Raw genomic sequence first — 72089 nt, 5'->3', positions numbered from 1 at the left:
TGTGTTTTTAAGCATGTTAGTATGTTTTGACATAAAAATCCGAAAATTTGACAAAAGTTTGAAAAAAAAAATTGTTTTGAAAAAGCCAAAAAGAGTTGTTTTTGTGTGTTTGTTTGTGTCTTAGGATACCTTCCAACACAATAATGAGGATTTGGTTTGTTAATTGCATGACTGTTAAAGAAAGTTATAAACATGGATGAAAGTTTGATATGCTCTTGATTTATGCTTGGTTATAGTTATAGTTTACGAATTCACATGTAATCACAAAGAAAAAAAATCAGTTTTTGTAACATGCTTGAAGGAAGGAACTCAAACTAACACTACAACCTTGAGAGACTTGAGCCTAATACGTTCTTTGGAGAGTTATTAATCTGTGCATTTTTGTTTTCTAAAGTCGTTGCATGATCTCATCATTCTTTGCTTGGTTGCTACTTAGAAGGCGTTTCATCATTTAGTTCCAAATACTAGAACTTATGCCCGTTCCATTCAAAGCATGACATTGATTTGCATAACACATATTCAAGATGAAGTTGTGTAGTGAACTAGAGCCAAAAAGCTTATCCCGTGCATATTTGTTTAAGTTTAACCCCATTGAGCCTTGTTTAGCCTGTTTTCTTTGTTAAACCACATTTCCCTTACCTAGCCTAGATTAGGACTATCCATACCCTTGTTTTTAAAGCATAATGAAGCATGACTTAAAATGAATTCCTTTTGATTGTCCTTATGCAGAAAACAAGTATGGGGGAATGAGATTTTTGTGTTTTGTGTGCCAAAAGAAAGTAATAAGGCACGGGTTAGAAAAGAAAAAGAAAAAAAGAAAAGAAAAAGAGTTTGAAATAAGTGAGGAAAGACTCACAAGTGTTGTTTATAGTTGAAATCGGCCCTAAAAAGTTGAATGAATAACCCCATTGTGTTTAAAGTTAGTTGCTGCATTCAAAGGGAATTCTAAGCATCAATTTCATTACTTTGCTTATTATGCTTTAAAAACGTTTGTTTCCTTACCTTTCATTGTTAGCCAATCACCCCTAACCCCGTTACAACCCTTAACTTCAATCTTGAGTGTTATGCGTTTCAATATGTGGAGTTTGGGATTGGTACGAGCATATGGTGTCCCTGGTTCTCGCATCTAAGTAGTAGCATTCCAGTCATGAGATCATATCTATACATGCTTAATAACTCCAGAAATTGCTTTCTTTGCTATAAACATATGTGAGTGTTCGTTTTCATGTTTACATCACTCTTCTCACATACACCTAGTGTAGGGTGTGTAGTCAGAAAATCGGAGTGAAAATAAGAGTGTATCTTGTAAGGAATTGAGCAGATTCTCTAAGGCATGTTACTACATTCAAAACATAGTTTTAATTGGTTATATGTGAACTAGTATGTGGTGACTATGATTAAGTATGTGCTCAAGGGTAGGGAAGGCCAACATATGTGGTTATGATGATCTTTTGCATGTCATGTTGCATTGAAAATCCCTAAGGTAAATATTGGAAGGTTTAGGTTTTGTTTTGTTCTTATGTTTTGTTTCTTTGTTTTGCTCGAGGACTAGCAAAAGCTAAGTGTGGGGGAATTTGATAGGAGCATATTTATGCGACTTAGTATGTTTGTTTTCGTGCATTTATGTTCTTAGTTCTTAGTTATGTTAGTAGTTTAAGCCATTTTTGTGTGTTTGTAGGTTCTATGGGCCAAGGATGCAAGAAGATGCATTTTGGAGCATTTTGGAGCATTTTTGGGCTAAGATTGGATGGTGCAAACATGGAGACATGAGGATGGACGTTTTGGGCTTTTGTGTGTGCAAGTGTGTGTGTGTAATTGCAAGGATAAACACATGCAAAGAAGCCCACATGCAAACTCAAGGCAAGAGAGGGAGAAAACACATGCAAAGAAGCCCACATGCAAAGTGAAAGGGACATACACGGCAAAGGGGAAGGAAATGGTGTGTTTTGTGGTTGAAATGATGAAGCAAGTGTGTGCAAATGCAAAGGGGATCTAAACATGGACAGCACATGTCATGTGCAAAGGAGAAACAAAGATGACAACACACACATGCAAAGAAGAAAACAGCAAGAAAGGCATGTGCAAAAGAGAAACATGGACAACCAACAAATTCGTCAAAACTGCCTGTGCAGATTAGCTGACTTTGGAAGCATGTTACGAACAGCTCCGAATGAATGAGAGTATGAGCCTTATATGCTTGGAAAGCTACGGATGTCTATTTTCTGGAGCAAGTTACAGATTGTTAATATCATTTTTCTAGAAGAAGTTATGGGCATTTTAACACTGAAAGGTTTAGAAACGGGCTAAGCAGATTTGGCTAATAAAAGGCACTTGTTTTGTGTTTTGCTTTGTCATCAACACTCAGCAGCAAATGGGGTTATGATTACACTCATTTGTCTTTGGAGCAAGTGGAAATGTACAGCTAGAAGAGAAGGCACAACACATGCAAAGGAAAGGAGAAACATGGGCTGAAAATGTGGGTGTTTGGTGCTTGAAATGATGAAGCATGTGTGTGTAAATGTAAAGGAAAATAGGGCAGAAAATGTGTGTGTGTTGTGGTTGAAATGATGAAGCATGTGTGTGTAAATGTAAAGAGGAAACATGCCAACACACACCCACACAAGCTCACATGCAAAGGAAATGGAGTGGTCCTCTCCCTAGCCTATAAATACATCCACCCTTCACCATAACAAGGGGGAAGAAAACCAAAGAGAACACAATCCACCCATCCACCCTTCACCATAACCCACCTATATCCATCCACCACCATAATTTACCACTCATCCATCAAACCACACCTTGTGCCGCTACAAAGAGAAGAAGAAGGATCTTGGACGTGCTTGCCATTCAAATTGGATTGTTGGAGCGTTTTTAGGTGTTTTCTTTCTTTTGTTTTCAATGTTTAAATTTGTTTATCTTTGCTTTGTAAGTATGAGTGGCTAAACCCCTATTTAGTTAGGGGGAAGTTTGAAGCCATGAACATGCTTGAGATTTAAATTGATTTCTTCCAATTGTGATTTGATAAGTTGTGATTGCAATTCAATTATCTATTTTATTCATAACTAATTCTTGTATGTTTATTAAGGATGCATACTTAGTTTTCATGCATGAATTAGATGCTAGAATATAAATGAGTTTCACCTAATCGTTACAAGTTTATATTCATTGGTAGTGAAGGTTGCTAGTCACAATCGCGTTAATTGAATTCTTGGCAAACGTATCATGCATTCATAGTTACGAATGCCTCGTTAACACTTATGATTTTCATAGAACGTAATGATCTTTGATTGTATCTCTATTATGCATTCATGTAGAGGACTTTTGGAGAATAATTTGGATTGTCGTATGCATTCATCCAATTCAATAAATCAAGGAAAATCTGAGGATTAATTAGTGCATCACGGTTAATCTGGGGTGTTGAGTTTCATAGTTTATTGAAAAGCAATTGGAAATCAATTCATATACAAGTGTGTCATGTGTGAAGAACGGACCTCTAACTAATCCATCCATCATCTTATTTCTTAAATTTGTTTTACAATCTTCCTAGTTTTATAACTTGTTTGTTTGTTTCAAATTCATCAAAACTAAAATCCCCCTTTTACTTTCTTGTTTCAAAGTGTTTAAAATTTGTTTGTTTGTATTTTAGAGTGTTTTGAGTCAAGTCAAAACCCAAATTTCGTCCAAAGTTGTGCTAGAGTCAGAAACTGCCTAGTTTGTGTTTTTAGGCAGTTTTGAGTGTCTTTAAGTTATTTTGAGTCTTGTGAACCTGTTTTGAGTTCTTTAAGTCTATTCAAACGTTTTTAACTTTGTTTTTATGTTTTTGAGTTAGTTTAGAGGTTTTAGCAAGCCCTCCTAATCCCCGGTTTAGAACGATCCCTACTTACATACTTTACTACAATTGTCAAAAAGAGGGTTTAATTTGTGTGCTTATATATTTCGCATCAAATTTTGGCGCCGTTGCCGGGGATTAGCAAACTTTGCTAATCCCTTGGTTCTTTTCTTTTTGTTTAGTTTGTTTTTGTTTTAGTTTCTGACTTAGTTTTGTTTTCCTTGTTTTGTGTTACTTTTGATATTTGATTTATTTTTCTTTCTTTGATTTTAGGTACAAATGGAGCGAGACATGGCACTTGCGACCATTCAAGCTCAATTGGCACAGCTCACTGCTCAATTGACTCATAATGCCGAACGGACCACAATGCCAAGTGTCCCTACATTTGATGTGCCCTATGGGCAAGGTTATCAAAGTCCTCAATTTTATGCAAATGAAGATGTTTGGGGATATCAAGGCCATAACCAATCGAGGGGCAACATTTTTTCCAACGCTTACAATTCAGATTGGAGAGGTAATTCAGATTATATGTGGGATGAACCTCAACAATTTCAACAAGGTGGATATTGGCAGCAAGACGAGTTCTATTCAAGACCTATGCAGCCACCACAGCATTCCCCACAACAATTCCAATCAAATCAAAGTATGCCCATGAATTATAATGAAATTCTTGAAGGACTAATTTCTGTAGCGCAGGGTTTACGAAAAGAAGAACAATTGCCGCCATCGGAAGAGTTCTATCAGTGGCCATATGAACCGTCACAGCCACCACAACAATCAACCCAATTCAATTCAGGTACGTCCTTGGATAATGATACACTTAATAAGTTACTCACCTCTTTGAATCAGGGAGTAGAAAATCAAAACCAGGAGATGCAAGACCGAGTCAAAAGAGTGGACGAATTGGAAATGCAAGTTGGGCAGATTGTGGAATTCATGGCACAGATTCAAGATCAAAGTGAATTTTCTAACTCAAACATTGCAAATTCAAAGGCAGAAAGTGAGATCGATGAAGCCACCACCTTGGAAGGTGACATGAAGGATGAAGCTGTCCCAGAACCATCCAAACACAGCCCAAACATGGATGAATTGCTGCTGCAAGCAGAAGAGGAGGAGGACGACCTGGGCAGTTTAGAAGAATTCTTGCTGCAAACTCCTCAAATCCCTATGTCATCTAACTCAGGTGAGGAAAGTCTAAATTCACTTCATTCTAACATTATTCCACCGAATGTCCTTTGTCCTTGCAGGTTTTTGATTCCAAATATCAAAGAGAGTGAAAAAGACATTGTGGAAGCTCTTCCAAAGGTGCAAAGTGATATCCCAATTCTTGGTGCACCAAAACAAGTTCCCGATGGTATTGAAATGTTCAAAGAACCTTGCACACCAAGAAAAGGGATTCAAGAGAATGAAGTGGTTGAAGCAGATCAAGAATACATCCAAGAGGCTATGCATGAGACAATCAAACCCAAAGCAGTTGGATTTGATGACACGGGACAAGCCACAACCATTATAGTAAACCTGGCCGAGTTCAAAGTCCCGGAAATGTTCACAAATGTGGTGTTTGTCATTGAGTTTGTGTCGAAAAAAGAAAATAAGCCATTTTCTCCAATTTCAATTTTAATTTATACTAACATGTTTCTAATTTTGATGATTCAGGCACCCACTCTTGAATTTAAACCATTGCCGAATCATTTCAAGTATCACCTCCCATTAAAAGATAAATTCCATGCTTTGGAGCCGAGGGGAGTTTAAAGGAAAGTTTCGTCCGGCTAAAGACGTTAAATCAAGCGCTTCTTGGGAGGCAACCCAAGCATTCAACGAAGGGAGACTTTGGAATCGCTAACCAAATCAGATTTGAATTCTTATACCCTTATCTTTACTGCTTTCATTTTGTTTTGTTTAGTTAGTTGTGTTATTTGGTTGATTTCTGTGAGTTTGTGTTATTTAGTTTAAGTGTGGGGGAAGGTTAACCAAAGTCTTTCTACATTAATTTACATATTAAAAAAAATAAAAAAATAAAAAAATAAAAATAAATAAAAAAATAAAAAAAAACAAAAAAAAAAAAGTACAAATATTTTACAATGATGTAAACTAATAGTATTCATTGGTCGGGTGGTGCTTCAGCAGTCGGCGGGGCCACAGAAGGAGGAGGCGGCAGAGGTTGATCAGTTGGAGCTTCACTACGCGGTGCCGCTCCAGAAGACGAAGGCAGATGTTGTTGGAACAAACCCACAAACCTCCGATGATCAAGTAAAATTTGACCATCGGTGTCCTGCATCTGGTCAATCTTCCTCTTCATGCTGGTGGCATAGCTGTGTGCGAGCTTGTGCAATTGTTTATTTTCATGCTTGAGTCCTTTAATCTCCTCTTTGAGACTCTGTATTTCAGCCACCAACGATTCAACATGACGGGTTCGGGCAAATAGGCGTTGGGCCATGTTGGACACGGAACCGGCACACTGCACGCTAAGAGCCAGAGACTCCTTAACCGCCAATTCATCAGATCGTCTAGCGAGCAGTCTGTTATCTCTGGGGGTGACAAGGTTTCGGGCCACCACCGCAGCGGTCATGTCATTTTTCATCACCGAATCCCCCACAGTAAGGGGACCGGTAGGGGATATGAAGGATGGGCGCCATATGTTGTCTGGTGAAGGCGGGGCTGCCTCTTCACCACGGTTCAAGTCAAAACGGCGATCGGAAGGGCCAGACATTTTCTGAAAGTGTTGAGAAAGAAGAGATCAGACTGATTAAGATTTTGGAAGTTTACAGGAGGGAGTGTTTACAGGAGGGAGCTCAAGTGTGTTATGGAACAAAATTAACGCCTCTATAAAAAGAAGAAATCAAAGAGGCGCTCCTCAGAGAAGCGTCCTCTCGCAAATCGAAGAGTCGGGGCTCCTTTCTCAAAAAGCCGGATTCTTTTCTCAAAAGAGGCGTTTCATTTCTTAAAGGCTGGGCTTGCTCAGAAACCACGAGCCGAACCCCGGATTTCAAAAGATCAATTTGTCCTGACGTGTCGTCACTTGTCACACGCAAATTGCTTTGCGAAATTCTCGGGCAGTTTGTCGAAGCACCAATTCAGAAATCGAAGAGGGAAATTCAACAGTCAAAGACATGCTAGCTTTCTCAAAAGCTGGGCTTCAACCCACGGGCAAATCTTCTTTTCCAGATTTATCCGCACGTGTCACATGCTACCTCTACAATCGACGATGCTCAGAGCTCGAAGCGCCGATTCCAGATATCAATGAGGAATCTGCTTTGCGGAAATTACGGGCAGCTTTGTCAGAAAGCGCGTAATTTGTACTATTCATCCATCCACCGGCTGCCGACAATGAGTGAGAGAATAGTTCCGGTTGTGAAGAAAAGTCCTACAAGTATTTACCTTCGCCTTCCACAACAAAGGCACACCCTCTCAGCACTTCTTCATCTCCGAGAATGCATTCCCAAAGAACCCTCTCGAGTCACTCTGTATTCCTCATTCCCTGGGATACCCCTGCAAACAACCCATCCAGAGCAAAAGTATTTCATATCATAATGGTTGAAAGCAAGAGTATCTCATATCATGCATTCTCCATGTCCTTTTCCTTGTCTTTGTTCTAACCTGCAGGACATGGAGAAATTGCTCTCGAGTACTCGTCTTCCACTGCTGATGTACTTCCAAAGAAGCTGCCACATCTACCTGAAGAACAGATAAGGCAAGCGAAAATGATACCAACAGCATGTGGAGACAACGTACAGAAGAAACAAGCAGAGAAGAATGCAGCTTGCACAATCATCCCAGCGGAAGGAGTCCGAGCTGAAGAACTAGAGAAGCTGCCACATCTGCTTGGAGAACAAATAAGGAACTGCAACATCACCAAAGAGCAAAGCTTCGCCGTACAATATCATCAAATCATCACTTGCAAGTAAAAAGCTAAGTGTCACCCTGTTCAAGAGGAAAGCTGTGGAAAGTCAACAAGCACGACCAATGATCACTTATTAGTTCCATTCATTGTCTTTTATCGTGATTTTCAATTTTTCGTTTGCAATTTTTTTTTTTTTTTACATTTTCTTGCGTTACTTAACTGAATTATTTCTTTTCTTTGCAGGAATTTTTGGTTATTTCCACCCTTGAAGTTGATTGCAGAATTTTAGCTTGGGGGGTCATCGCTTGGTTTTACTGCAAACTAGGGAAGTTTTCAGTCCAATTGCTTTATTTTGTTTCTTATTATTTATTTATTTTATTTTTATTTGCATTATAGTGTTTTCTGACATTGGGGTATAGATTTCATGGGTCCTTTCCCTCCATCTTTTGGTTTCACTTATATCTTGCTAGCTGTTGATTATGTTTCCAAATGGGTGGAAGCCAAAACCACCCGGACTAACGATTCAAAGGTTGTTGCTAGATTTTGTGAAAACTAATATCTTTGCTAGGTTTGGCATGTCTAGAGTTCTCATTAGTGATGGAGGCAACCCATGGAAATAAAGAAGACCTAGGAATTTCCGACTCCAAAACCAGGTGTTTGCGTTCTTTAACCCTCCTCTCTGTTGCTTTTACTTTGCCATGTTTATCATGTTTCCTCGTTGTTTGTTTGTTTGCTTTTGTGTGAGTTTATGTTTGAAACATTGAGGACAATGTTAGATTTAAGTGTGGGGGGGGGTAAACAAGTTGTTGTTGCATGATTTTCGTGGGATTTTATTCACCTATCACTTACAATGTTGTTTCTTGCTGTTTTAAGTGTTTTTAGTGTGTTTTTAAGCATGTTAGTATGTTTTGACATAAAAATCCGAAAATTTGACAAAAGTTTGAAAAAAAAAATTGTTTTGAAAAAGCCAAAAAGAGTTGTTTTTGTGTGTTTGTTTGTGTCTTAGGATACCTTCCAACACAATAATGAGGATTTGGTTTGTTAATTGCATGACTGTTAAAGAAAGTTATAAACATGGATGAAAGTTTGATATGCTCTTGATTTATGCTTGGTTATAGTTATAGTTTACGAATTCACATGTAATCACAAAGAAAAAAAATCAGTTTTTGTAACATGCTTGAAGGAAGGAACTCAAACTAACACTACAACCTTGAGAGACTTGAGCCTAATACGTTCTTTGGAGAGTTATTAATCTGTGCATTTTTGTTTTCTAAAGTCGTTGCATGATCTCATCATTCTTTGCTTGGTTGCTACTTAGAAGGCGTTTCATCATTTAGTTCCAAATACTAGAACTTATGCCCGTTCCATTCAAAGCATGACATTGATTTGCATAACACATATTCAAGATGAAGTTGTGTAGTGAACTAGAGCCAAAAAGCTTATCCCGTGCATATTTGTTTAAGTTTAACCCCATTGAGCCTTGTTTAGCCTGTTTTCTTTGTTAAACCACATTTCCCTTACCTAGCCTAGATTAGGACTATCCATACCCTTGTTTTTAAAGCATAATGAAGCATGACTTAAAATGAATTCCTTTTGATTGTCCTTATGCAGAAAACAAGTATGGGGGAATGAGATTTTTGTGTTTTGTGTGCCAAAAGAAAGTAATAAGGCACGGGTTAGAAAAGAAAAAGAAAAAAAGAAAAGAAAAAGAGTTTGAAATAAGTGAGGAAAGACTCACAAGTGTTGTTTATAGTTGAAATCGGCCCTAAAAAGTTGAATGAATAACCCCATTGTGTTTAAAGTTAGTTGCTGCATTCAAAGGGAATTCTAAGCATCAATTTCATTACTTTGCTTATTATGCTTTAAAAACGTTTGTTTCCTTACCTTTCATTGTTAGCCAATCACCCCTAACCCCGTTACAACCCTTAACTTCAATCTTGAGTGTTATGCGTTTCAATATGTGGAGTTTGGGATTGGTACGAGCATATGGTGTCCCTGGTTCTCGCATCTAAGTAGTAGCATTCCAGTCATGAGATCATATCTATACATGCTTAATAACTCCAGAAATTGCTTTCTTTGCTATAAACATATGTGAGTGTTCGTTTTCATGTTTACATCACTCTTCTCACATACACCTAGTGTAGGGTGTGTAGTCAGAAAATCGGAGTGAAAATAAGAGTGTATCTTGTAAGGAATTGAGCAGATTCTCTAAGGCATGTTACTACATTCAAAACATAGTTTTAATTGGTTATATGTGAACTAGTATGTGGTGACTATGATTAAGTATGTGCTCAAGGGTAGGGAAGGCCAACATATGTGGTTATGATGATCTTTTGCATGTCATGTTGCATTGAAAATCCCTAAGGTAAATATTGGAAGGTTTAAGTTTTGTTTTGTTCTTATGTTTTGTTTCTTTGTTTTGCTCGAGGACTAGCAAAAGCTAAGTGTGGGGGAATTTGATAGGAGCATATTTATGCGACTTAGTATGTTTGTTTTCGTGCATTTATGTTCTTAGTTCTTAGTTATGTTAGTAGTTTAAGCCATTTTTGTGTGTTTGTAGGTTCTATGGGCCAAGGATGCAAGAAGATGCATTTTGGAGCATTTTGGAGCATTTTTGGGCTAAGATTGGATGGTGCAAACATGGAGACATGAGGATGGACGTTTTGGGCTTTTGTGTGTGCAAGTGTGTGTGTGTAATTGCAAGGATAAACACATGCAAAGAAGCCCACATGCAAACTCAAGGCAAGAGAGGGAGAAAACACATGCAAAGAAGCCCACATGCAAAGTGAAAGGGACATACACGGCAAAGGGGAAGGAAATGGTGTGTTTTGTGGTTGAAATGATGAAGCAAGTGTGTGCAAATGCAAAGGGGATCTAAACATGGACAGCACATGTCATGTGCAAAGGAGAAACAAAGATGACAACACACACATGCAAAGAAGAAAACAGCAAGAAAGGCATGTGCAAAAGAGAAACATGGACAACCAACAAATTCGTCAAAACTGCCTGTGCAGATTAGCTGACTTTGGAAGCATGTTACGAACAGCTCCGAATGAATGAGAGTATGAGCCTTATATGCTTGGAAAGCTACGGATGTCTATTTTCTGGAGCAAGTTACAGATTGTTAATATCATTTTTCTAGAAGAAGTTATGGGCATTTTAACACTGAAAGGTTTAGAAACGGGCTAAGCAGATTTGGCTAATAAAAGGCACTTGTTTTGTGTTTTGCTTTGTCATCAACACTCAACAGCAAATGGGGTTATGATTACACTCATTTGTCTTTGGAGCAAGTGGAAATGTACAGCTAGAAGAGAAGGCACAACACATGCAAAGGAAAGGAGAAACATGGGCTGAAAATGTGGGTGTTTGGTGCTTGAAATGATGAAGCATGTGTGTGTAAATGTAAAGGAAAATAGGGCAGAAAATGTGTGTGTGTTGTGGTTGAAATGATGAAGCATGTGTGTGTAAATGTAAAGAGGAAACATGCCAACACACACCCACACAAGCTCACATGCAAAGGAAATGGAGTGGTCCTCTCCCTAGCCTATAAATACATCCACCCTTCACCATAACAAGGGGGAAGAAAACCAAAGAGAACACAATCCACCCATCCACCCTTCACCATAACCCACCTATATCCATCCACCACCATAATTTACCACTCATCCATCAAACCACACCTTGTGCCGCTACAAAGAGAAGAAGAAGGATCTTGGACGTGCTTGCCATTCAAATTGGATTGTTGGAGCGTTTTTAGGTGTTTTCTTTCTTTTGTTTTCAATGTTTAAATTTGTTTATCTTTGCTTTGTAAGTATGAGTGGCTAAACCCCTATTTAGTTAGGGGGAAGTTTGAAGCCATGAACATGCTTGAGATTTAAATTGATTTCTTCCAATTGTGATTTGATAAGTTGTGATTGCAATTCAATTATCTATTTTATTCATAACTAATTCTTGTATGTTTATTAAGGATGCATACTTAGTTTTCATGCATGAATTAGATGCTAGAATATAAATGAGTTTCACCTAATCGTTACAAGTTTATATTCATTGGTAGTGAAGGTTGCTAGTCACAATCGCGTTAATTGAATTCTTGGCAAACGTATCATGCATTCATAGTTACGAATGCCTCGTTAACACTTATGATTTTCATAGAACGTAATGATCTTTGATTGTATCTCTATTATGCATTCATGTAGAGGACTTTTGGAGAATAATTTGGATTGTCGTATGCATTCATCCAATTCAATAAATCAAGGAAAATCTGAGGATTAATTAGTGCATCACGGTTAATCTGGGGTGTTGAGTTTCATAGTTTATTGAAAAGCAATTGGAAATCAATTCATATACAAGTGTGTCATGTGTGAAGAACGGACCTCTAACTAATCCATCCATCATCTTATTTCTTAAATTTGTTTTACAATCTTCCTAGTTTTATAACTTGTTTGTTTGTTTCAAATTCATCAAAACTAAAATCCCCCTTTTACTTTCTTGTTTCAAAGTGTTTAAAATTTGTTTGTTTGTATTTTAGAGTGTTTTGAGTCAAGTCAAAACCCAAATTTCGTCCAAAGTTGTGCTAGAGTCAGAAACTGCCTAGTTTGTGTTTTTAGGCAGTTTTGAGTGTCTTTAAGTTATTTTGAGTCTTGTGAACCTGTTTTGAGTTCTTTAAGTCTATTCAAACGTTTTTAATTTTGTTTTTATGTTTTTGAGTTAGTTTAGAGGTTTTAGCAAGCCCTCCTAATCCCCGGTTTAGAACGATCCCTACTTACATACTTTACTACAATTGTCAAAAAGAGGGTTTAATTTGTGTGCTTATATATTTCGCATCATCCACGCGCCGCCACGAGTCGGCAGAGGCACGGCCCTACGCGCCCCCCCCACGCGCAACCAAACCTGACAAATTTCCTAACCACGTTAGGGAATATTCCGTTAAAGCCTAATAGATTCCGTTACATTTAACTGATGGCATCAGAATATTTCATCAGAATTGACGAAATATTCCATTGTCTTCAACCTCAGACTCCAGCGATTATCGTCGCTGGAAACTGGGAAAATCTTTAAACTCACTATTCTCAGTCGTTTTTCAACCATTTCGTACCAAATTACTACCAAATTAAAGCTTAGGGTTCATAGAATCACGTTATACCTATTTGAAGCTTCAAATTCCACGAGATCACGTCGGAGAAAGCTCAAAAATTTGATGATCTCTGCAACTCCTCGAACTTGGGCTTTCCAACGTCTAATTTTCACCAATAATGCACCCTGAGCATCGAGGGAAGGTCCTTGAGCTTGGTACGGTCCTGAAAATCAAAGAAATTCACGGTTTTAAAAGTTGGTGAACAGTGCTACCCTCGGAGGTTTGATTTCCATGGTTTCCTTACGTTCAAACTTAGCCGAAACTCATGCAGAACACTTAAAAGGAAGAGGAGATACCTTTAGAAGCCTTGAAATGGTTTGAAACCTTGATAATCACCACGGTGGTATTGTACCTCGACGGACTTCTCGGTTTCAAGGGTTTTTCTAAAGCTCTATGTTCTAAAATTGTATGGATGAACTCGTATTGCCTCGAGGAATACAATGGTGAGCTTAATACCTTCGATCCATGAAGTTTGAGGTGAGTATGGTGCTTATCCGTACATATGAAGAGGAGAGAGAGTGAGTCCGAGAGAGAGAATAGAGAGCACGGGAGAGAGAGAGAGCATGAGAGAGAAACAAAGGATGTGTGGTCCAGATTTTTGGGTCACCAATCAAAACAAACAATTTCCTTACTTCCAATTGGGTCCAAAAACTTAGGAAAATAATGAATGGGTCTAAAATTCAACTTAAATCACACCACGTACTTTAAAGTCCAAGGGCAAAATTGTCAGTTCACGTCATCGAAAATAATCTCCCAGGACGGGCTGTGACATGAATGATTTTCGGAACACTGATTTTGATTTTTTTTTTAATTTTCTAAATAGGTGTAAAGATAAATTTATATATTGAAATGTGTTTGTGAGGGTAATTTAAGTAGTAAGTTTGGGTTTAAAGAGATATTAATAGTTTAATTAAAAATAATATGGATGTAGAGAGTAAGTTGGGTATAAAAAGAGGTTGTATGAGTTCAAATAAAATTTCCCTTACTTGTCTTCTTTTTGCTTTGTCTCCTTTTGGTTTTGTTTTGATAATGGCCACGTGAACTTACTGCATGCCTTGTCTTCCTAGAGCCCATACTTGTCATCTTTTCTTTATGTCCAGTTTGGGTATTATAATAATTTTTTGTCCTAATGATTAAACATAAAGTTTTTAGAGATATTTCAATAGTTTTCCATATATATTATTTCTTCTTAAAGACTAACTTAGGAGATTGCTTAAAACACAAAATATAATTTAAAAAACCTCTTAATACTTTTCTATTTTCTTATTCTTCAAAGCTATACAGTGATTAGTTGTTGAAAAATGTGTGAAAAGAAGCTCTAAAGTGTTGGTTGTTGAAGAAAGGGTCCAAAAAGCTTGAATTTGGCCCTAAGTGTTGCATGAGTCTTCCCCTTGTGTTTCAAAATCGATTTTTGCAAGCAAAAGTGAATTCTAAGTGTCAATTTCATTACTTTGCTTATTATTCTTTAAGAATGTTTGTTTATCCTTACCTTTCTTTGTTAGCCAATACCTTAGCCCCGTTACAACCCTTTGCTTCCATCTTGATTGTTATGTGTTTCAATATGTGGAGTTTGGAATTGGTATGAGCATATGATATCCTTGGTTCTCGCATCTAAGTAGTAGCATTCCATTCATGAGATCATATCTAGATGCTTATTAACTCCAGAAAATGCTTTCTTTGTGATACATTTATGTGAGCGTTCGTTTTCATATTTACATCAATCTTCTCACATATAACTAGTATAGGGTGTGGAGTTAGAAAATCTGTGTGAAAATTGAGTGCATATCTAGTAAGGAATTGAGCAAATTCTCTAAGGCATGTTACTACATTCAAAATCATGTTTTAATTGGTTAAATGTGAACTAGTACGTGGTGACTATGATTAAATATGTGCTTAAGTGTGAAGATGACTAAAATCTGTGGGAATGATGATTTTTAATATGTCATGTGCATTGGGAATCCCTGAGGCAAACGTTGGAAGGGTTAGGTTATGTTTTGATTATTTTGTTTCGTTTAGTTTTGTTTCTTTGTTTTGCTCGAGGACTAGCAAAAGCTAAGTGTGGAGGAATTTGATAGGAGCATATTTAGGCAACTTAGTTAGCTAGTTCTTATGCATTTATGTTGTGTTTTCTTAGTTAAGTTAGTCTTTTAAGCTATTTTCATGTGTTTTCAGGTTTTAAGGACAAAGTACGCAAAAAGAGGCAATTTGGAGCATTTTGGAGCAAAATTGAGCTAGAATGGAGTTTATGCATGTGGGGCACAAGAATGGACGAATTTGAAGGATTGAAGAGCTAGGAATGTGTTTTAAAGTTGAAGACTTGAAGATGCAAAGTTTCCTAATTGAAGTGGGAAAGTGCTTAATTGAAGATGAAATCCTAGTCAAACATGGATTCCTAGTTGAAGAAGGATTCCTAATCAATGTAGGAGTCTTAATTGAAGATGGATTCCTAGACGAATGAAGTTTCCTACTCAAGCAAACTATATGAAGAAGAAGAGTTAAAGCCAAAGAATCAGCTCAAGTGAAGGAATCTTATCCAAAACCTCATCCATAACCTTATCTTAGCTTATCTTATCCAAACAAACCTTATCCTATCCTATCTTATCCTAATCCTAAACTATCCACATTTCAGCCACTTAGGAGGGTTTCTAACTAGATTAGGATGCTTAAAATCAGATTTCTAGAAGACCTAATCTTATCCTACAAAAATGGCGCCTAGGAACCTTTCTAGAAGCCTAAAAATCTGCCTTGCATTGTCTTTCTAGAACCCTAGCTTTGTGCCGCACCCTATACCTTATTTCCTTTGGGATTTTGGTTTCTAGAAGCCTTATCCTTTCACACTCTTTGTGCCGCACATTATTTCCCACTCCCTTTTGGATTTCTGATTTGTTTTCCTTAAAGGATTATATGTTATTGTCCTATGCAGTTTAGGCCTTTAAAACCTTGTCCTTGGCTACCTAGGAGATGGGATTTTCAGCCTATAAATACAAGTCTATGCCGCACCATTCATTCACCATCTTCTACCATATTTTCACTACATCATTCACCCAAAACCCCCTCATTGTGCCGTGAGTTTGCAAGGAGAAGAAGGAAGGAATCTGGAGCCGTGCATGCCATTCAAGGAGCTTGGATTGTTGGAGCGATTCTAGGTGTTTTCTATCTTTATGTTAATGTTTAGATTTATTTATCTTTGTTTATTTGCGAACATGAGGAACTAATTTTTTTATAGTTAGAGGGGAATTCAAAGCCATGATCATATGTTTTATATGACTTGATTACCTCCAGTTATGATTTCATGAATCGTGAATGTGGTTTACTTATCTATTTGATTGATAACATGTTTATGTATGTTAATTAAGGATGCATACTTAGTTCGCATGCATGAATTTGATGCTAGAGTATAAGGGAATTTCACCTAATCGTTATTAACTTATATTCATAAGTAGTAAAAGTCGCTAGTCACGATTGTGTTAAGTAAATCCTTGGCAAAAGTAACATGCGTATCCCATAGTTATGAATGCCTCGTCAATGCTTATGATTTCCATTGAACTTAATGATCTTTGATATGTGTCTCTATCATGCGTATTCCATAGTTAGGGTCCTTGATAAGAATAATTTGGTTGTAATGCGTATTCCATTCAATTCAATGAATCTAGGGAAATCTGAGAATTAATTGGTGCAATCTAGTTAATTTGGGGCATTGTCATTCATGGTTTGTTGAAAGAGTAACTGGAAATCGAGTCGTATGCATATGTTTCATGTGTGGAGAAGAAATCCTCTAACTAGCTTTTCACCATTCTTTTTCATCCAAAATCGTTTTCATTAAGTTTGTTTTTAAAGTTTATGTTTTAAAGTCCAATTTCGTCAAAACCAATCCCCTTACTTTTAAGTCTTGTTTTTAGAGTCAAAACTTGTTTCTTTTAAGTCTTTTGAGTCTTTTAAGTTCTATTTTCGTCCAAATCAATTGTAGGTCTAGAATTGAGTCTTTTTGGTTGTTATTTGCTGTTTTGAGTGTTTTGAGTTAGTTTTGAGTCTATAGAGTCTAGTTTAGTGTTTTTGAGTCTTATTTGTGTTGATTAGCATCCCTAGTTAATCTCCGGTCTAGAACGATCCCTACTTGCATCATTACTACAATTGTCATCAATAGGGTTTAATTTGTGTGTCAAGTTAATTTTCACATCAAATTTTGGCGCCGTTGCCGGGGATTAGCAAAGTTGCTAATCCCTTGGATTGTTTTATTTCAATTTGTTTTAATTGAGTCCAGATTTTTACTTTGTTTTTGTTTCTTGTTTTTTGGTCCTCGTTTATGACTCGGAGCTCTCATCCGGTCCGTGAACATATCTTGGACTTTGACGACGATTTTGAACGAGAGTTGAGACGAAAGAGAAAGAATCTAGAACCTAGTGAATCCAGTTCAAATTCAGAAGCCGAAGTTGAGATTGAGGAAGAGGAACCCACGACACAAGTGGGTGAAGTTGAGACAGTCATGGCACAAGACAATCGTACAATCAAGGAGCTCTCGGCTTCGGGATTGGACAATGCCGCACCTCTATGTATTCAATATCCGGCGGTTGCCCAAGGAAAGACTGAGGAATTCGAGTTAAAGTCAAGTTTGCTACGCCATATTCCGAAGTACCATGGGTTGTCCATGGAGGATCCTAACAAGCACTTGAAAGAGTTCGAGGTGGTGTGTTCAAGCATGACTCCAATCAATGTCGACGGGAGTATATTGAAGATGAAGGCCTTTCCCTTTTCTCTCCTGGAAAAGGCGAAAGATTGGTTGTATGAATTAGCTCCCGGAACAGTCACATCTTGGGAGAGCATGAAACGGGCCTTCTTGGAGAAGTTTTTCCCAACTTCTCGAGTCATCCTCCTACGAAAAGGATAAGTGGAATTCAACAAGAAGAAGGTGAGTCTTTTCCTACATATTATGAACGTTTTAAATCTCTTGTCGCTTCTTGTCCACAGCATCAAATGAAGGAAGAGCTTCTTCTACAATACTTCTACGAGGGACTTCTACCAATCGAACGACAAATGCTAGATGCTTTGGCGGGAGGAGCTTTGGTGGACAAGACTCCCACGGCAGCAAAGACTTTGATTGCTAATCGAGCGTTGAACGCTCAACAATACGAAGGTGTTGGACAAAGAGGCACTTCACGGCAACACCAAGTGAATGAGGTAAGTGCCATAACCGAACTTCAAAATCAAATGGCTAACCTTACTACGTTGCTTTCTCAGGTTGTGGAAGGGCCAAAAGTTCAAAATGTAAGTACGTGTGGCGTATGTTCCATGCAAGGACATCCTACGGACAAGTGCCCACAATTGATTGAGAACGGAGGGTGGGAGACCCTCAATGCCGTGGGCTTTGGACAACAATACCAACAAAGGAATGATCCCTTTTCTAACACCTACAATCCCGGTTGGCATGATCATCCAAATTTCAAATGGCGGGAACCCCAACAAGGCCAACAACAAAGCACATTTCGGCAACAACCTCCGGGTTTCTATCAAAACCCATTCGCACCCAATCAAACTCAAATACAATCTGCCCCAACAAATTCAGGTACGTCCTTGGATAATGATACAATTCTTAAATTACTAAACACTTTGTCTCAGGGGCAAGAGAATCAAACCAAAGCATTGCAAAGCCAAGATAAAAGGGTGGATCACTTGGAAAAGCAAATTGGGTAGATTGCGGAGTTTGTAGGACAGTTTCGAGACCAAGGAAAACTCCCTAGTTCAACCGTTGCAAATCCAAAAGGGGGATTCGAAACCGCCAAAGCAATTACATTGAGGAGTGGCAAACAAGTTAGAACTGAACCCCAAGCATCCAAAGCAAGTCATGAAGAGGATGAAAAGTTGCAGTTTGAGGAGAACACACAAGCAAAACCCACGGCAAGGATGGAACCACCTTTCCCGCAGCCATCTTGCACTTCCAACCCATATAATTCGGCCAAGGTAAGTTCAATTCCGACTTCTCCTAGTTCTATTCCACTAAACGTGCCTTTTCCTAGCAGGTTGCGGCAATCCAAGAAGGAGGAGATCGAGAAAGATATTTTGGAGACATTTTGGAAAGTGCAAGTCAATATACCTCTTCTTGACGCAATTAAGCAAGTACCTAGGTACGCCAAATTTTTGAAGGAACTATGTACAACAAGAAGGAGAATTTCAAACAAAGAGGTTGTCCAGGTAAATGAGAATGTTTCCGTTGTTTTGCAAAGAAAATTACCCCCTAAATGCAAAGATCCGGGAAGTTTTACAATTCCATGTGTTATAGGCAATACTAAATTTGAACATGCTATGTTAGATCTAGGAGCTTCAATTAATGTCATGCCATACTCGATTTATGCATCTATGAACTTAGGAGAGCTTAAAAACGATGGGTTATAATTCAATTAGCCGATCGTTCTAATGCATATCCGAAAGGAGTTTTGGAAGATGTGTTTGTGCAGGTGGATAACTTGATATTCCCAGCGGATTTCTACGTTTTAGAGATGGATGACTCACCAAATGTCACCCCATTGCCGATTTTACTTGGGAGGCCCTTCATGAAAACAGCACGCACCAAGATCGATGTGTTCAAGGATACGTTAACAATGGAATTTGATGGGGAGATTATTAATTTTAACATTTCTGAAGCTATGAAATTTCCTAAAGATGATCATTCTTGCTTTTCTATTGATATATTGGATGAATTGGCGTAGGATTATCTTGATATGTTGGAAGACGATCCCCTTGAAACGACAATTGCACAAGGACTTGGCATGAAGCCCAATCTGGCCGAAACCTAAAGAAGAGCATGCCAAGCTTGTGGCTGCCTTTGAATCACTGCCACAACATCGTGGTAAGCCTTCTAACCCAATTCCAATTCCTGTTTCCACTAATACGTTGTTACCTTCTGTGATTCAGGCCCCCGTTCTTGAGCTTAAACCATTGCCGGATCATTTAAAGTATGTATTTCTGGGAGATGAAGAGACGTTGCCCGTCATTGTATCCTCATCACTCACGGCATTAGAGGAGGAAAAGTTGATTCGGGTGTTGAAAGAACACAAAACAGCCATTGGATGGACATTGGCCGATATTAAGGGGATTAGCCCTACAACATGCATGCATCGCATATTTCTAGAGGAGGGGGCTAAACCAACTCGAAAGGCTCAACGCCGACTCAACCCTCCGATTATGGAAGTTGTGAAAAAGGAGATTATAAAGCTTCTCGATTATGGAGTGATTTATCCAATTTCGGATAGCCGTTGGGTCTTACCGGTTCAAGTTATCCCAAAGAAGTCCGGAGTCACTGTGGTGAAGAATGCCGAGGATGAGCTTATGCCAACCCGTATTCAAACAGGTTGGCGAGTGTCCATTGACTATAGGAAGCTCAACAACACCACAAGGAATGACCACTTTCCACTACCATTCATCGATCAAATGCTAGAAAGGTTAGCCGGTCATTCTTTTTATTGTTTTCTTGACGGTTATTCGGGATACAATCAAATTGTCATAGCTCCGGACGACCAAGAAAAGACCACCTTCACGTGCCCATTTGGTACTTTTGCTTACCGGCGCATGCCATTCGGGTTATGCAATGCACCGGCCACGTTCCAAAGATGCATGGTAAGTATCTTTTCAGATTTTATTAAGAAGATTATTGAGGTATTCATGGATGATTTTAGTGTCTTTGGCGATTCGTTTGATGGTTGCTTGGAAAATCTCACATTAATCTTAAAACGATGCGTAGAAACGAACCTTGTTTTAAATTGGGAAAAGTGTCACTTTATGGTAAAACAAGGCATCGTTTTAGGGCACATCGTTTCTGAAAGGGGAATTGAGGTTGATAAGTCAAAAATAGATCTTGTACGCTACTTACCCTCTCCAACTTCGGTTAGAGAGGTTCGTTCTTTTCTGGGCCATGCAGGATTTTATAGGCGATTCATCAAGGATTTTTCAAAGATTTCCACACCCCTATGCCGACTTCTCCAAAAGGATGTGTCCTTCGAATTCAACGAGGAGTGTGAAAAGGCGTTCAAACACCTCAAGGAGATGCTAACTTCGGCCCCCATTATTCGGCCACCAGATTGGAGCATTCCCTTCGAGCTTATGTGCGATGCGTCCGATTATGCTCTAGGCGTTGTTTTAGGACAAAGGAAGGACAGACAGCCACATGTCATATATTATGCCTCTCAGACCTTGAACGACGCTCAATTGAATTATTCCACGACGGAAAAAGAACTTCTTGCTGTTGTTTTTGCTTTAGATAAGTTTCGTTCTCTAAACCAAGGCTTATTCGATGGATGCTTCTTCTCCAAGAGTTCGATATCGAAATCCGAGACAAGAAAGGAAGTGAGAACGTCGTGGCTGATCACTTGAGCCGTTTGGTGCATGAAGAAGATGTTGTGCCTATCCCAGAGACATTCCCGGATGAGCAATTGATGTCCATTGAGGTTAGTGTGCCATGGTATGCAGATTTAGTTAATTATTTGGCGTCTAAAGTCATTCCAAGTGAGTTAAATAAAAATCAACGTGATAAACTCAAGTATGATGCACGAAATTATGTGTGGGATGATCCTTATTTATGGAAATATTGCTCTGATCAAATCATTCGTAGGTGTGTGCATGATTCTGAAATTCAGTCTATTCTAAACTTCTGTCACACTTATGCATGTGGAGGTCACTTTGGCACTCAAAGGACTGCACGTAAAGTACTTGAATGTGGTTTTTATTGGCCTACTATCTTTAAGGATGCTAGAATGTTTTGCATAGCATGTGATCGTTGTCAACAAACCGGAAATATAGGACCAAAAGACCAAATGCCGCAAAACCCTATTTTTAATGTTGAAATTTTTGATGTTTGGGGCATTGATTTCATGGGTCCTTTTCCTTCATCTCATGGTTTTGTTTATATTCTACTTGCGGTTGATTATGTTTCGAAATGGGTGGAAGCAAAAGCCACCCGTACTAATGATTCTAAAGTGGTTGCAGATTTTTTTAAGACTAACATTTTTGCAAGGTTTGGAATGCCGCGGGTACTTATAAGTGATGGGGGCTCCCATTTCTGCAATCGAACAATTGAGGCGCTACTCAAGAAATATAATGTCACGCATAAGGTGGCAACACCTTACCATCCTCAAACAAGCGGGCAAGCGGAGGTTTCAAATAGAGAAATCAAGCAGATTTTGGAGAAGACCGTAGGGCCAAACCGGAAAGATTGGAGCTTGCGCTTGAATGATGCATTGTGGGCGTATCGTACGGCCTACAAAACACCAATTGGAATGTCTCCATTTCGTCTAGTCTATGGGAAACCATGCCATCTTCCGGTTGAATTGGAGCACAAAGCACATTGGGCCATCAAAACTTTCAATATGGACATTGATGCCGCAGGACTCCATAGAAAGCTTCAATTGAATGAGCTTGAGGAAGTTAGGAATGAAGCTTACGAGAATGCTCGCATTTACAAGGAGAAAACGAAGGCATTCCATGACAAGATGATTCGTAGCAAGACATTCTCTATCGGGCAGAAAGTGTTACTTTTCAATTCTCGCCTTCGGTTGTTTCCAGGTAAGTTGCGTTCTAAGTGGATTGGTCATTTTATTGTTACTGATGTTTTTCCACATGGTGCAGTTCAAATTCAAAGTTTGAAGACACAACAAGAATTCAAAGTCAATGGACATCGTTTGAAGCCATATTACACAACTTTTGAAGAGAAGGCCGTGGAGGAAGTCTCCCTCCAAGCCGTGGGCACTATTCAAGCTTGAGTGGAGGCATCGTCCGACTGGAAGACGTTAAAGCAAACGCTTCGTGGGAGGCAACCCATGCAAATAAAGAAGACCTAGGAAGCTCCGGCATCACAACCAGATTTGCGTTCCTAAACCCTACTCTTTATTGCTTTTATTTTGCCATATTTGTCATGTTTGCTAGTTGTGTTGTTTGCTTGTTTTTGTGTGAGTCTATGTTTGAAACATTGAGGACAATGTTTGGTTTAAGTGTGGGGGGGTAAACAAAGTATTTTATTGAAAAATTCGTAGGATTTTACCACCTAACATTCAAAGGTTGTTTTTCACTGTTTTTAAGTGTTTTTAGTGTGTTTTGAAGCATTTTAGTATGTTTTAACATGAAAATCCGAAAATCCCATAAAAATTTGAAAAATTGTTTTGAAAAATCCAAAAAAGAGTCGTTTTTGTGTGTTTGTTTGTGTCTTAGAGTACCTTCCAACACAATGATGAGGATTCGGTTTTTAATTGCATGACTGTTAAAGAGAGTTATAAACATGGATGGACGTTTGATTTACTCTTTGGTTTATGCTTGGTTGTGGTTATAACTTATGAATTCACATGTAATCACAAAGGAAAAAAATCAGTTTTTGTAACATGCTTGAAGGAAGGAACTCAAACTAACGCTACAACCCTGTGAGACTTGAGCCTAAACATTCTTTGGAGAGTTAATAATCTGTGAATTTGTTGTTTTCTAAAGTCGTTGCATGATCTCATCATTTTTTGCTTGGTTGCTACTTAGAAGGCGTGTCATCATTATAGATCCAAATATTAGAACTCATACCCATTTCATTCAAAGCATAAAATTGATTAGCATAACTAATAAGATGAGTTGTTTAGTAGTTACCACCAGAGCCAAAAAGCCTTCATACCATGCTTTTGTTTTGTAGGTTTACCCTTTTAAGCCTTAGTTAGCCATTTTCTTTGTTAGCCACATTATCCTTACCTAGCTTAGATTAGGACTATCCATACCGTTGTTCTTAAAGGATAATAAAGCATGACTTAGAGGGAATTCCTTTTGATCAACATTGTGCAGAAAAATAAGTGTGGGGGAAGGGAAATTTTGTGTGCCAAAAGAAGTAGAAGGGCACGGGTTAGAAAAAGAGAAAAAAAAAAGAAAGAAAAAAAAAAGAGCAAAATTCGTAGAAAAAGAAGAAATGAAGAAAAAATGTGAAAAGAATGAAGAAAAGTTGAAAAATGTGTGAAAAGAAGCTCTAAAGTGTTGGTTGTTGAAGAAAGGGTCCAAAAAGCTTGAATTTGGCCCTAAGTGTTGCATGAGTCTTCCCCTTGTGTTTCAAAATCGATTTTTGCATGCAAAAGTGAATTCTAAGTGTCAATTTCATTACTTTGCTTATTATTCTTTAAGAATGTTTGTTTATCCTTACCTTTCTTTGTTAGCCAATACCTTAGCCCCGTTACAACCCTTTGCTTCCATCTTGATTGTTATGTGTTTCAATATGTGGAGTTTGGAATTGGTATGAGCATATGATATCCTTGGTTCTCGCATCTAAGTAGTAGCATTCCATTCATGAGATCATATCTAGATGCTTATTAACTCCAGAAAATGCTTTCTTTGTGATACATTTATGTGAGCGTTCGTTTTCATATTTACATCAATCTTTTCACATATAACTAGTATAGGGTGTGGAGTTAGAAAATCTGTGTGAAAATTGAGTGCATATCTAGTAAGGAATTGAGCAAATTCTCTAAGGCATGTTACTACATTCAAAATCATGTTTTAATTGGTTAAATGTGAACTAGTACGTGGTGACTATGATTAAGTATGTGCTTAAGTGTGAAGATGACTAAAATCTGTGGGAATGATGATTTTTAATATGTCATGTGCATTGGGAATCCCTGAGGCAAACGTTGGAAGGGTTAGGTTATGTTTTGATTATTTTGTTTCGTTTAGTTTTGTTTCTTTGTTTTGCTCGAGGACTAGCAAAAGCTAAGTGTGGAGGAATTTGATAGGAGCATATTTATGCGACTTAGTTAGCTAGTTCTTATGCATTTATGTTGTGTTTTCTTAGTTAAGTTAGTCTTTTAAGCTATTTTCATGTGTTTTCAGGTTTTAAGGACAAAGTACGCAAAAAGAGGCAATTTGGAGCATTTTGGAGCAAAATTGAGCTAGAATGGAGTTTATGCATGTGGGGCACAAGAATGGACGAATTTGAAGGATTGAAGAGCTAGGAATGTGTTTTAAAGTTGAAGACTTGAAGATGCAAAGTTTCCTAATTGAAGTGGGAAAGTGCTTAATTGAAGATGAAATCCTAGTCAAACATGGATTCCTAGTTGAAGAAGGATTCCTAATCAATGTAGGAGTCTTAATTGAAGATGGATTCCTAGACGAATGAAGTTTCCTACTCAAGCAAACTATATGAAGAAGAAGAGTTAAAGCCAAAGAATCAGCTCAAGTGAAGGAATCTTATCCAAAACCTCATCCATAACCTTATCTTAGCTTATCTTATCCAAACAAACCTTATCCTATCCTATCTTATCCTAATCCTAAACTATCCACATTTCAGCCACTTAGGAGGGTTTCTAACTAGATTAGGATGCTTAAAATCAGATTTCTAGAAGACCTAATCTTATCCTACAAAAATGGCGCCTAGGAACCTTTCTAGAAGCTTAAAAATCTGCCTTGCATTGTCTTTCTAGAACCCTAGCTTTGTGCCGCACCCTATACCTTATTTCCTTTGGGATTTTGGTTTCTAGAAGCCTTATCCTTTCACACTCTTTGTGCCGCACATTATTTCCCACTCCCTTTTGGATTTCTGATTTGTTTTCCTTAAAGGATTATATGTTATTGTCCTATGCAGTTTAGGCCTTTAAAACCTTGTCCTTGGCTACCTAGGAGATGGGATTTTCAGCCTATAAATACAAGTCTATGCCGCACCCTTCATTCACCATCTTCTACCATATTTTCACTATATCATTCACCCAAAACCCCCTCATTGTGCCGTGAGTTTGCAAGGAGAAGAAGGAAGGAATCTGGAGCCGTGCATGCCATTCAAGGAGCTTGGATTGTTGGAGCGATTCTAGGTGTTTTCTATCTTTATGTTAATGTTTAGAGGGGAATTCAAAGCCATGATCATATGTTTTATATGACTTGATTACCTCCAGTTATGATTTCATGAATCGTGAATGTGGTTTACTTATCTATTTGATTGATAACATGTTTATGTATGTTAATTAAGGATGCATACTTAGTTCGCATGCATGAATTTGATGCTAGAGTATAAGGGAATTTCACCTAATCGTTATTAACTTATATTCATAAGTAGTAAAAGTCGCTAGTCACGATTGTGTTAAGTAAATCCTTGGCAAAAGTAACATGCGTATCCCATAGTTATGAATGCCTCGTCAATGCTTATGATTTCCATTGAACTTAATGATCTTTGATATGTGTCTCTATCATGCGTATTCCATAGTTAGGGTCCTTGATAAGAATAATTTGGTTGTAATGCGTATTCCATTCAATTCAATGAATCTAGGGAAATCTGAGAATTAATTGGTGCAATCTAGTTAATTTGGGGCATTGTCATTCATGGTTTGTTGAAAGAGTAACTGGAAATCGAGTCGTATGCATATGTTTCATGTGTGGAGAAGAAATCCTCTAACTTGCTTTTCACCATTCTTTTTCATCCAAAATCGTTTTCATTAAGTTTGTTTTTAAAGTTTATGTTTTAAAGTCCAATTTCGTCAAAACCAATCCCCTTACTTTTAAGTCTTGTTTTAGAGTCAAAACTTGTTTCTTTTAAGTCTTTTGAGTCTTTTAAATTCTATTTTCGTCCAAATCAATTGTAGGTCTAGAATTGAGTCTTTTTGGTTGTTATTTGCTGTTTTGAGTGTTTTGAGTTAGTTTTGAGTCTATAGAGTCTAGTTTAGTGTTTTTTAGTCTTATTTGTGTTGATTAGCATCCCTAGTTAATCCCCGGTCTAGAACGATCCCTACTTGCATCATTACTACAATTGTCATCAATAGGGTTTAATTTGTGTGTCAAGTTAATTTTCACATCAGCTCGTTGACCACGATTCCAGACGGCATGGCCTTCTGGTGCAACTTTACCTTTGCTCAATGATTAAATGGGGTTTTAAATCCTTTCAAACTGTTTTGATTAGTTTTAGTTTGTGGGTTTCCTGTTCTTTGATCAATGGTGTTTTTACTTTTCTGGGTTTTCAATTTTCTGTAGTGGCTATTCATCTGAAAGTTACCGGTGATGCTCTTGTAATCTAGCAAAGCCAAATTCAAGTTTTGCCATTTGTGGTTACATACTTATAGTATGTATATGAATCTTGCAATTATCTTGCTACTTAGAATTTGAACAAGTTTAAAATTTTGATTATGATTGATGGAGCTGTGTGAAATGATGCGAAATATATAAGCACACAAATCAAACCCTCTTTTTGTCAATTGTAGTAAAGAATGTAAGTAGGGATCGTTCTAGGCCGGGGATTAGGAGGGATTGCTAAATCACTTGGAAACTGACTTGAAAACTTAAAAACAAAGTTTAAAACACTAAACTAGACTCAAATAATGCAAAACTATACTTTAAAATACTAAGATAAACAAAAAGATTCAAAACAGCAAATAAACACTCAAAACTGCCTTAAAAACACTTTCTGGCCAGTTTTGAACACCTAACACTAAATTGGACGAAATTGGGTTATGACTTGACTCAAGACACTTAAAAACACAAACTAAAGTGATTACTGACTAATCTAACATTTTGAAATAAATGGGAGATTGATTCTTGACGAATTTGAAAACAAAACAAACTTTGTAAAACAAAACAGATTGTAAATGAATTTGAATGAAACTTATGGATGGAAGGCTAGCTAGGAGGTTCTTCTCCACACATGTCACACTTGCATACAAAACGATTTCCAGTTGCTTTTCGATAAACTATGAATACTCAACGCCCCAAATTAACCGTGAATTGCACTAATTAACCCTCAGTTTTTCCACAAGTTATTAGGTTGGATGATTGCATACGACAACCCAAAACATTCCCTACAAGTTCCCTACATGAATTGCATAATAGAGATACAAGCAAGAATCATTAAGTTCTATGAAAAACATAAGCATTGACGAGGCACTCGTTACTATGATTTGCATGAAACTTATGCCAAGAATTTACTTAACGTGATTGTGACTAGCAACCTTCACTACTTGTGAATATAAGTTCATAACGATTAGGTGAAACTCCCTTATATTCTAGCGTTAAATTCATGCATGAAAATTAAGCGTGCACTCTCAACGAACATACACAAATCAGTTTTTATACAAACGGATAAGTAAATTGAATTCACAACTGGATATAATCAAATCATATTGTAAGCATGAACATAGTTTCGAATCACCCCCTAACTAAGAGGGGTTTAGTTCCTCATGCTCGCAATTACACAAAGATAACTTAAATTAAACATTGAAATCAAAGATAGAAAACACCTAGAAACGCTCCAACACTCCCAAGGCTTGGGCATAGGCACGGCACAAGATGTTCCTTCTTCTTCCTTCCTTGCAACAGTCACGGCATAAGAGATTTAGAACAGGTTTTGGGTGGTTTTATGGTGTAGAATGGATGGGGAATGGTATGGAAAGGTTTAGGGTTGATGGGTGGTGTGGCTAGGGGTGGTGTTTGGCTGAATTTTTAGAGAATGGTGATGGAGAGGTGCGGCTAAGGTAAGGGATCAAAATCTGTTCTCTTTGATGAATATGGGAGGTGGTATTTATAGGCTTGAGAGAGGACCACTCCATTTCCTTTGCATGTGCAGCTTGTGTGGGTATGAGTTGTCATGTTTCCCCTTTACATTTATACGCACATGCTTCATCATTTCAACCACAAAACACACCAATTTTCTGCCCATGCCTTGTGCTTTTCTTCCACTTTGCATGTGGGTTTGCTGCCATGTTTCTTTGCTTTGCCATTACACTTGCACACATACATGTTCTTTGCATCATTTCAACCACAAAACACACACATTTTCTGCCATGTTTCTCCTTTACATTTACACACACACATGCTTCATCATTTCAACCACAAAACATACACAATTTCTGCCCATGCCGTGTGCTCCCATGTGTGTGCTGCAACATTCTTTTCTTTGCCATGTGTTTGCTTTCTTTGCCATGTGTTTGCTGCCATGTTCTTTGCTTTACCATTACACTTGCACACACACATGTTCTTTGCATCATTTCAACCACAAAACACACCATAATTTCTGCCATGCCGTGTGCTCCCATGTGTGACCTACAACATTCTTTTCTTTGCCATGTGTTTGCTTTCTTTGCCATGTGTTTGCTGCAACAAGGGGTTTATTTAAAGGGATAAAGGAAATAAAACCCTAGGTTAACTAGGTAAACAGAAATTAAGTCTAAAGCTTTTACAATTTAGGGAAACAAATCAGAAATTTAAAGGAAATAAGCTAAAAGCTGTATCAAGGCTTTAAAGTAGATTAGGAAAGTGTTTAAATGCAAGATTTAGGAAAGAATGACTCTTCCTTGCACGGCAAGGAAGAGTAATGGCAAGGGTGGAGCACATGGCTGGTTGCTTATTTTTGAACACTTCGTTCTTTATTTGTCTTGAATCCAATTCTTCACATCATCATTCAATCCTATGCTCATTTGATCTTCAATTTCGTCCATCTTCTTACTTCCAAGCATATGCAATCCATTTGATGCACAAAAACTGCTCCAAACGACTCCAAAATGCATATGTATGCATACTTTGACCTTAAAACCTGAAAACACATAAAAGTGACTTTAAACACTAAAATAACTAAAGAAACACAACGTAAACGTACGAGAACAAGCCAATTAAGTCACATAAAAATGCTCCTATCATGAAAATATTAGCCTTTTAAAATTTGATTGTACTCTTCAGATGGTTAGCTGTTCATTATGCAGATCCTCAAGAAATTTGTTGTTTATTTGTAGTTTTGAATCACTAGGGGTAATTGGAATTAATTTGGAAGGCTAGGAATTAAACTAGAACTAGAAGTTAGTCTAGCTTCTTTGTCCAACACTACACCAAATGCTTCACTAAGTTAATCCAGCTTAGTCTAGTCTAAGCTAGTCCAACTTAGTCCCCAATGCTAGTCTAGTCCGAGATAGTCCATTGCAACAAATGTAGGTTGTGGAGAAAAAGTGGTATAAGTTCCTCTGTCCCTGTCATCTAATGCTGCTAAATAATTGGTTTACTTTGAAAAGGGATCCTCTCTGAATCCCGTCCTCCTAATATACCAAATTGGTAGATCCGCGTCATTGAAATTTGATACAACGGTTGAAGTTATTATAACTTTTAAAGTGAGTCCCTGTTTGTAGCCGTTGGATAAAATTTCAATGGTATGGATCCATTGATTTGGTGGATTAGGAGGAAGGGATCCGAAAGATCCCTTTCCGTTTACTTTTCCTTCTTTTTGGCAATGTATGGCTAGCTTTTGCACTTTTAGTTACTTCTAGTGCCTTGTTAGTGGGTAAAGATTATACAACAAAAGTGTGGCTTTGTTTTCTAATTATGGTAAAAGGAGTTTTCATCACAAATGGTTTCTAGGATTTGATTCAATTTCTTATTTTGGTTTCTAAATTTTAAAATCGATCAATTTGGTTCCTGACATTCAATGTCACACATTAGTATAATCTTACTGTTGGATTTTTTTTTATTTTTTATTGTGAACAAACGATATTATCTACACTAAGGGAAAGGAGGTGGGCTTAACCTCACAATGGGTTGACAATAATGTGGTTCAAATTTGTCTTTTGTGAGAATGGAACATAAAACCTCACTTACAAGTGAAGAGGAATACCACTACACTGTAGTACTAAGTGGTTTTCCGTTAGAATTATGTTAATAACTCTGTTAGCATGCTGATGTGGCACAAATTTAAAAGCCATAGGTCTAATAATATAGTAGCGCGTGGATTTCTCAAAAATAATTTACTGATTCTAAATTCTAAAAATTTGCAAAAACAAAATAAAAAAGAAGAAAAAAAAAATATTGTTTAAAATTCTAGTATCAATGTCATCCGAATTTCCTTCAAACTCGTGAACGCACCATAATATCATTAGAACCAAAATAAGGAGTTTGGTCAATGATACGTAAATTAACTAAACACACAAATTAACCCTCTTGTTGACAATTGTAGTATGGATAAGTAGGGATCGTTCTTAAACAGGGGATTAGGAGGGATTGTTAAAACACTCTAAACTGACTCAAGTATGTAAAACAAAGTTTAAAACACTAAACTAGACTCAAAGAATGCAAAACTAAACTCTAAAACACTAAAACAAACCAAAAGACTCAAAACAGCACAAAAACACTCAAAACTGCCTTAAAACACTTTCTGGGCAGTTTTGGGACTCTAACACGAACTTGGATGAAATTTGGTTTCCTAATGACCTAAAACACTTAAAAACATAATCTAAGACAAGTTCTAATTAATATGAATCAAAGAAATAAGGTGGGGTTGATTTTGGACGAAAATAATTAAATTAAGACAAGAACAATGAAAACAGATTCTTAGACAAAATTAGGTGAATTGATGAGATATGGGGTAACTAGAGGGTTCTTCTCCACACATGATACACTTGAATTCAAAATTGATTTCCAATTGCTTCTTTCAATAAAACATGAACCTCAATGCCCTAGGTTAACTGTGATAGCACTTTTTAACCTTCAAGTCTTCCTTAAGTTAGTAAATTGGATGAGGGTGCACATGCAACAACTCAAAACATTCTCTAAAAGTTCCTTACGTGAAAAGCACAATAAAGATACAATCAAAGATCATTAAGCTTCATGAAAACTATAAGCATTGACGAGGCAATTGTTACTATGAAAAGCATGAAACGTTTGCCAAGAATTCACTTAACACGATCGTTTATAAGCGACCTCCACTACTTGCAAATATAAGGTTGTAACTATTAGGTGAAACTTCCTTATATTTGAGCTTCAAATTCCTGCATGAAAACTAAGTTGGCCACCTTAATCAACACACAAAAATAAGTCATCAATCAAACGGTTAAGCGAATTGCATTCACAATTCATGAAATAACAATTAGACGTAATCAATTCATCTTGCAAGCATAATCATGGTATTGAATAACCCCCTAGCCAAAAAGGCTTAGTTCCTCATGTTCACAAAACAAAGGAAAACAGATTTATACATTGTAAATATAAGAAAGAGAACACCTAAATATTCCAACGATTCAATGTTGAACAGCTAGAACCGTCAAGCACTTCTTCTTCCTCTCCTTTGCTGCGGCACAAGGGTTGGGGATGAATTTGGGGAGTTATGGATGATATAGAAGGATGGAATTAAGGTTAGGATGAATGTAGGGGTCGGCTAGGGTAGTTTCTGGGCAGAAAATATGAGGAATGGTGAAGTATGGATGTGGTAGAGAGTGGGGATAGATTTCTGGCGTGAATGGTGAATGAATGAATGTTTTGTGGCTGCAAAAGAGAGTTTATTTAAAGGATTTCAGGAATTAAAACCCTAGGTTATTTAGGTAATCAGAAATTAAGTCTAAGGCTTCTAGAAATAGGAAACAAAATCAGAAAATTAAAGGAAAGGGCAAGGGATATGCGGCACAGCCTTAAAATCAGGAAAGACCCTTCTCCCTTGCACGGCAAGGAAGGGGAAAGAGCAAGGAAGTGCGGCAAAGGTTGATATTATGCAAGGAATGTGTGTTTGATGTCCTAGAGTGCTTAGGAAGCCTTCAAAGTTGATAACACTTAGGGACACTTAGGAAAGGTCAAACCAAAGTAGGAAACCTTGGCTTAACTTTCCTACTTCAAGTAGGAATCCTTATTGGAGTAGGAATCCTTGTTCTTCTAGGAATCCTCATGTGAGTAGGAATCCTTCGTTGATTAGGAATCCTAACTTCTTCAAATCTTCAATTACGTCCATTCCTTTTGCTCCAATCATGTGATACTCATTCCAAGCCCATTTTTTGCTCCAAAAAGCTCCAAAATGCATCTCCTTGCATCCTTTGGCCTTAGAATCTGAAAACACACAAAAGTGACTTTAAACACTAAGATAACTAAAGAAACACAACGTAAAAGCATGAGAACAAGCCAATTAAGTCGCATAAATATGCTCCTATCAAATTCCCCCACACTTAGCTTTTGCTAGTCCTCGAGCAAAACAAAGAAATAAAACGAAACAAAAAACAAATAAAACACAACCTAAACCTTCCAACGTTTGCCTTAGGGATTTCCAATACACATGACATGTTAAAAATCATCATCCCCACATATTTGAGTTATCTTTACAATTGAGCACATACTTAATCATAGTCACCACTTACTAGTTCACAATTAACCAATTTAAACAATGTTTTGAATGTAGTAACATGCGTTAGAGAAATCACTCAATTCCTTACAAAGTATGCACTCAATTTTCACTCAGATTTTCTAACTACACACCCTATACTAGTCATATGTGAGAAGATTGATGTAGATATGAAAACGAACACTCACATATATGTATCACAAAGAACGCAATTTCTGGAGTTAATAAGCATGTTTAGATATGATCTCATGAATGGAATGCTACTACTTAGACGCGAGAACCAGTGACACCATATGCTCATACCAAATTCAAACTCCACAAATTGAAACACATAACACTCAAGATTGAAGTCAAAGGTTGTAACGGGGCTTGGGGTGTTGGCTAACAAATGAAGGATAGGGATAACAAACGTTCTTAAAGCAATAGCAAGCAAAGTAATGAAATTGAAACTTAGAATTCACTTAGATTGCAGAAATCAACTTTTAAACACGAAGGGAAGATTCAAGCAATACTTAGGGCCGAATTCAAAGTTTTGGACCCCTTCTTCAACAAACAACACTTTCAACTTTTTTTTTTTTTTTTTCACGAATTTTTTTCTTTTCTTTCTACCCGTGCCTATGGCACGCTAACTCACATGAGAACACTTCCCCCACACTTATTTGCTGCCATACATTAATCAAAAGGAATTCAATTTGACTCATGCTTTACTATGCTTCAAGAACAAGGGTAAGGATGGTCCTAATCTAGGCTAGGTGAGGATAATGTGGTTAACAAAGAATGTAGGCTAACAAGGCTCAATGGGGTTAACTTAAACATAAAAATGAGGTAGGGCACACGGCATTTTGGCTAAGGTGGTGGTAACTACACAACTTCATCTTGAATATGTGTTATGCAAATCAATAACATGCTTTGAATGAAATGGGCATGAGTTCTAGCATTTGGAACTAAATGATGAAACGCCTTCTAAGTAGTAACCAAGCAAAGAATAATGAGATCATGCAACGACTTTAGAAAACAATAATGCATAGATTTTAACTCTCCAAATAAACGTTTAGGCTCAAGTCTCACAAGGTTGTAGCGTTTGTTTGAATTCCTTCCTTCAAGCATGTTACAAAAACTAATTTTTTCCTTGATGATTACATGTGAATTCATAAGTTATAACCACAACCAAACATAAACAAAGAGTAAATCAAACTTTCATCCATGTTAATCACTCTCTTTAACAGCCATGCAATTACAAACCGAATCTTCATCATTGTGTTGGAAGGTACCCTAGACACAAACAAACACACAAAACAAATAAAAAACAACTCTTTTTGGTTTTTTTTTTAAAAACAATTTTTCAATTTTTTCTGGGATTTTCGGATTTTTAGAACAAAACATACTAAAACACACCAAAACAGCCTAAAAACACTTAAAAACAGCAAGGAACAACACTTGAAGTTATGGGTGATAAAATCCTACGAATTTGCATCAAAAACACTTAATTACCCCCCCACACTTAAATCAAACATTGTCCTCAATGTTTCAAGCATAAATTCACACAAAACACAAGTAAACATGCAAACAGCAACTAAACGAATAAACAGGACAGAAAAGAAACAACAACAAAGAGAGGGGTTTTAGGAACGCAAATCTGGAATTGGAGTGATTCCTAGGGCTTCCTTTGTTGTATGCATGGGTTGCCTCCCACGTAACGCTTTCTTTAACGTCTTGCAGCCGGACAAAGAGCTCATTCATCTCTCATTGGAGCCCACGGCATGCAGTGGGATCTCCTCCACAACATGCTCCACAAAGTTCTCGTAGTACGGCTTCAATCGATGTCCATTCACCTTGAATTCTTGCCCGGTTCTCAAGCTCTTAATTTGGACTGCACCATGCACAAAAAGATTAGTAACAACAAACGGGCCAACCCACTTGGAACGTAACTTACCAGGGAATAGACGAAGACGGGAGTTGAACAACAACACTTTCTACCCAAGTGTGAAAGTCTTGCCTCGAAGCATCTTATCATGGAATGCCGTGGTCTTCTCTTTGTAAATTCTAGCATTCTCATAAGCTTCATGCCTTATCTCATCAAGTTCACTCAATTGAAGCTTTCGATGAATTCCAGCTTGGTCCACATTCAAATTGAAGGTCTTGATGGCCCAATGCGCTCTATGTTCTAATTCCACGAGTAGATGGCATGGCTTACCATACACAAGCCGAAAAGGAGACATACCAATGGGGGTTTTGTAAGCCGTTCGATACGCCCAGAGTGCATCATCCAACCGTAAGCTCCAATCTTTTCTATTTGGCCCAACGGTCTTCTCCAAAATCTGTTTGATCTCACGATTAGACACCTCGGCTTGGCCATTGGTTTGGGGGTGGTAAGGTGTAGAAACCTTATGTGTCACATGGTACTTCTTGAGTAATGCCTTAATGGTACGGTTGCAAAAATGAGACCCTCCATCACTTATTAGCACCCTAGGCATCCCAAATCTAGAAAAGATATTAACTTTCACAAAATCTGCCATAACTTTAGAATCGTTAGTTCGAGTGGCTTTCGCTTCCACCCACTTTGAAACATAATCAACTGCAAGTAATATGTAATTGAAACCAAAAGATGAAGGAAAAGGACCCATAAAATCAATACCCCAAACATAAAAAATTTCAACAACAAAGATGGGTACCTGCGGCATTTGATCTTTTGGGCCTATATTACCTATTCGTTGGCAGCGATCACATGTTAAACAAAAGGTTCTAGCATCTTTAAACAAAGTAGGCCAATAAAAACCACATTCAAGAACCTTAAAAGCTGTCCTTTGGGTGCCAAAATGACCCCCACGTGCATATGTGTGACAAAAACTTAAAATGGAGTGAAAATCTGATTCATGCACTCATCTTCTTATAACTTGATCTAAACAATATTTCCACAAGTATGGGTCATCCCAAACATAAAATCTAGCATCCTTTTTAAGTTTATCACCTTGGAATTTGTTTAGGGTGCTAGGAACTTGTTTAGTCACCAAATAATTCACCAAATCTGCGTACCAAGGCGCACTTACCTTAAGGGACAAGAGTTGTTCATTCGGAAACGTTTCAGAGATGGGAAGAACCTCTTCTTCACGCACCAACCTGCTTAGATGGTCGGCAACTACATTGTCACTCTCCTTCTTGTCCTTGATTTCGATGTCAAACTCTTGAAGTAGAAGCATCCAACAAATGAGTCTAGGTTTAGCTTCTTTCTTTGTGAACAAGTACTTCAAGGCTGCATGGTCAGTGAAAACAATGACTTTAGTGCCAATTAAATATGATCTAAACTTATCTAATGCAAAGACAACAGCCAAAAGCTCTTTCTCAGTTGTGGAATAATTTAATTGTGCATCATTTAAGGTACGAGAAGCATAATAAATAACATGTGGCAGCTTTTGTTTCCTTTGGCCCAAAACAGCTCCAAGTGAATAATCTGATGCATCACACATTAATTCAAAGGGAATGGACCAATCTGGTGGAGTTATAATTGGTGATGTGGTGAGGAGGTCTTTGAGATGGTTGAATGCTTGCTCACACGCCTCGTTGAACTCAAAAGACACTTCCTTCTGTAGGAGACGGCATAGGGGTTGTGCAATCTTGGAAAAGTCCTTGATAAATCGTCGATAGAATCTTGCATGACCAAGAAAAGAATGAACCTCTCTCACCGAAGTAGGAGAGGGTAAGTAGCGTACAAGATCTATTTTAGACTTATCAATCTCAATTCCTCTTTCAGAGATTATATGACCCAAAACAATACCTTGTTCAACTATAAAATGGCATTTCTCCCAATTTAACACAAGGTTTGTTTCAACACAACGTTTCAAGATTAAAGTGAGATTATCCAAGCAATTATCGAATGAATTACCAAACACACTAAAATCATCCATTAATATTTCAATAATCCTCTCAACATAATCAGAAAAGATGCTAACCATACACCTTTGAAACGTGGCAGGAGCATTGCACAAACCGAATGGCATGCGTCGATATGCAAATGTTCCAAAGGGACAAGTAAAAGTGGTCTTTTCTTGATCATCCGTGGCAATAACAATTTGATTATAACCAAAGTATCCATCAAGAAAACAATAAAAGGAATGACCCGCTAACCTTTCAAGCATTTGATCTAGGAACGGCAATGGGAAGTGATCCTTCCTTGTGGTGGCGTTTAGCTTCCTGTAATCAATGCACACTCGCCAACCGATTTGAATTCGGGTGGGCACAAGCTCATTCTCCGCATTTTCTACAACCGTCACTCCAGATTTCTTGGGCACACATTGGATAGGTGAAACCCAACGGCTATCGGAGATGGGATAAATCACACCACAATCAAGGAGCTTGATTATCTCCTTTTTCACAACTTCCATCATCGGAGGGTTAAGACGGCGTTGAGCCTCTCTAGTTGGTTTGGCCCCCTCCTCAAGAAATATGTGATGCATACATGTTATAGGACTTATACCTTTAATATCGGCCAAGGTCCATCCTAGGGCAGATTTGAACTCCTTCAACACACGCACTAGTTTCTTCTCTTCTTGTGCCGTGAGGGATAAGGAGATGATGGCAGGTAAGGTCTCGTTTTCCCCTAAGAAAATGTACTTCAAATGGCTTGGTAAGGGTTTGAGATCAAGGATGGGTGCCTGAATTATGGATGGAAGCAACTTGTTAGTCGAAATTGGAATTGAATCGAAGTTAGGAGACTTACCACCATGCTTAGGTAATGACTCAAAGGCAGCAACCAACTCAATGATTTCCTCACTAGGAGGCACGGCATGGAATGGTTCATGTATGTCGTGGGTTAGCATAGAATCTGCTCCCTTGGTTTTGAGTTCCATGCCTCTTGTAATGACTTTTTCAAGCGCATCGGCATTCAAATCTTCAAGATATCCCTGCGCCAAAGAGTCAATTATATCAATAGAGAAACATGAATGGTCCTCACTAGGGTACTTAATAGAATCAGAAAGATTAAAATTAACAACTTCCCCATCAAATTCCATGGACAAAGTTCCATTATACACGTCAATCTTCGTCCGGGCCGTTTTCATGAATGGCCTTCCAAGGAGGATGGGCAATGAAGGGGCATGGTCCGATTCATCCATTTCGAGCACATAAAAATCCGCTGAGAAGATTAAATGATCAACCTGCACAAAAACGTCTTCCAAAACTCCCTTTGGATAAGCGTTAGATCTATCGGCCAATTGTATGATTACACCATCATGCTTCAACTCACCTAAGTTCATGGATACATAAATGGAATATGGCATAACATTTACAGATGCTCCTAAATCTAGCATGGCAGATTTGAAACGGGTATTACCAATGACACACGGAATTGTAAAACTCCCCGGATCTTTGCATTTGGGGGGTAGTTTGCGTTGCAAGATGGCGGAGACATTTTCACCTACCTTTACAACCTCCTTGGTCGAAATCCTCTTCCTAGTGGTGCACAACTCCTTTAAAAACTTGGCGTATCTCGGAACTTGCTTGATTGCATCCAAAAGGGGTATGTTAACTTGAACTTTCCTAAGTGTCTCAAGGATGTCCTTTTCAGCTTCTTCCTTCTTTGTTTGCATAAACCTGCTAGGAAAAGGAATATTCGAAGGAAAAACATTAGTAGGAACTGAATTTGACACATTCTTACCCTTATTGGACGAATTGGACAGATTTGGAGCCATGGAGGCTTGCGGCATAGGTGTGTCCACCTTTGCCGTGGGTAGGCCTTCTTTCTCCTCTTCAAATTTTAGTTTTTCATCCTCTTTGGGACCTGATGTTGATGGTTTAGAACCTGCCCCAACTTCTTTTCCACTTCTCAACAATATGGCTTTTGCACTTTCGAACCCTCCCTTCGGATTTGGAATGGTAGAACTAGGAAGTTGGCCTTGGTCTCGAAACTTCCCTACAAAATCTGCAATCTACCCAATTTGTTTCTCCAAGTGATCCACCCTTTTGTTTTGGTTTTGCATTGCTTGGGTGTGATCGTCTTGCCCATGAGATAACTTGGTTAGTATCTTAAGAAGTGCATCATTATCTAGAGACGTACCTGAAGCATTTGGGGCAGATTGTGGTTGGACTTGAGGGGGTGCGTATGGTTTGGTGTAGAAACCCGGGGGTTGTTGCCTAAAGCCTCCTTGTGGTTGGGATTGTTGTGGCTCCCTCCACTTAAAATTTAGGTGGTCTCTCCAACCGGGATTGTAGGTATTGAAATATGGATCGTTTCTTGGTTGATTTTGGCTTTGAAACCCAATGGCATTCACGCTCTCCCATCCACTATTCTCAATGAGTTGAGGACATTTTTCGGAGGCATGTCCTTGGATAGAACATACGCCACACACCATTGGTCCTTGAATCTTCATTCCCTCGGCCATCTGAGAAACAATGGAAGTAAGATTAGCTAACTGAGATTGAATATTGGATGTGGAACTTACCTCATGCACTTGTTGCCGTGGGGGTCCTCTTTGGCCTACGCCCTCGTATTGTTGAACGTTCAATGCTCGATTAGCAATCAAGATCTTGGCAGCCATGGGTGTTTTGTCCACCAATGCTCCACCTGCCGAAGCATCGAGCATTTGACGTTCAAGTGGTAGGAGCCCCTCGTAAAAGTATTGGAGAAGTAGTTCCTCCTTCATCTGATGCTGTGGACAAGAAGCAACAAGTGATTTAAAACGTTCATAATAAGTGGGAAAAGACTCACCTTCCTCTTGCTGAATACCACTTATCTTTTTACGAAGAAGGATGATTCGAGAAGTTGGGAAGAACTTCTCCAAAAATGCCCTCTTCATACTCTTCCAAGACGTAACTGTTCCAGGAGCCAATTCGTATAACCAATCCTTGGCTTTGTCCATCAAAGAGAATGGAAAAGCCTTCATTTTCAAAATACTTCCGTCGACGTTAACCGCAGTCATACTTGAACAAACCACCTCAAACTCTTTCAAATGCTTGTTAGGGTCCTCCATGGACAGCCCATGGAACTTTGGAATGTGGTGGAGCAAACTTGACTTTAACTCGAACTCTTCGGTTTTACCTTGAGCAGCCGTGGGATATTGGATACACAAGGGTGCGGCATTATCCAATCCCGAGGCGGAAAGCTCCTTGAGTGTACGGTTGTCTATGGCCATGCCTTGCTCTTCTTCACCCACTTGTGCCGTGGGTTCCTCCTCCTCTTCTAGAACTTGTTCTTCAAGGTCAGGTTCCGGGCTAGGTGGGTTAGACTCTTGTTGGTTCCTCCTTCTTCTCAAAGTTCTCTCAAAATCGTTGTCAAAGTCCAAAATATGCTCACGAACAGGTTGGGAACTTCGAGTCATGCACTAGTACCTAAAAACAAAGAAACAAAACAAATCAGCAAGTAAGATAGAAAACAAACGAAAAATAAAAAGAAAAAAACGAGGGATTAGCAAAGTTGCTAATCCCCGGCAACGACGCCAAAATTTGATGCGTAAATTAACTAAACACACAAATTAACCCTCTTGTTGACAATTGTAGTATGGATAAGTAGGGATCGTTCTTAAACCGGGGATTAGGAGGGATTGCTAAAACACTCTAAACTGACTCAAGTATGTAAAACAAAGTTTAAAACACTAAACTAGACTCAAAGAATGAAAAACTAAACTCTAAAACACTAAAACAAACCAAAAGACTCAAAACAGCACAAAAACACTCAAAACTGCCTTAAAACACTTTCTGGGCAGTTTTGGGACTCTAACACAAACTTGGACGAAATTTGGTTTCCTAATGACCTAAAACACTTAAAAACATAATCTAAGACAAGTTCTAATTAATATGACTCAAAGAAATAAGGTGGGGTTGATTTTGGACGAAAATAATTAAATTAAGACAAGAACAATGAAAACAGATTCTTAGACAAAATTAGGTGAATTGATGAGATATGGGGTAACTAGAGGGTTCTTCTCCACACATGATACACTTGAATTCAAAATTGATTTCCAATTGCTTCTTTCAATAAACCATGAACCTCGACGCCCTAGGTTAACTGTGATAGCACTTTTTTAACCTTCAAGTCTTCCTTAAGTTAGTGAATTGGATGGGGATGCACATGCAACAACTCAAAACATTCTCTAAAAGTTCTTTACGTGAAAAGCACAATAAAGATACAATCAAAGATCATTAAGCTTCATGAAAACTATAAGCATTGACGAGGCAATTGTTACTATGAAAAGCATGAAACGTTTGCCAAGAATTCACTTAACACGATCGTTTATAAGCGACCTCCACTACTTGCAAATATAAGGTTGTAACTATTAGGTGAAACTTCCTTATATTTTAGCTTCAAATTCCTGCATGAAAACTAAGTTGGCCACCTTAATCAACACACAAAAATAAGTCATCAATCAAACGGTTAAGCGAATTGCATTCACAATTCATGAAATAATAATTAGACGTAATCAATTCATCTTGCAAGCATAATCATGGTATTGAATAACCCCCTAGCCAAAAAGGCTTAGTTCCTCATGTTCACAAAACAAAGGAAAACAGATTTATACATTGTAAATATAAGAAAGAGAACACCTAAATATTCCAACGATTCAATGTTGAACAGCTAGAACCTTCAAGCACTTCTTCTTCCTCTCCTTTGCTGCGGCACAAGGGTTGGGGATGAATTTGGGGAGTTATGGATGATATAGAAGGATGGAATTAAGGTTAGGATGAATGTAGGGGTCGGCTAGGGTAGTTTCTGGGCAGAAAATATGAGGAATGGTGAAGTATGGATGTGGTAGAGAGTGGGGATAGCTTTCTGGCGTGAATGGTGAATGAATGAATGTTTTGTGGCTGCAAAAGAGAGTTTATTTAAAGGATTTCAGGAATTAAAACCCTAGGTTATTTAGGTAATCAGAAATTAAGTCTAAGGCTTCTAGAAATAGGAAACAAAATCAGAAAATTAAAGGAAAGGGCAAGGGATATGCGGCACAACCTTAATGCATAGAATCAGGAAAGACCCCTCTCCCTTGCATGGCAAGGAAGGGGAAAGAGCAAGGAAGTGCGACAAAGGTTGATATTATGCAAGGAATGTGTGTTTGATGTCCTAGAGTGCTTAGGAAGCCTTCAAAGTTGATAACACTTAGGGACACTTAGGAAAGGTCAAACCAAAGTAGGAAACCTTGGCTTAACTTTCCTACTTCAAGTAGGAATCCTTATTGGAGTAGGAATCCTTGTTCTTTTAGGAATCCTCGTATGAGTAGGAATCCTTCGTTGATTAGGAATCCTAACTTCTTCAAATCTTCAATTACGTCCATTCCTTTTGCTCCAATCATGTGATACTCATTCCAAGCCCAATTTTTGCTCCAAAAAGCTCCAAAATGCATCTTCTTGCATCCTTTGGCCTTAAATATGAAAACACACAAAAGTGACTTTAAACACTAAGATAAGTAAAGAAACACAACGTAAAAGCATGAGAACAAGCCAATTAAGTCGCATAAATATGCTCCTATCAGTCAATCTCATAGATTATTTGTTATAAAAACCTACTAATTTATTAGCAATGAACAAGTAAAAAATAATTTCTTAGATATTGAGGAGGAATGTGGAATGAATATAGTGTGCAATTAAACACATGTTATGATTATTGTTATTTTTGTCAGACGAGATTATGGTTGTGTGGAATTTCCCCAACATTGACTTTTGAGTTTTCTTTTTTTATACAACAATATTGAGGTGGGAACTAGGAACAATCAAATGCTGAATCTCGAGTACAAAAGTAAATACTCTTAATCGACTAAGTAACAAATTTCTAGAAAACAAAACTGAATTTAAAACTTGGAGAAATTTATGTTGATTCATGAAATTTTACTGGAACCAATTGATAATCATTGCAAAATCGAATTTTCAATCCCACAAACTTTTGCTCCACTTGCAAACAGGCTTTGCTTGTTCAACTTTGGGACAATCCAAAAAATTTAGAGTTAAGGGTTTCCAAAGAACATTCATTAGTGCATATGGAATTCACCTTAGTATAACGTGGAATTCAAGGATCAAACAAACAAAAGATAATGATAAGGAGACACAAATTTTTTAGTCAAATTTACAAATCAAATAATGTGTCACTAATATGAAATTAGAATGCCAATCAATACTTAAGTAATGGTCCAATCATCAACCACCATGTCATTTTGTTCACAAATTTGGTTTAAAAATTTAGTCTCTCTAGCATTACCCAACGAACGAATCAAAACGGTCTCAACAAATAAGTTAATCATATAGTGGTGCTGTATTTTCTTCCTAAATTTATGAGCTAAATGAATTCTTTCGATATGTCTCAGATTTTGATCTACCATATGTATTGAACAAAATTTAACACAACATAAAGAGGTTGTTAGCAGTAATATAAAGCACAAAATGTACAAAACATTAATCGAAAAACATATCACCACAAAGCTTTTGTAAGCGTTGAAAATACAGGCTACTTGCATACATTCTTTTCAATGTACATGTGTGAATACACTATTTTTAAAAATTCAAATGTCTAATGTATGCATTGTTGATAAATCTTAATATTATCTAACGTTAAAGGTGATTGTTTGTTATTTATATATTTTTCACTGATATGTCCACCGATAACGATTTTATTACCGATAAATTCGTAATTATGAACTACCAATATGTCTACCAATATCGATATTTAAATCTTTACCCACATATTACCAGTGCCAATGCTAGAAATTGTTGCTAGTCACCGTCATTGTGGCCTAAAATTTTTCTAGTCGCTGATAAATGTCAAGTCACATGGACCTAAAAAAAAAAATATATATATATATATATATATATATATCTACAACTTTTTCATTTTGCAATTATATTTTATTATGTGAGTTTATTGTTTACATTTAGACCCAGCTTTGATTGGCCAATCACCGGAAAATTTGATCAACCAGTTGCAGGAAATAGTTGACCAGTTGGAAAAACATGCTAGGATTGAATGGCAATCATGTAATTATATTGAATTCTAGAATTTATAAAAGGGAACTTTAACGAAAAGCACCCGGTACTGTTCACTTTAACGAAAAACCACATTTTTACACTAAAAAGTCAATCCTGGTACTATTCATTTTACCCTTTATTTTGTCCTTATCATTAAAACTCAAAGTTTTCAAGCCCTTTTCATTAGTTTTCCTTTTATAAAATTGTATTGGTTGACTTTTCCATTGGTACATAAACTAAACACATGGTATTTAGCTAAAAGTTTTCTTAAAATTGGTACTTAAAACTACCATATTCCTGGGGAAAACAAGTTATATTGGCATGTATAACCACTATTTTGCAAAGAGGCCTAGGTGGCCACTTAGGTGCTAGGTAAAGGTCATGAGCGTTTACAAAATCGATGACGCCTCTAGGCGGTCTTAGGCGGTTCAATTTTTTATTTAGGTTAATGCATTTGAAGATAATATTCTTGTAAAATAATTATGGACGTTGTTTTGAAGATAATACATATTTTATTTTATATATTCATTAAAAAAATTGCTGAAAAAAGAAATTCATTTGTATAGAAAACCTCTTGTATAGTCAATTTCAATACAATCAAATAGCAAGACATTGTATGCCTTGTTTGGAATACAGTACTACCAAATATGTAAGTTTTGCACACTGAGACTACGACTAGCTAAAACATTTGCTACAAAGTTTACTTCTCTGAAAATGTGAGACCATTGTATAACTTCAAACGAAGAAACTCCTTAAAAATTATTCTTAGTTCCCAGGGAACTCCACTCAAACCTTGAACAGCATTGACGGTCAGTTTTGAATCTACCTCCACTAGATACAAGCAAAACCTTTGTGTTTTCCACATTTCAATGCCTTCCTCAATGTCATAGCTTCAACCACCGGGATGGTTTTCTTTTCCAAATTTAGAGCTCCATCAACAATAGGTAGACCTTGATCATTTCGACAAATACTATGACCACTGTGTTCGCCCTTGAAATTCACCATGGGCATCGCGGGCATGCTGAAAATTTACTCGAACACTAAACTGGAGGGTGCAAGCGTGTCTAGGGGTGGGCACGGGCCGGGCCGGGCCCATTTTGGAGGGACCAGACCAGACCTGGGTGCAAAGGAAACGGGCCGGGCCGGGCATTATAGTTTTGAATATAAGAACCGAACCTTACCCGGCCAGGTTGAAACGGGCCGGTTCGGGCCGGGTCCACGGGTCCTTGGTTTTTTTTTTTCTTTGGGTTATTAAAAAAAAAATTGCACAGAATGCAACTGCACAGATTGTTGCAATTTGCACAGATTGCTACAATTTGCAAATTTTCACAGATTGCTGCAATTTGCAGTTTTGTACAGATTGCATTTGCCCAGATTGCTGCAATTGCACAGATTCTTTCTATGATTCTACCATGGCACTACCAATGTCGAAAATAACAACACATCCAAATTCCGAGAGTCCAAAAAAACAAAAGAACAACACATCGTCCAAATTCATAGATTAACAATACATCCAAAATAACAACATTACATCGTCCAACATCTAAAAATCAAATCAACATACAAAAATCATACCACATCCAACGTCCACGTTCCAACAACATTCCTCATTGAATCTGTAAGGAAAAATAGTATATAAACATGACATTTTTAACGTCCAACATCAAACTATTCTCATTGAATCATTGAAATTTAAAGTTTATTCATTTGAGTTTAAAATATTACCACAATTCATTTTCCTTTATTCGTTCGACTTGTTTGAGGAGCTTCAATTTCAGGAACACTTGGTGAGATTGTTGAACTTGTAGGTGTAGATATAGTATTTGCTGCTCTTCTTCTGTTATATTCTACAACAAAGAACAAAAGCATGTTAATTGTAACAGGATGTTAGACATACAGACACTCATCATAACAAATAATTGGTAACTGAAAACCATAACAAATACAAAGTAAGTTACACATACCGAGCTGTTATAAGTGATGAATCACCAGTGGATATGTGTCCAGCACTTGAGATATGATATCTTTGTACCGAGCTGTTAAGGAGCACTCGTGCCCTCAAGAAAAAGTGATACAATTGAGGCAAGCTTAAATATGGTTATGGTGTCAATTTACAAAATAGTGAATGAAGAAGGGCTGCATGTTTGTTCCACAAACGTGCATCAGAAATGTGCATCATTTCCACTTTCATTTAACACTTCCAAATACCAATACAGAAATTTGAGTGTTCCTAATCCTAATTGCCTTGCTATGATTCATGGGTAACCTACATTAGCATTCACTGCACACTATTTCTGAAATTAATTATTCGGTCTAGCTTCAAGTATTCTGTCTCAAATATTCACTGCACATATGTCTTTACCAACGAAATCAAATAGCAGCTCAACAAAAAAAAGAATCCAAAAGAGGTACCATGCAAAGGATTTGCATTACACAAGTTTACCTAAATTGATCAGAAAGTCAGAACAGTGGCCATGAGGGCTTCCTGGCAAGCAGGACAAAGCCAATTGCATATTGAAATTCGAAAGTCTGGTTTTTCTATCACATATTTACAGAATAATAATACAAAAATCTAAGGCACCTATGCATTTCCACTTTCATTTAACACTTACAAATACCAATATTTACAGAACAATTATCACATATTTACATTTTACAGAATATTTGAGAGTCAATAACAGGATTCAAATAGTTGCCTAGGGTTTTTACTTAGATACGAATCACTCAGTCCACAAACCAATAATACGAATCAAATAAAAGAGAGAAGCGAGATTGTTTGTTAGGGTTTTTACCTGAGAACGAAGAGGCTGCGACGAGAGAGAGAGTGTGCGAATTCAAAGAGGAGAGATTTGAGGTTCTGCCGTTGTGTTGGTGCAGCGTTGGAGTCAAGGGATATGGATTCGAGGTTTTGCCATTGTGTGACTGACTGTGAGAGACTGATCTGAATCTGGAAAATGGAAACCTGGACTCGGTAAGGGTAGGGTTGAAAACTTGAAACTCAGATACGAAACCAATAATACGAATCAAATAAAAGAGAGAAGCGAGATCGAATTGTTTGTTAGGGTTTTTACCTTAGAAACAAGAGGCTACGAGTCTGCGACGAGAAAAAGAGAGAGTGCGAATTCGAAGATGAGAGAATCAAGGTTCTGTAGTTGTGTTGGTGCGGCGTCGGACTTGGAGTCAAGGGATATAGACTGACAGATGGTGGTGGAGAGGTGGGAGTGAGTGACTGTGAGAGAGTCGAGAGACAGATCTGAAATTATGAATCTGGAAAATGGAAACCCACACTAGACTCAGTAAGGGTAGGGTTGAAACTAATGGTTCAGATTGAATGATAGATTATCATTCAATCTCAACCGTTCATTATAAATAGAAACGGGTCAATCCGGGGCCCCATTTTTCTAGGATGTAGGACTCGGCTCGCCCTGTAAATGACAAGGACCCGGCCCAGCCAGCCCCGTTTAGTTTCTAAAATATTTGGAACCGGCCCGTACCCGCCCCGAACCTACATTACCCGCCCCGACCCGCAGTTCCTCTACCCGTTTGCCCACCCCTAAGCGTGTCATTACTAGATGCCGCTAGTGGACGGGTTTTGAATGATTGAGGTTATGCCTGAGTTCGACTTCTAACCAAGAGATTGTGCCATTGAGTGGGAGTGGCTCAAATCAAGATTCTTTCTTTACCTTAAAGATAAGGACTTTACTTAAGAAATGTAACAACATGTACATGGCAGGGTTGCTGGAAGTGCAACTGACAGAGGAAAGTAAATGGCTGGTATTGTAGATTGCTTGTAAACTAAATGACTGGAAATGAGTTGTAAATAAATGTATTTATTTAAAGTGCAAAGCATTCTAAGTATAGAGGGATGCTAAATACAAGGTTTGAGCTTGTTCCCAAGGGATCGGGCAAGTTGTCCTAGTCTTGTGCCAATTTCTGGTGGTTTGGGGAATGACTTTGAGGGTTGTAAATAAAACTACAAATGAGATCGATACTACTAATGAGCAGCAAAGCTAATAAACAAGGAAAGTAAAGGATGCTTGGCTAAAGCTAAATGTCTATAAGGAGATTGATCAGCTAATTTGAGTAAGCTGATTTGATTGGTTGTTTGAGTGTCCATAATCCTTGTGCCTCTGCTTCTTTATATAGAGATTTGAGAGAGCCCCTTTGGTCCAAACATTGAACTTGCTCGGAAGAAACTCCTCTGCCAGCTTGCATGTGAAATGATATTAAAAAATGCAACTTGTACTTCCACCACATGTTATCACCACAGGTCTTCACCACTTGCAATAAACTAATAATTAAAAGAAGCAAGCTGGCTTCTTTCACATGTCCTCTGCAAGAATGTCTGTGTGCCTTCCAATCCACTTGAAAGCATGCAATTGTTTTGATTAAAGAAAGCTAGTGGTACATCTCCACCACCAAAACAAAAGGAAAAAACAATATTATAATGTTAAACTATCCCACTTGCAATCAAATATCTTTTCAAGTTAGCCTTCTTCCACAATGATCCTCCAAATACCATATTTAGCCCGAATAGTCCAAATACGTAAAATTGGGTACATTTTAGGTACAAACACACTGTGTTTGGGACGATAGATCCATCAAAATTAATTGTAACAAAAGGAAAGTTCAGAGGGGTCCATTTAATTCTTTCAGAAGTCTTCGCATACTTGAGTTTACTGTTCTTAGCATTAACCTTAAAAAATGATAATCCCGCAGCGGCAACAAAGGCAATTGATCCACCAGGATTTGGCTGCAAATTTCTAAAAATAATATCATTCTTGTCATTTTAGATTTGCCAACAATTTAACAGAGGTTTATTCAGAGCACAAACAGTCTATATTTTTCAAAGTCTCCAACCAATCTAAAATATTATCATAAGAAATAGAACTGTCATTAAATGGTTTTTCGGAGCTAGACCCATATCTTTTGCGTACTTGCAGTTTAGAAAAAGATGGTTTTGGTATTCTTCATCCACTCCACAAAAAAGTACACTTGATATCAACATCCTTGATAAAAAAAAAATTATTTCTTTTTATTTTTTTTTCACAAAAGGAGGACAACGGGTGGCAAGTCACAGTTATTCACCCCTTCCGGGCACAAAGGCTATGGGAAATTCTTTTCTTGTTTGAAGTCTGCCCTTGATTAATAACCAACTAAACATTTTTTCTTGAGGAGGAATGGTGAGTTTCCACATCTTGTTTAAAAGCTTTTGTCTAACTGAATTTTGTTGAATTTCATTTTGAATCCAGGTAGCTGACTTAACCAAGAACATACCATTCTCAAATTGAATTTCATTCAATTGCAGTCACTTATTTATATGCTTTTATTGTTATATAATAAATTAATTAAAACTAAAAATCCACCTAGGCACCCCCAACCTAGGCCCCTAAGCGTTAGGTCTTTAGCTACCGCCTGACTATAGCCTTACGCTTTTTAGAATCTTGTGTATAAATAATAATTTAATTTATATTTTTTTTGTCTCTTTTCAAGATAAAATTATCTCGCCATCAAGATATTCATTGGATTGGTAAGGAAATTTTACAAGAGAATAGCGAAATAAAGAATTATCAAAGAGTAGTCCTCTGGGAAAAAAAATATGTAGTTCTTTCTGTGGCTTGATGCCGTGCTTTGTACAATGGCTCTCAGCCATTGCTTGTCTTTCCTTTGCTCCTTTGTCTTCAAATTCTGATTAGTGTATTGGAACTTTACTTTCTTACAAAGGAGCGGGTTTTAAAGATTGCTTCATTTGCTACAAAACTAAGCCTGGCAATTTCCTGTATGACCTGTTAATCTGATATGAAATGACACTAAAATAATAGGTTCCGGGTTGACTTGATACCAAGTTGGGCCGTTATCGATTTAGACGTTTGAAACCCATTAAGGAGTCGGTCGTTTTCGGATCACAAGTTAAAATAACAAAGTTGAGAGAATCTCCGTTAACCAAATAGTTGAGACTCCTATGGCAAACTGACTATACAACTCTGGCGCCATCTATCTAGTTGGTCGCCGTTGTCAGCCGCTTCTGGACAACCACTTCTATCCAGTTGGTCGTCAGCTGCCAACCCAAACTTGTCTATCTAGTTAGGAATTGTGCTAACGGTTAGTGAACAAGTTAGTTTCTCAAAAAGTGTGATATATTTTACGTAGAGTATTGATTTGTGTGTTCACTTCAAGGTCCTCCTCTCTATGTTGCAAATTCCCTTAAATTTATAAAGATGAATTCTCTGTTGCTCATGTGGTAGAGTTCTAATAGCACCACAGTTCCTCGGTAATCTTTGAATACTTTTGGAATTATCCTTTGAAATCACCCTCCCACAGAAAAACTCTGTCATTGCCAAGCTTCTCCCCTTTCGATTAGGATTTTGAATCTAGTCCTCTTATGTGATCAATTCATATTTCATCCAAACACATGTTTTGATCCTTACACAATCTAGTCCAAATCTTAACAAAACTCATCCTAATCATCATTGTCCTCCTCTATTTAAGACTCGGCCGAACCATAATCCAACCCTGAGTTTTTGGACTTGACCGAGTCACAATACCGAGTCCTGACTTTTAAGCAATTCTGATTCATCTAGCACTCGACCTTACAACTAGCACCTCACTATTGAGCCGAGTATTTCAAACATTGGGTCGAGACTTACAGCCTTCATTTTAGGCTAATTACATTTCAGCCTAAATCCAGTATTTCAGGCCTAAACATTTGGCCTCAATTTTCTTGAGCTTCGGCTTGCATGTCGAATGGTGGAGGAAATTAATCCTACCTCTTGCTAGTCACCAAAATGGATACATGTTAGAATGACATCATCTCGTGGTGACAGTTAGAGTTGAGCATGAGTATAAATAGTACATTGTAAAAGAAGGAGGGGGTGAATGAAATGATATTGTTGTTCTGTTACTATCTCTCTGTGCAATTGTAGAAGATGTGGAGCTAGGTTCTAACAATACAGCCATGTACCCATTTCGTATTGAGAAGAATATGGCAAGTTGAACTTATCTTTTTACTCCACGTTGTTCACATTCACCACCCTACTTTTCTTCCTAATGGATTGTCGGTTTTCTCAAGTTTCTCGGGCAAGAAGTACAAGGCCGAAAATGTGCTATGTCGCTCGGTGTACTAATCATAATTTCGACCAAGAGAGCTCCTATACTACTGTACGACAATTCTCGCCCGAAAAGCTACCAAATTTTTTTTCCCTGGCCTTTGAGCATGGTGCTTATTGTCGCCCTTATTTTCTTAAGCACATGCTTATGCAGCCAAATGGTTAAGAAAATAAAATTGACCGATGCTCTCAGCAAAAAAACCACAAACGTATGAGAAGATGAGAAGAACCAGCTTCAATGATTATGACCAAGAGTCTTTTATTCTTTTTTTAATATAACCATTATGTTAAAAGAGATGACTAAACCATAACATGAGGAGCCCAACAATGCTTTATGCCGATCCGAGATCCTTTCATATCATCATCTTAAATTTGATTTTGCTTCAGGCCTTGACATGAAATAATAAAGGATTTTAATTTTAATTTTTTTTATGGGTTGCAAAGTAGTCCAAGTTATTGTGCCCTTCGAGTATAATCACTTCACTAAATTTGGTGTTTAACTCCAACAAAACAGGCAGATGGGATTGCTCCATATCAGTATCTCCGATAACCATATCAATTGACATGGTTTCATTGTCTAAGCCCGTATCTCAAATAACCATATCAATTGACATAATTTCTTCATTTGAAGCTGTGTTTCAGTCTTTTTCGTTATTGGAACATTCCTCTGACAAATCACCTTTTGAACAGTCGATCTTTATATTTAGCTCAGAAATTTTAACTTTTTTCTTTTAGACCAACCAAAATTTTTGTCTAAGACGAAATAATAGGTGGCCTATCTTCTTCCCAAGCCATAACAATCTTTTCAGGCAAAGGGTTGATCAAGGCCGAAGTGAGAATTCGCTCTTCAGCCTTTTGTACTAACCATACCTAAATGGAATTGATTTGTACTTGTTGACCCTAAAAACTACCAAGCCTACGTCGCGTGCAGGCTGAGTAATCTATGAGCTAACTACGTTCTTCGGTTGAATGCGGGGCGTGCTAACTCGTCAGCCAAGCTCGGCCGAGGAGTAAAATATGCTGATGTTGTGATGAGTGCGTAGCCGACTTCTGCGTCTTGCGATTGCGATTGAGGAAGGAACACGTCTCGGCCTCTTAGGTTCTCGAACCTGAAGACAAGGCTACTATTCTTACGAAGCTCACAAATCGTCGTTGTCGGATTCGGTCACAGTGATGGTATTTGTCAAAGTAAACTCACGCCGAATCGACACCAAAGTGTAAGGGCACAAATACTCAAAGCGGATATATGTCTTAATAATAAATGTGGTTTGGCCGTCGGAATGCCGAACTCTAAATCCCACTTGAGAGTATCCTAATAAACTAACTCGGCGTGCAATGTGCCGAGCCTAATAAACTGTAACACCTCACTTTGTCGAGAAGGCTAATGAGATGACTTCGACCAATAAGGACTCGGGAATCCTTCTCGACCGAGACTTGGATAGATAACCAGTCACCCTCGACGCAGTGCTATCTATGCCGACTGAAGATGCTGCGAGATCGGCTGGTTCTATGGTGACAGTGCTATCTATGCCGACTGAAGATATCACCGGTTGCCTTCACAGTGCTGTTTATCCAAACTGAAGGTGTGTGGCGAAAAAAGAAAGGGAAAAAGTCTCAAGGTTGTTGAGAGAATTTGCGCAGTGCAGTTGTGTGTTGAATTGAAGGGGGTCATTTTGTTGTTGCACAACCACTCCTATTTATAGAGACATGCATGCTTGACGTGGCTTGATCCTTGAGTAAAGTCCAATTTCAATCCTATGTGTTTGACGTGGCTTGATCTTCGAACGATTATATTTGATCTTTGATGTGGTTTGCATGCGCTAATTAATATTCCATCAGCCCTCATCTTAAATTGGACGAGTACCTATTTAAAATGAAGGATTATTTTGTGAAAACATGTTCATTGAATAACCTCTATAGCATGCAATTAACAATTAAAAGGCGGAATCATGCTTGAATGCACTCAAAACAAAACATTACCCATGAAATTCAAAGCCTAGTAGATTGGTGAACCAAGACTCAACTCAAAACAAAATGAGTTGAGATATTTATACCTTTGTAGATACCTCTTTGCATAAGCAAAGGCTAATCACCCAAAGAGAGGGCCTTCATTCCTTGCATCTTAGATCTATGGATTTGGATTGATGAAATGGTTCTCCAAGTTCCCAAAATTGAGAACCTCTAAGTCTCTTCACCAAGGTTAGATTGGAGAAGAAATGAGTGACCTTGGAGGAGTTGGATTGCTAGCTAATCCCTCCAAGGGGGCCGGCCTCTTTAGAGAGAAAGGGAGAGACATGTTCTCTCCAATTTTCTCCAAAAGAAAACCCCTAATGAATTTAGGCTATAAAGTCCTTTATATAGTCCCTTCAAATAAGTGACCAAAAGAACCAAAAAGCCATTCTTTTAACATGGTGTACGATCCATTGTTTCTTCAATCTCCACCTTACACGGTGTACGATCCATTAGGTTCCTTTTAGCGAGGCAGTGGGCGATTAAAACCATTTCAAATCGATTGTGAATTGAAACTTACTTTCAATTCTCCCTTTAGTGATTATACACGTTTAGGGCTTCCACAAAACATGAGTGACACCTAGCAGTATATCGTGGTTACCCAAGCTAATCAGAAGAGGTGGAGAACCTATTCAGTTTAGGATTACAAATGCAATACGGTCTTTCTCTAATACAATACTCTTGACCACATTGTTTGGTTTGATAGTTTATTCATGTCTACTATCCAATGTGATTCGTGTGCTTATATGATTACCTTGAATGTGATTTGGAACAACTTCCTAAATCTCATTCATACTCTGGCCAGAGATTCTTAATCATATCATTGAGTATTCTCCCCCAAACGGTTTGAAGGTTAGAGATCCCTTGTTGCGCATTCACTTGCCTCCATGGCTAAGTGGCTTAACCCCGACAATGCCGTGGACACCCTCCTGATGGAGTGACTTTGACATAATCAAAGATCAAGGACTTAACCACAAGACAACTATGATGCCTCAGGTCAAAGGACTACTTTGCATTATCCCAACCATGAGTTCTCATGTGACATGAGTATGAGAACTCCTCGTTGATCGTGTTCAGTGGACTCATTCATTATTGAGCACCTACATGCTTGTCTTGATGTCACACACACCAATGACTCGAGACTAGTCACTCTCCCTGAGAGAAGACAAAGCACGTACTGATCTTAACGGACTGTCAATGCCCAATTGGCAATCCTATGATCAGAAACGTTTAGTATGTGTCTACGAAAGAATGGTCTCATGAATCTAACTTCTTTAGATCGCATTCTCCCAATCACATATTCCTTGGACTTATCGTTTAAGCGTATAACATTTATATGAGACGGCTCAAACAATAATCTTTGCCCTTGATATTAAACTAGATTAGTTTAATATGTGAAATGTCCGTAAAGTATCATCATATGATTGGGTTTAGGGCACATTTCCAACATAAAATGTCCACGAAAAATCATCCATGTTTGACGGGATCAAAACCAATATAATTGCATGAGGTTATCATGCAATTATCCAGCCAAATAAAACCATGTTTAATTCAAAATATCCCCATCCTTATCACACATGAACGTGAATCTCTCGTAGACTTGTTTTGTATTCCATTTATCTTGTACGAGAAAATCAAGATAATTTATTAAAAGATAATTATTATGATTAAAATCATAATATTATCTCTTAACAACAATAAAATTATCTTAACTTTCTTATCCGATGGTCTAGAACCATGCTCACTCAACGGCCTTGATTGTTCGGGCCGATATTGTAAAATCGGGTCCAAACAATACCCAAGAACGAAAAGATTAAGCAAGGTTATGCGAATTGTTGTGAAGTTCAATAATTTGAAGACAAGGTTATGCGAATTGTTGTGAAGTTCAATAATGGTGTAATGAGCTGTGACTTCTGAATTGAGTGACTTCGGTCGTGGGTTCTATAATATGAAGACAAGGTGTTTGGGCCCAAAATATTAGTTTGGGCCGAGTATAGAATTATTCTCGGCCCAGAAGGCCTTACGACAGGGTTATCAGGGATCGTTTAGTTCTGGATCGGTGATGTGAAATATATAAGCACACAAATTAAACCCTCTTTTTATCAATTGTAGCAAAGTATGTAAGTAAGGATCGTTCTAAACCGGGGATTAGGAGGGATTGCTAAACACTTGAAAACGCACTTAAAAACGTAAAAACAAAGTTTAAAACACTAAACTAGACTCAAAGAATGCAAAACTAAAATTTAAAACACTAAAACAAACCAAAAGACTCAAAACAGCAACCAAAAGACTCAAAACTGCCTTAAAAACACTTTCTGGGCAGTTTTGAACTCTAACACAAATCTGAACGAAATTGGGTTATAACTTGTATCAAAACAATTAAAACATAAACCAAAACACTTTCTAACTAATCTAGGACTTCAAAATAAAGGGGAGATTGGTTTTGACGAAATTGAAACAAAACAAAAACTTTGTAATTAAAACAGATTGTAAAACGAATTGGGAGGTTAAATGGATGATGGATTAGTTAGAGGCTCTTTCTCCACACATGACACGTATGCAAACGACTCGATTTCCAGTTATTCCTTCATAGAATTATGAACGACATTGCCCCAAATTAACCGTGACATCACTAGCTAACTCTCAGATTTCCCTTGTATTATTGGATTGGATGGCATCATTCGACAACCCAAAGCATTCTTCAAAGGTCCCCTACATGACATCATAATAGAGATACGATCAAAGATCATTACGTTCAATGAAAACCATAAGCAATGACAAAGCATTTGCAACTATGACATCATGTCACTCATGCTAGGAATTGAACTTAACGCGATTGTGACTAGCAACCTTCACTACATATGAATATAAGTTTGTAACGATTATGTGAAACATCTTTATACTCTAGCATCAGATTTATGCATGCCAATTAAGTGTCGACCCCTAATTAACAAACACAAATAAGTTATTAATCAAATAGTTAAGCCAATTGCATTCACGATTCAAGAATTCATAACTGGAATTTATCAAATCAAATTGCACACATAGTTCTGGCTTTGAAATCACCCCTAACCAATAGGGGTTTTAGCCACTCATGTTCATAGCAAAACGAAAGGAAAAGAAATTACACAATGAAATCATAAAACGAATTACACCTAGAATGCACCAACAATGAAGCTTGGACATCCAAGGATCCTTCCTTCTTCCTTCTTGCTGCAACACACAAGTGGGTGAGTTTTGGGGGTTATGGATGGTGCAAAAGGGTGGAATGGTGTTTTGGATGGATGTATGGTGCGGCTAGGAGTGTTTGGGGTTAGAAACTATGGAGAATGGTGAAGGATGGGTGCAGCAAGGATGGGTGAATGATTTCTGGCGTGAATGGGAGTGAATGAATGAATTGTGGCTGCAAAAAGGAAGTATATTTAAAGGGATTCAGGAAATAAAACCCTAGGTTAATTAGGTAAACAGAAATTAAGTCTAAAGCTTCTAGAATTAGGAAATCAAATCAGAAATTTAAAGGAAATAGGCTAAAAGGTGCGGCAAGGTGTTAAAATAGATTAGGAATGTGTTTAAATGCAAGGTATCAGGAAACAACCCTCTCCCTTGCACCGCAAGGAAGAGGAATGGGCAAGGTGTGTGCGGCAAGCGTCCCTAAGGGTTCTAGGGCCTTTGTTTTGTGTCCTCAAGTGCATATGAAGTCTTAAAAGTGGCTGGAACATAAGGACTTTTAGAATTAGGAAAGGTCAAACCAAAATAGGAAACCTTGGCTTAACTTTCCTACTTTAAGTAGGAATCCTTGTTGGAGTTGGAATCCTTGTTCTTCTAGGAATCCTCATGTGATTAGGAATCCATCTTCAATTAGGAATCCTTCGTCAATTAGGAATCCTTCGTTGATTAGGAAACCTAATTTCTTCAAGTCTTCAATTCATCCATTCTTTTTGCTCCAAAAGGCTCCAAATTATATCATTTTGCACACTTTGGCCTTAGAATCTGAAAACACACAAAAGTGACTTTAAACACTAAAATAACTAAAGAAACACGACGTAAAAGCACGAGAACAAGCCAATTAAGTTGCATAAATATGCTCCTATCAATCGGTTAGGTTGTGGGCTTCCAAACCTGGGTCGGTTAAGTCATGCTGCAAGACGAGTCGAATCCTGGTGCAATGAGGAGTCTCGGCAAGATTAATAACCCGGAAGTGAATCCGGCTCAATAAAGGACTAGGTTCACAATTATAGTGAAAATAGGACTGGTCGAGTTGGTGTTTGATTAGGAGAAGAAGTCCTAATCCGAGTAGGGTTTTAACTCGACCTTGAAGGTATCTGGTGCTATAAATAAAGGAGGCTGTACATAATTCAAGCCCCTCAAATTCAACACACAACTGCCCTGCGCAAACTTTCTCAACAACTTTGAGATTTTTATTTTCTCTTTTCGCTGACACATCTTCCGTTGGCATCAACAGCACTGTGAAAGCAATCGGTGATATCTTAAGTCGGCATAGATAGCTCTGTCATCGTAGAATCAGCCGATCTCGCAGCATCTTCCGTTGGCATCAATAGCACTGTGGCAAGGACGGTTGGTTACTTATCCAAGTCTCGGTCGAGAAGGATTTTCGAATCCTTATTGATTGAGGTCATTTCATTAGCCTTCTCGGCGAAGTGAGGTGTTACAGTTTACTGAGCTTAGCACATTGCACGCCGAGTTATTTTATGATTGGATACTCTCAAGTGGGATTTAAAGTTCGGCATTCAGACGGCCGAACCACATTCACTATTAAGACTTATATTCGCTTTGAGTATTTGTGTCCTTACACCTTGGTGTCGATTCGGCATGAGTTTACTCTGACGAATAACATCACTATGACCGAATCCGACGACGGTGATTCGTGAACTTCGTAAGAATAGTAGCCTTGTCTTCAGGTTCGAGAACCCAAGAGGCCGAGACGTGTTCCTTCCTCAATCGTAATCGCAAGACGCAGAAGTCAGCCGCGCACCCAACGCAACATCAACAAATTTTACTCCTCGGCCGACGAGTTGGCACGCCCCGCATTTAACCGAATGACGTAGTTAGCTCATAGATTACTCAGCTTGCGCGCCGCGTAGGCTTGGTAGTTTTTAGGGTCAACATTTTGGCACGCCCAGTGGGACCCAGTGCTAAACTACGAAGTTCATGCCAATTGAAACGCAATCGGTAAAAAAGAAAACAGCTATGGGAAAGTCAACAGCCGATTTGCCAATTCAGAACATAGGACAAAGTATGCCATAGACGCAGAATCCCATTAGCGTCGTGACACCTGAGTCCACAAGGGCGACTCGTCGAGAAAATGAAGTTAATCTCGGCGGTCAGTTTCGCAGTCTTGAAGTCCCTAACAGGAACACCTGCGTTCTCAATGGAGGGATAGTGGAGGATTGTGATGAGGATGGTGGCGAGGGAACTAATCCACCAACAAGATCGTTTCTTTGAAAACGACTTGACGAGCAATCTCGGACGGTTGAACAGACGTTTAGTCGAGGAATCGATAAACTTCATGACGTGATACGCAATACCAGTGAGGTACAAACCAGATTACTCGAAATACTGGTTAGTAGGGTCAGCGACGGTAGGTCTTTCGATCTTGCCCAGCACTTGTCACCAAAAAATAATCTATTACCAATTGCACCGGTCGAGTCAACCCCTGTTCGGCTCAAACCAATTAACTTGGAAAAAGGATGAGGATCAAATAGTAGGTCAGACGGATCCGACCAGAGAGTGGAGGCAACACTCGTCGATATGACTGAGGTTTAACGGATGATCGATTCGGCCATGAAGAAAGGGCCGAAGTTTTCTAAATTTATACATCTGTATCCGGCTTATGTGGAACAGTTCGAATACCCTAGAGGTTTCAAAATCCCAGATTTTAGCCTTTTCGTCGGAGAATCATCCTTATCCTCGTTGGAACATGTGGCTCGTTTCACCGCGCAATGCGGAGATTTCAATAGCGACTTTCACAAGCTGCGACTGTTCAACTTTTCGTTGACCGGTTCAACATTTGCTTGGTATATCAACCTCCCACCGAATTCTGTCCAGAGTTAGGAGGAGTTGGTCGAGAAATTTCATGAGCAGTTTTATCGGCCAAGGATGGAAGTGTCAATATCCTCGTTAGTAAGGATGGCTCAAGCATCCGACGAGTCACCAATGGATTATCTTAACAGATTTAAATCAGCCAGGAATTGGTGCCGAGTACCTCTCCCTGAAGTCGAATTCGCCTGACTTGCTCTGAATGGTCTTAACGTAGAATACAAAAAGAAATTCTTGGGGGAAAACTTTCGGGATATGTATGAACTAGCCCAACATGTCGAGCAATATGATTATTTGCTCCGTGAAGAGAAGATCTTGAAAGCTCCGTCCAGAGGGACGATCTACAAAAAACCCACTGTTAGTTATGCATCGGGCGAAGGTGAATGTGTTAGCGTGGACACAGCTGAGATAGTCATAGATAAGCCATACGTTTGCAAGACACTGACTCAAATTGACTCTAAGGAAGTCAAAACCCGTTTGGCCCTTGAAGAAACAATGAAAACGTCAAAAGTCTATACTTTTGATATTACAAAGGCCGATGCAATTTTTGATCAATTGCTATCAGCGAAGATCATCAAACTTCGGCCTGGGCATACCATTCCCAAGGCCGACGAGCTTAAAGGAAAGATATATTGCAAATACCATAATTCAAGCAAACATACGACAAATAATTGCGTCGTGTTTCGAGACAACATCCTAGGTGGATTGATAACGGCAAACTTAAATTTCCGGAGAAGAAGATGAGTGTTGATACCGACCCATTCCCCACGGCAACAATAAATATGGTAGATGCTCGCCTACCTAGGGACAAAGGAAAAGGGAAAGCAGAGGTCGCTACACCGCAACATTCTCTGAATCAGAATTCTCGGCCACGTTTCAATGCTGATTTTCGTTCAAACAAACCACCTACAGTTCTAACGGGACCTGCTATTGTCAAGCCCATGATAGATTACAGCACTGATGAAGACAGTGGGTCGGCAGTTTTATGCAGCAAATGTAAAGCAAATGTCAACACCGAGCCAAAGGAAAAGTCCTCTCCGCCTATAATGGAACAACCTACAGCCGCAACACAGCAAAAGGAGCTCAACGCAGGCCAACATCAAGGGATTTTTCATAGGCTCGGTCCTAAAGTATGGGTGGAAGAAACACCTTCAGTCAGACGGTGCCTCGATTTTGATGCTCCATTTTATGACGAAGATTATTACATACGTAATTCTAGCAGCTCGGAATGATTGCAGAGCCAAAAAACTTTCAAACCTCCCGAACCTCGAGACCAGCGTTGGTATACATATCACTCTTCGAAAGGTGTCTACACTGCACTGTCCAAATCCCAGAAACGTCGGCACCAAAGAATAGATTGCATGGGCCACCGACGGGTAGCCCAAGAAACTTCGATCCCTAAATGGCGACCGAAAGAAACAGTTGCCAATAACGATGAAGGACCATCTCCAACGATTATGACAGAGTTGGTTCCAGGGAAATGGCTGGTCAATCGAGATGTCGAAATCACGTTTGAGGAGGCTGATAAACGGATCAAACTTCTTCTGCGGCCCGGGGAGATGACGGCACGCTTCGAGCATTTCAGGCAAAAGCTGAAAGCAAACTGCCCCCGCCAACCACACAAGCACCTTTGATTAAAATTCGACAGAATTTACATCTACCATTCCTTGGGGAGGCCTTGGAATATATGCTAGAGTTTCATAAAAAACATTCGGCCAACGATCTATATGGTTTACCGAAAGCATGTCAAGATACAATCGATCTCGTCCTAACTTGCCTGGATGCCGAGCGAATTATTCAGAAGACCTCAGATCCAGGATTGAAAGCTAGGTTCCAGCACATACGAGAAGCTCGAGTCCTTGGTTTTGAAGTCGACCCATACACTGATATCGATGCAGCTGACCTTCCTTTCTCAATGGATGACCTTCAGTATTTACGATACCATTTCGAAGTCTTTTCGGCTGTTTCCCTTTTCGACCTTACGGTCTATGAAATAACACGAGTCACACGGTTGGATGCCTATCTCGACACCAGGGATGCCCGTATAATGTACCAAGAGCAAGCTCGTATCCTGGCACTAATCCCAGGCACACTTCTGATCTCAAACCCACCTGAGGCACTTATGTAGAACCAACAGGCTGCCGAAGAGACACCAAGGGAACAAACTATTGAAGAAGGAGCAGAGGAGTCTCTTGGTACAACTCTGACGGAAGCGGATACCGCAGTCGGTGACCCGGAAAGAGAAGAGGCTGAAGAAGATGATCGTAACCTGATGGGCCCGTCAGTCCTGGATAACATGGAAATCAGTATGGTCCATGTTTTGCCCGCTGATTTTCAATCGAGCACATCTCAACCGAATTTCCTCGATGGCGACGTAGTTACCGAGGAAGTCGGTCACATTGATTTTGTAACCATTGCTGAAGTCGAGTTGACAACAAAAGATGACAATCTCAAGGCAGCTTTGGTTGAATTGTTTCTTCGCTCCTCATCGGCCAAACTTCATCATTTGAAGCCATTGTACATAACGGCCCATATCGAAGGGTATCCAGTCTCCAAAGTTTTTGTCGACCGTGAAGCCACTGTCAATATCATACCTGTAAACGTCATGAAGGCATTACGTCGCTCCAATGACGAACTTATTCCCTCCGGGATCGCAATAAGCAATTTTGTTGGAGACAAATCCCACACCAAAGAGGTGCTTCGTTTAGCGGTAAACATTGTCGGCCGTAATCACATGACCGCCTTTTTTATCGTCGACTCCAAGACCGAGTATAATGCACTGCTCGGTCGCGACTGGATTTATCAAACCAGCTGTATTCCTTCATCATTGTATCAAGTGCTCATTTTTTGGGACGGTAAAAAACTATCGAGGTTGGTGCCGAAACTATCCACCAGGATTCGACGAGACTCGGTTTAGCTAACTTCATCCCCGATCCTAATGTTTGACACCGATTGGGAACAACGTCGGGCCGCGGTTTCATATACTATGGAACGACTGCTGGCTCATTGGTATACTATATCTAAGCAACCAAATTCGGGCGTTAACCTCGTCGAGTTCCTTGTCGAAAGAGATAATGGTCCTGTCTTATCTCTTGACAAAATTCAAGCTACCCCGGCTGAGCTCGAAGACAATCGGCCCCAAGTTAAGGAGCCCTTGGAAGAAATTAATGTTGGGGCGGCCGATGACCCACGACCTTTATTTATTAGTGCTTTACTTCCCTAACCTATGAAAGCCGAACTTCGTACCCTGCTTGAGGAATTCAAAGATTGTTTTGCTTGGAGCTACCATGAAATGCCTGGCTTAGATCGCACTCTCGTCGAGCATGAGTTACGTATTAAACCTGGGTGTAAACCTTTCCGTCAACCACCTCGACGATTCTCGACCGAAGTGCAACTCGGTATCAAGGATGAACTAGTTTGGCTTTTGAAAACATGGTTCATTCGGACAGCTCGATACGTTGAATGGTTGGCCAATATCATTCCTGTTTTAAAGAAAAGTGGTGCATTGGGCATTTGCATCGACTTCAGAAATCTGAATCTGGCAACTCCCAAAGATGAGTATACAATGCCAATTTCGGATTTGTAAATCGATGTTGCGGCGAATCATGCGATCTTATCTTTTATGGATGGCCATGCCGGGTACAACCAAATTTTCATTGTCGAAACCGATGTGCACAAGATTGCTTTTCGCTGCCCAGGGGCACTCGGCACTTACGAATGGGTTGTCATGCCATTCGGCCTCAAGAACGCCGGCGCCACATACCAACGAGCAAAGAACGCCGGCAGACACATCTGGATGATCTCCGACAGGCTTTCCTCCGTATGCGTCAACACAACCTCAAAATGAATCCTGCCAAATGTGCCTTCGGTGTGTCGGCCGGTAATTTTCTTGGCTTCCTCGTGCATCACCGTGGGATTGAAGTGGATGAAAATAACTACAGTCCTTACTTGGTTAGATAAATTTTCTCTGCTGATTTATAGCTAACTCGGCTGGTAAAATGAAAGCGTTCTCTACGCTTTTGAAACTTAAGGACTCAGATAAATTTGAGTGGAAAGACGAGCATCAGGCGGCGTTTACGCGAATCAAAGTCTCCCTCACGACACCACTTGTCCTTGTTCCACCTAGGCACGGTAAGCCTTTCAAGCTATATATCTCGGCGGCCGAAGAGTCCATCAGCTGCCTCCTCGTACAAGAAAACAATGCCGGACGAGAGCAGGCTATTTTCTACCTCAGTCGAAATCTCAATCAACCGGAGATCAATTATTCCACCGTCGAGAAACTCTGTCTCGCCGTATTTTTCACCGCCTCCAAGCTTCGGCATTACATGCTCCCATCGGTCACACAAATTATTGCCATGACCGACGTCATCCGCTATATGCTCACCCGACCAATCGTAAAAGGCCGAATTGGGAAGTGAACAATGGCGTTGTCCGAGTTTAGCTTGCAATACGTGCCTCAGAAAGCTATCAAATGACAGGCACTGGCTGATTTCCTCGCTCAACACCCTTCCCTCTATGGTTTTGGGGGCACCGACGTCGAAATTGGCATGGTTGAAACGCGCGATAACTACTGGACGATGTACTTTGATGGCTCAAGTACTTCATCCTCGGTTGGCGTCGGAATTGTCATTCAATCCCCAAACCATGATCGTTGGTATTTTTCGCTCAAGCTGTATTTTGAATGCACAAATAATCAGGCCGAATACGAAGCCCTCATCATCGGCCTTGGCATCATTCATGACTTGCGGGCAACTAGTGCCCTCATCCTCGACGACTCCGAACTTGTGATTAACCAACTTAATGGGTCTTTTCGATGCATGAGTTGTACCCTGGCACCCTACCACATCGTTGCCAGCTATTTGGCCGACTCCTTCGATGGTATTACATTTGAACATATTTCTCGGATCCATAATACCGACGCAGACGAATTGGCTCAAATCCCCTCCGGTGCACAACTCCTGGAGGGTAAGCTAGGCTGAGAAATACCCGTGTTACGACAACTATACCCGGCCTTGGTTAACCAGCAAGTCCTCTGACGTAACAACGTGATACGCACCAGAGTCATGTCCTTACCTTCGTTGTTAGACCGACAAGACCTTATAGATGTTTGCACCGTCGAGGTAATACCAGATGATTGGAGAAAACCCATTATGTAGTATCTTGACAATCCCAATGGGAAACACAGTCGCAAGATAAGAGTTCACGCCACAAACTATGTCACGTACCAAAACGAGTTATACCGAAAGGGTGAGGATGGTCTATTACTGCTATGCCTCGGCCCCCTCTCAAGCAATCACAGAAGTCCATGAAGGGGTTTGCGAAGCTCATCAGTCCAGACGTAAAATGCGGTGGTTGCTTCGACGACACAGTTTTTTTTTACCAAGAATATTAAAGGATTGTATCGAGTTCGCACGAGGATGCATACAGTGTCAGATTCATGGTCCTATACAACGAGTCCCGGCCGAGTCATTACATTCGGTCACTAAACCATAGCCGTTTAGAGGATGGGCCATGGACGTAATCGGTAAAATCACACCATCTTCTGGGGCTGCCAAGCACGCATGGATACTGGTAGCAACCGATTACTTCACTAAGTGGGTCGAAGCAAAATCATATGCCGAGCTAACATCTAAAGAAGTTTGCGACTTTGTGGAAGAACACATTGTGACCAGATTCGACGTACGAGAAACGATTATAACTGATAATGGCACAATCTTTACAACCGAGAGGTTTAAAGAATATACGGAAAGTTTGAAAATTTAGCTTGAACAGTCTACACCATATTATTCACAAACAAATGGGCAGGCCGAGGCAAGTAACAAAGTGTTGATCGGCATTCTCGAGAAAATAATAAAAGAGAGGCCTGGCATGTGGCATTTAAAGTTAAATGAGGCTTTATGGGCATATCGAACATCGCTCCGATCGGTGATTGGGACAACCCAGTATGCACTAACCTACGGACACGACGCAATGTTACCAGTCGAGCTAAGCATAAATTCGTTACGAATAATTGAACAAAGTAGTTTATTCAGCACCGAATATAATCAGTCCATGAGACAGGAGTTAGAAGACTTAGAAGAAGCGCGACTCGATGCTTATAACTTGCTGGTGGCATAAAAACAGATTGCCGAGCGAGCGTACAATCAAAAGGTCTGACAGAAAACATTTGGCGAAGGAGAATTAGTTTGGCAAACGGTGTTGCCCGTAGGAATTAAAGACCCTAGGTTCGGTAAATGGTCGCCAACTTGGGAAGGGCCTTTCGTCATACATAAGGTTCTCGGCAAAGGTGCATATCATCTTAGAGACCGGACTGGTTTAGTTCACAAATTGCCAATCAATGGGAAGTTTTTAAAAAAGTACTATCCGATCACATAGGAAATGCGGGAATAGAAATTCAGTTCATTAAGATCGATAAGAGAATACACAAATTGAGTAGGTCGATCAGTTTACATTTAAATAAATTCAGGGTGAAGAAGGAAGAAGAGTGCTGAGAAGGACTTTCAGCTTCAACCACCGCACCTCGCCCATTATCACCTCAGCCTGCCAGTTCTTCTTGTCCATTTTTAACTGCTCGACCCGTTTTGTGCTCCCTGCATATTCGGTTAAACAAGCTTTGCCGCCCGACTCGAAGTCCTTCGCAAGCTCGGAAGCAATAGCCTATCTTCGTTTTGCCAATTCGGCCATTTGACGGTCGAGGTCGACCAAAGCCTCCCCTTTTGCCTTTAAATCATCAATCTTCGGACGAAGAGTTTCTTGGATAGCCGTAACAGCTTGCAGATCTTGTTCGGCCCTCAGAGCGTTCTCGAAAACACTAAAGGTTTCTCAAACTCGCTCTAAGGCAGATGATGCCTGAACGATGGCCTCGGCGCTCAGTTGACCGTCGGTTCCGAGGTTATTTAGACATGCACCTAGCAAATCAAGACCTTTGCGCTCAAGGACTTACGACGCCGAGAGAGACAAGACCTCTTGCTACCGAGCTAGAGCAGTTGAATCAGCGACTGCAGTTGTGGTGGCCGAAAGACTAGCCACTCTAGTAGTGCTAGACAAAAGGGCTTTGAACTCGACTTCCCATGAAGCCTGCACATGAAAATCAGTTTAAGCTCAAGGAAATCACGAAAAAGGTAGAAATAAGGTTTTGTTTTTTTTAAACCAGCCGAGATGAGACTTCGGCCATGTCTTCAGGATCGTTGCTCGAACCTAAAGGACTTAATGGCTGAGCCCAGTATCTTAGATTGCTTCTCAGTTCATGCGACCGATGGAGGTTTTCTACGTTCGACGGCCACTGAGGCGGCCAAGAAATATAGATAACACCATTCGGCGGATAGAATGTTCGATGAAAAGAGTGTACAGGCACCTGACATTTAGTATTTTCCTGGTTTAGAGTTCTATGACAGAGAAATAACCAAGGAAAGGCGGTAGGGGGTACTTACAAAGGCCGAAGTGGCTTCCTGCAAAGGAATATTGAGGTCCTAGGCCTGCGGATGAACGGGCGTTTTCGCCGTCGCTTTTGGCTCTCCTACAGGTCGTTTGCCACGGTCGACCGTAGAAGGGCCGACTTGGACAGCCGCCTGGACACAGGAGGAGGCACCTGACATTTAGTATTTTCCTGATTTAGAGTTCTATGACAGAGAAATTACCAAGGAAAGGCGGTAGGGGGTACTTACGAAGGCCGAAGTGGCTTCCTGCAGAGAAATATTGAGGTCCTGGTCCTGCAGGTGAACGGGCGTTTCCACCGCTGCTTCTGGCTCTCCAGCAGGTTGTTTACCACGGTCGGCCGTAGAAAGGTCAACTTGGACAGCCGCCTCGGACACAGGAGGAGGTTGACGGTGGGGTCGAAAGCAACTCGCCAGTGGAACCTCGTCGCTCCCATCGCTCTCTTCCAAAATGAAGGCCGAGGGTTTTCGATTTTCAGGATAAGTTCCCTCGGTCACAAGGACTGCCTCTTCCGGGAGGAGTGCAGCCTAGACCGGAGGAACAACAACTGGTTTACCGACTTTAGAAACAGGCCTTGGACTGTTTCTTCGGCCGGAATTGACAGTTTCTTAACAAAAGCTTAGGTGATGGGGGGAAAAGGGGAAACACTGGGAGTCGTCGCCCCCGTAGTTTGACTGGAGATAATGTGACTCTCCCGTTCCCCTTTCTTCGCCAGTTTTTTTACCTGTTTGGCGGGCCGAGGAACTTCGATGGCCGGCTCACCTCTTGACGAGGTCGTTTGCTCAACATGGCCTAGACGGCGGTCTTAGCCCTATTGGAAACGACCAATTTTTTCTCGACCGCAACCGCAGCCGCAACGACCACTTCCACTTTTTTTAATAGCCGACTGCCTGGAAAAGTAAAAGAAAATCAGCAAAGCCGATCAGTAGTTCAAAATTGAAGGAAAAGGTAGAAATAAACTGTTACTTTGGGGTTGGGGGGCATGAGCCTTCTTAGGTCGATCACCGAAGATTTTGTTCAGAACGGTTTTGACCGGAACACCAAAAATCTGGTGGGTATACTCTTCCCACCAATCACCGAAAGTGTCAGTGCAAAGAGGTTCTGGAGTGACCGGTCGAAGGTGGAATTTTTGGCACCGCTCCTGGAACTCTCTTTTGGCTTCGTTGCATTCCTTCTCTGAAGAGCCAGGTTCGCGTCCGCGACTTAGGACGGACCGTGAGGAGAGAAGGGGGACTAGGCAACCTTGAAGGTAGTCAAGCTGCTGAGCGAGGAAGTTGGGATGATACACTTCCCAACTCGCTTGGCGACCCTCACAACCGAGAGGCAGGTCGCGGGCAAGCACGAAAGACGCCTATGATTGACGAAGGTCAGCATCTTCGTCCGCGCCCCACGCTGATGTAGGAAGTCTGATCGACGAAGGGTATTCTTGACGACGGCAGATCAAGAACTCGTCATCAGAAAGGTCATCAAGAGCGAAAAAGTATCTGAACACTTCTTCGGCTTGGTGATAGGGGATTGGCAGAAAAGCCAGCTGAGGGCCGAGTGCTTCCTTAGGCTAGAAATCGGTAATCATTGGCCGAAGAGGAACAAAGTAGACCTGCAACCAGAATTGGAAGACCCAGAGGGGACCATTCTACTACGGATCGACCTTATCTAGGGTCGTTTCGGCCAAGCAGCGTAGGAGATGGGCGAGAATGGCGGGGCTGAGTGCTAGAGTGTGACCGCTAGCTAGGGCTTCGGCCACTGGCATATTCTCGATATTCTCGACCAGACACTTATTGGATTTGGTATAACAGATAAATTTGTTGTACCAATAAAAGAGGAAAGCCTCGTGTTCTCCTTCTCGCAGAGCCTTTTCTCCTCGGCCGGCAAAATGGAGATAGAGGGTGTTATAGTTGAAGAAGTTCTTGTGAAGCTTATGAACCCCTTCTTTCGAGGGTATTTGGCCTTCACCGCTTAGCGTCTTAAGGGCCCGTTTGTCGAAGAGCGCCTTCAAGTTAAGGTTCGACGGGTACCCAGAGAGGGCAACGTCGATTGGGATTCCAGTCGGGGAAGTCCCCAAAATGGCAGTGAGATCAAGGATGGTGGGGCCAATGGGGTCGAGAGGGAGGACCATGGTGTTGGTGGCCGAACACCAAAAGCATAAGGCCGCTAAGAGGAGCTTCTTGTCCAGGATGACCTCCATGGACGAGAGGTAAATAGCGTCGTAAATGCCAAGGACTTTCCATTGCTCGCTGAAGAGCTTTTCCATTCGTACAACCCAGGCTGCCCAGGTTGTAGTGGTCGAGGGCCAAGAGCCTTGAGGCCTTGCCACATCCCACTTCGGCCATTCAAACCCTTGTAGCAAGGGTGACAGGCAGTGCTTCTGGAGAAGCCCAGTGATGGTTGATGGTACTGCCGCTTTAAAGAGAAGACCCAAGATTTGATGAAGGGTGCTCATATCACTTTCGAACCATATGGTTTTGATCGAACTTCGATCAATAATTTTCTGACATTGGTCGCATTCCTTGGAAAGCTTGGAAATGAAGGAAGCCATTGTAAAGGGATTGAAAGAATGCGAGAGGAAATGAGTTTTTCTGGGTTGGGAGATTTAAAGACAAAGATCCGGAAGGAATGAGTGCACCAGAGAGCGATGGCAAGAATTTCAGAAAATTTGAAAGCGTAAAGTACAAATGAGAGAATTTCGGTATTTATAGAACGGTGGAAGGAAGGGCAATCGTTCGAAATTCAAAATGAAGGGTAAAATCGACCGAGAAATTCGCTAATCATTATGAACATTTAGAAAATCCAGTTGAGAAGACCGAGGGTTTCGTGTTTCGGGGGACGCACGATGGCGTGTGGCGGCGAGATTTATGGTGAAAGACGTTTTGGCGTCTGCACGATGTTGAATGGTTTACAGATCGAGGTGGCATGGTTGTGTTCAGCAACAAGGTCATGGTGGTATGACGGTTCAGGGAGCCGCACGCTTTAAATGTCATTATTAGGGATTAGCTGTATAAAATAATGCCACGTGGTGTATTGGTTAGCAGGATCAATATCGTGCAATCGTGCTCAATAAATGCGCCTCAGAAATAGAGTATTTGGATTTTGAGTGTTAATTTCGCTTCTTCAAGGTCAGAGCTCGACCAGAGGATTCAGGCTGAGAACCTTAGAAGCGAGGGGCAATTGGGCCCAAAATATCAGTTTGGGCCGAGTATAGAATTATTCTCAGCCCAGAAGTCCTTACGACAGGGTTATCAGGGATCGTTTAGTTCTAGATCGGTTAGGTCGTGGGCTTCCAAACCTGGGTCGGTTAAGTCATGCTGCAAGACGAGTCGAATCCTGGTGCAATGAGAAGTCTCGGCAATATTAATAACCCGAAAGTGAATCCGGCTCAATAAAGGACTAGGTTCACAATTATAGTGAAAATAGGACTGGTCGAGTTGGTGTTTGATCAGGAGAAGAAGTCCTAATCCGAGTAGGGTTTTAACTCGACCTTGAAGGTATTCGGTGCTATAAATAGAGGAGGTTGTACATCATTCAAGCCCCTCCAATTCAACACACAACTGCCCTGCGCAAACTCTCTTAACAACTTTGAGATTTTTATTTTCTCTTTTGGCTAACACATCTTCCGTTGTCATCAACAGCATTGTGAAAGCAATCGGTGATATCTTAAGTCGGCATAGATAGCTCTGTCGCCGTAGAATCATCCGATCTTGCAGCATCTTTTGTTCGCATCAACAGCACTGCGGCGAGGACGGTTGGTTACCTATCCAAGTCTCGGTCGAGAAGGATTTTCGAATCCTTATTGATTGAGGTCATCTCATTAGCCTTCTCGGCGAAGTGAGGTGTTACAGTTTATTGAGCTCGGCGCATTGCACGCCGAGTTATTTTATGATTGGATACTCTCAAGTGGGATTTAGAGTTCGGCATTCAGACGGCCGAACCACGTTCACTATTAAGACTTATATTCGCTTTGAGTATTTGTGTCCTTACACCTTGGTGTCGATTTGGCGTGAGTTTACTCTGACGAATAACATCACTGTGACCGAATCCGACGACGACGATTCGTGAACTTCGTAAGAATAACAGCCTTGTCTTCAGGTTCGAGAACCCAAGAGGCCGAGACGTGTTCCTTCCTCGGTCACAATCGCAAGACGCAGGAGTCAGCTGCGCACCCAACGCAACATCAACAAATTTTACTCCTCGGGCGAGCTTGGTCGATAAGTTGGCACACCCCGCATTTAACCGAAGGACGTAGTTAGCTCATAGATTACTCAGCCTACGCGCCACATAGGCTTGGTAGTTTTTAGGGTCAACACAAGGTTATGCGAATTGTTGTGAAGTTCAATAATGGTTCGACTATGTATGTGCCAAACTCTAAAATTAACCTGAAATTAACTTGAAATAATCAAATATTCTTTGCCAACTGAGACTTGAGATAAATAATCAGTCAGATTTGAGAGAATCCTTGTCTTTCCAGATAGCTGAAACTCCTAAGGCAAACTGACTGTACACGGCAACCCCGTCTATCCAGTCAATTGCATTTACTAACTACTTCTGGAAAACTCTGTATATCCAGTCAATCGTTGTCCGTCGACTACCAACCCAAACCCATCTATCCATTCGAAATTTATGTCGACAGTTAGTGAATAAGTTAGTTTTCTCAGAATGCGTGAGAGATTTCATGTAGAACATTGATTTGTATGTTGAGTTGAAGGACTTCTTTACGTTGCAAATCCTTTTATATTTATAGAGACAAATTCTTTGATACTCAAATGGTAGAGTTCTAATAGCACTACAATTCATTGGCAATATCTTAATACATTTGGAATTATCCTTTGAAATCATCCTCTCACCGAAACTCTGTCATTGCCAAGCTTCTTACTCTTTGATTTGAACTATGATTCTGAATCTAGTCCTCTTATGTGATCAATTCATATTTCATCTAGACACGTGTTTTGATCCTTAAACAAGAACCCATCATGATCTTCAATCCTACTTTGTTTAGGACTCGACCGAGTCACTAATCCAATCCTGACTTTTAAGAAATCCTGATTCACCTAGGACTCGACCGAACTACTAGCACCTCACTACTGGGTCGAGTAATTCACCATTGGGCCGAGATTTGCAGTCTTCTTTCTGGGCTAGTTCCTTGTCGGCCTAAAACCAAGGTTTCGGCCCAAACAACCCAAATTAAATAACCCTTAGAAAGTAAGAGGAAACAACAAAACTAATCAAGCGGGATTTAATGTTAATTTTAGTTTGTAATCAAAATTGTACCCACTTGAAATCTTGATATACCTACCTTGATTTTGTTGAAGAATGCAAAACGTTTCACGTTATAAATTTGACAAAATCAAATCAGTATGTAATATTCCACTAATTGCATTAAGATATTTTGTGATTAAATATTCACATATCGTATTGTATATATAAGTGAAGTGTTAATAGGCAAGTAGTAAATATTTGTGTAATTAGTAGTGCCTTGTTGCTTCGTCACGAGGTCCAAGTTTTTAGTTTTTAGCAGCGTATTGCCTACTACATTGTGAAATCAAAAGGTGCATGCAAATGAGACTCGAATGCAAAAATTTCCCTTGTGTGTGTATAAACACGTAACATTACTTCACGTAGCCGAGATTTTATCTTGTGAAACATATAAAGCCCTTAAATACAACTACAAGGGAACTAGAATATTAAGGACAACC

General features: G+C 39.5%; 1 long non-coding RNA gene across 1 annotated transcript; it reads right to left on the bottom strand.

The window, feature by feature from the left end:
* Positions 1 to 45222: 45222 nt before the first annotated feature.
* LOC139198458 (uncharacterized) lies at positions 45223 to 46738 on the bottom strand. Its single transcript, XR_011583988.1, has 3 exons — positions 45760 to 46738; positions 45521 to 45642; positions 45223 to 45411 (listed from the first exon to the last, which is right to left on the bottom strand). It is a non-coding gene; the product is annotated as an uncharacterized lncRNA (long non-coding RNA).
* Between the last annotated feature and the right edge of the window lie 25351 nt (positions 46739 to 72089).

The sequence above is a fragment of the Malus domestica genome, chromosome 08 (assembly GCF_042453785.1).
Source record: "Malus domestica chromosome 08, GDT2T_hap1".
Classification (NCBI taxonomy): Eukaryota; Viridiplantae; Streptophyta; class Magnoliopsida; order Rosales; family Rosaceae; genus Malus; species Malus domestica.
The sequence above is the reverse complement of the archived record's forward strand: the minus strand, read 5'-3'. Positions and strand labels throughout refer to the sequence as shown.